We start from the raw sequence: 57500 nt of genomic DNA on the forward strand, positions 1-57500 counted from the left end.
GCAGGCAGATTTCTGAGTTCGAGGCCAGCCTGGTCTACCAAGTGAGTTCCAGGACAGCCAGGGCTATACAGAGAAACCCTGTCTCAAAAAACCAAAAGAACTATCAAAATATCCTGCTTAGGAGAAATAGAAACTAAAGCTTTTAACATGTTAACCCCTCCCCTCAAAAGAGTGAGCATACACACACATATGGCCAAAGGTATTCATGGGTTAGTGCCGGGGAGGGGAACTGAAATATTGAGATGGCACATGGGAACCCTCTCTCCATCTTGCCATGTCTTAGTTTCTACAGTAGGGGACAGTCAGCCAGTGTCTGTGACTCAGTGTGGAGGGTGACTGGCTGCAGTTAGTGTTCCCACTGGGTAGGTTTGGAGATAACCCCCTTCTAAGCTCTGACTCTTCCCAATTCAACATTGCTACCCTGACAGTCAATGTTTGAATCTTATCATTATTTTTCAGGATTTTTTTCAGTTTTTTTTTGTTTGTTTGTTTGGTTTTTGGAGACAGGGTTTCTCTGTGTAGCTCTGACTATCCTGGAACTCACTCTGTAGACCAGGCTGGCCTCAAACTCAGAAATGTGCCTGCCTCTGCCTCCCGAATGCTGGGTTTAAAGGAGTGTGCCACCACGCCCGGCTTTTTTTCAGTTTTTTTTTTTTCTGTTTACTAGGCTGCTAGGTCTGACCTGGGTGGGCAAGGAACAGCTATTTGGTAGGCTAAAGAGCACCCAAACTATAATCTGGGCTCTGAAACTTTGACATCCCAACCTTTCCTTCTTCCCTGAACTTTTCATCCATCCATCACTCAGCCTTGCACATGTATTCACGGCTTCCAATAAGACATTGATGAATAAGTGTTCTATAAACAACGCCTAGGTGAAGAGATGTCTTGTCTCTTCCCTTAAGAGTTAGTCCAGTTGGATAGGTTAATTGCTTGACTGAGGGACCAACAGTTAGGATGTTTGTTTGGCTCACCTGAAGCAATGCTAAGTGATATTAGGAATAATTAGACCTTTAATGAGACCATGTATTCCCATGAATTCCCATCCTGGAGTTCAGTTTCTTACAGGGCTGCAGGCAGTGAGCTGTAGAAGTCTGCCCACATTTTTCAGGATTTGGATGTGTGTGCATCTGTGTGAGTAGATATCATGTATGTGTCAAGTGCCCTTGGGGGCCAGAAACAGCTGCTCTACCTGGGGAACTGAACTCAGGTCATCCAGAAGCACTCCAAGTGTGCTTACATACTGAGCCACATTCTCCAGCCCCAACATGTGGTTTCTTGTGCATATTCCCAACTCAATTAGGACTCAAGAAGAGAGGACAGATGTAGCAGAATCTCCAAAACCTCAACACAGATCTCTACCATTTCCACACTCAGGTAAAAGAAATGGGCTCTGCATTAAGTCAAACACAAACATGAAGCAATCAGAAACTGCCCCCTTCTAGAAAGTAAATCCACACAAGCCTAGTTCACTACTGTGTAATCTTAGCCAAAGCTCAGATTTCTGTGGCAATCCACATAGTTCTATGTTATCTAGAACTCATGCCAAGAGTCTTGGTAACAAGGTACCCTAGTGGTCTGGTGTTCTCCAAAACCAGCAAGACAAATAAAATGGGAAGGGAAAACCAAGCAGAAGAAAATAATTCTTGATTTGCACCCTCAATTTGATCAAATATTTCCATCAGAGGTCAGAAAACTATTTTAAACCCCAAACAGGGCTGGGGAGAGGGCTGCCAGTAGAGCGCCACTGTGTATTCACAAAGCCAGGTGCCCAGTCACCAGCACCTACATAAAACTCCCACAATAACACATGCCTGTCATCTCAGGATGTGGAAGGCAGAGTCAGGAGCATCCCTGGTGTTTGCTGGTCAGTCAGTCTAGCCAAATAAACTTCAAGTAGTTACAGGTGCTCTACTTAAAGCAACAGTAGTTCCCTCAGAGGTGAGAGATGAGAAAGTAAAGGGGTCACAGCACACTGGGCTTGTAACAAGGTGGGGATTGGTTGTGTGATCCAAGTCTCATTTCTGTGTGCATGTGTGTGATGTGTGCTCAAGTGTCCCATGTATGCCTTGTCTATAGCCAACACTCCACTAGGGTAACTTAAAACAAAATAGGAATTTATTTACAATAGCAAAGATGTCAAAAATAACAGGAACAATATATAACAAATCCAAGAATTATTTTATGAAAAAGGCAAACAATATATACATGAAACAAAAGATAAAAACAAAATCCATAGGGCAAACTTAACTTTGACCTCCTAAAAAGTTGTAAAATGCAGCAAAATGTCCTTTTTAATATGAATTACTTTATTAACTCTGGGCCAATTAAACACACACAAGAACACACAATTTTCAGTCCTCTTATCAAGTCTTCCTACGTTTGAGGAATGCAACACTGGGGGCTATGTAAGAGTAGGAGGGACAGGCTGTTCAGCCGTGCACTGAAGGATGTACTTAGTGACTGACAAGACTCAAGACTTTTACGGAAAGGACAAAGCCAAAGTCTCCAGATTCGAATTTATTCTCACTGCGCCATCCCTAGCTGCTTTTGGTGAGCTTCTTGACTACTACACAGTATCATACTAAGTAATCTTTCAGCTCCTCAAGTGCTCTAGGATCACTTTCACTAACCTTGAGCCTGCAGCAGAACCACCTGGGGAGCTTGCTGAAACACAGGCCGCTGGGGTTCATACCTTGTCCCAGCTCACTGGGGACTGGACTAAGAGGGCAGGCTACCTTGCCGACAGGCATTATTCTGACATGGATCCTCTTTAAGATGCTGACTGAGCTTGCATTTCCTTACACAAATGTAAGATTTTGCAGGAAATTAATCCCGAGATCCCTGGCAACAATAAGGCAGCACATTTTAGCAGAACGGGTGAGATCAGGTTTGCTCAGACTCACAACTGACTGACTTCCACCACATTCTCGTGGACACGTGGCTCAAGGTTTAGTTATTTGTCACCTCATCTCTCAGACCAACGCTGGTTTCTAGATTACAGAATCTCATTGTTAAAATCAAAAGTGCTGCACATTTCTCAGGATTCCTTACTTTTATCCAACTTGCAACTCTCACTACTACAGTGACCATCCTCCAAGATTTGAGTCTACTAGAGGCCTCCAACCTGGGCACAAATGGGTAACTAAAAGGTAGGGCCTCAGATGAAATGTGTTGTGAACTGATAATAAAACAAATCTTAAGTGCTTTCAAACCCACTTTATGGATGGGTATTTTATAACAGGAATCAGAGATGCTAATAAAACAAATCATTTACAAAGATAAAAGAAAAAATGAATTTCAAGGACATGCTCATCAAAGGACTCACCAATCACCTCTTAACTTCTCAATGTTACTTGCAAATTCACAGGACTGAAATACCAGTATTTGCATCCAAGTCACAAAATTCAAAGCAATCAAGCATTTTGCATTCCACTGCTGCATAAAAGGAATTAAGAAATAGGGGGATGAAAATAATCCACTGCTTTTGATGTTTATTAGGTTTACAAAAACTGTACATTTTCTTTCTTAAGAAAAAGCTTTAACTTAGTACTGGTATCAAATAGACTGAACATTCGTTAACAGGAAAATATTCTGATTTTTATTTTTGCACGTTATTCTCAAGTACACAATTACAATAATGTCACACATCCCCTATATGATTTTCTTTTTATGTATTTTACTTTTTTTACAAAGTATACAGAGGGAGGGACATACAATATTTAATAGGATATTTCTACAGAACAATAACTTATATTATGTCCTTGTAAAAATCTGTACCTCTTTAAAACATTTAACTGAAACACCCTTTTTTAGCTTTGCTAATCAAAATTGTTTTAAGAATTAAAACTAGGTTGTAACTAATGTCAGTACATAACAGTGACTACTTCATTTTCTTTTTATACAGACACATTTTATATTCACTTGACCAAACCCTTAAATACCTTTTAAAGGCTTCAATATTGTGCTTTAAAAAGAAAAGAACTGTGTGGTTCCAGATTATGTAAAGAGAAATATAAATTGTGTAAAGTGTTGTTCCTTATCTTTCAGTTTATTTAAAAAAATATATGTTAAATAGTCCAATCATTTGTTCTGTACTGATTGTAGATGATTCTTAAATTTCATAAATTTCAATGTCAGGTGTTTTACATTACTTCTGGGGAAAAAAATGAAGTAGATTTTAAAAGTTCTCACAAAAAAAGACAGCTTTCAAGAATAACAGGGCAATAAAACAAATCATAGTTGTGATGTATTTTTTTAAAGCACATTGCGGAGGCTACAAAGGCAAAAGGATTCCCTAGCAGATGGAAAACCTAGGGAATCCTGCCTTGGCATTGACTGGCATTGAGGATGGACTTCATACCAGCCTTAAGAATTTGATTTAGAACTAGACTAAATCAATCTAGCACTTCAGAGGTTTGCCAAACACCAAATACTCAAGACATCTAACCCCAAAAATATAACTTTTGAATACAAATCTTGATGACAAAGAGGAGGATGGAAGGTCAAAACTAACGGCACGAAAGGGATGGAGCACCATAATGAGGCAGCAAGGCAGCTATCGAGTCGGAAGAAACATCTAAGTCTCCCGTGATGTGCCAGACCCGTGTGCCAACAGCCAATTCCAGGGACTCTAGAAACGGTTTTCCAAAAAGACATCTTAACAAAAATCTTAATATCCAACTTATTTTACAAATTTCATCAGCGATCAGACCTGTATGTTACAAATTGCCAGCTCTCAAAAACAAAACTGTGAAAGACTTGGTAAGGATCCAAGTGAGGCCTCAGACTGTTCACACACTTGGACCACACCTCTATCGTGTAATCCAAGACAAGCGAGTGTTAAGTTTTTCAAGTTAACTAAGAACTAACAGAGCAGGCTCAACTGGCCGAGTCTAAGTCCTTCTTAGCACCCGTTCACTGGTCCACGGAGCCATCACTCCCTTTCTGTCCCCCTCGCTTGGTCAGACAAAAGTTCCCTCTCCGGCTTATCAGAGGGAACTGGAGGATTCATGTCTGGATACCCATAGCTTTTCAGAAAAATATAAAGGCATGGAGTTGAAACTGTATGAAAACATTGTATCTATAAACATCTTAACCTCTATTTTTCAATTATTTTTCAATTACCAAAGATATTTAAAAGAAAATACCTTTACTCTTTAAAAATACTAGTGTCCTTATTTTCCTTCTAATTCTTCACCTGAGTAGTCTCTCTGAAGAGCAAGACTTACAAAATGCTCTCTCTTGCATCCCTGGATCTTTCACGTTACTGTAAATTTAATACTTTTCATTATAGATTTTAAAGAACTACTACTGGGGGTTGTGTGTATAAGTATGTAAAATAAGCAATACACACAGATACATGTTACATATATATGTGTATATATAGATAGATATATATAATTCAGGGTACATTTACATATATAAAGTTGCAAAAGATCCTATGAGCCACAAGTTACCCCTAGGAGATTCCAAAATGCAGTCTTCAGTTAAATTTCATTTGGAGCACACAACCATTCCAAGACAAAGCAGCACAGATAAAATAATCAAAATACAACAGGATCAAGCAAAAAATTTCAACAAGGTTTTCTAAGAGTTTACTACACTGACAAAAGATGTAAAGAAAGAGTCTAAAGAAAAAAAAGTATATTTTCTCCACTAAAAAGGAAAAAAATCAGAAAGAAAGGTAAACACAAACCCAGCTACTGCTCTTTTTACACAGCGATGCCAGGGACACAAAAGTTCATAGGAAAACTTTCATTGTCATACAGTCTACAATACTAAGCAAGACAAGTAAATGACTTCCATGTTACGAGCATGAGACCTCACCATACAAAATCTCCCATTCCATTAGATGTCTCTTGATGATTTAATTGTGAGAAATTTGTGAGACATAAAGTCCACATGAATCCTTTCAGTTACCAATGCAGAGTTACCATGAGTTAACTGGTCTTACAAGAGTACCATCAAGGTAAGCAAGGTAAATATTTTAAAATAAATATAAAACTTCTAAGATAGAAAACTTCAGTATAGAATCAGGGATTACTTTAGTAAAAGCAACTAACTTGTTGCTGCTTTTTCCCATGTATTAAACAAACTGAATAGAATTCAGAACACACTATTGAACAAAACGTAAAAACAGTCAACTAGAAGCAATAATCCTATTTGTACACAGCATAAATCAATATACAGTATTGTATGTGAACAAGACTGATTGGCTTTTAAATGAATTTTCTGTTTCAAGGCCAGTTTCTCTACAAACAGCTATGAAGAGTACTGTTAGGGCAGGCCAACTTCTTTATGATGTCGCATTATGTGCTGGTTCTTTTCCGAGGGTCTTCGGAATCCTTTCTTGCAGTACTCACAGCGGTGAGGATAGTCTTTTGTATGAATGGAGATAACGTGCCGCTTAAAGCCTGAGGCATCTGTAGTGCTATATTCACAGTACTCACATTGATACACTTTCCGGCCACTGTGGGTCTTCATATGCTTTTTAAGCTCACTTTGTTGCCGAAATCCCTTTCTACATCTCTTACACCTAAATGGAAGGTCCTTTGTATGAACCGAGAGAATATGGCGACTTAGTACAAACGGATCTGCAATCTTAAAGTCACAATGTCTACACTGGTGCATTTTTTTACCCTTGTGGGCAGCCACATGTTTCTTGAGTTCTGAAGGCCTATGAAAGCCTTTATCGCACATGTCACACTTATGAGGATAGTCCTTCGTATGAACTGAAATTATGTGTCGTTTCAAATCACTTGAGTTTGAACTCTTGTGGTCACAATGCAAACACTGGTGAGTTTTGCTCTCTTGATGGATAAGAGCATGTTGTTGCACCTCTTTGGTATCTGAGAAAGTCAGAAGACAAATGTCACACTTGAATGGCATCTCTTTACTATGCTTAGTTTTTACATGGGTTTTCAAGTTAGAAGAGTCTGCGGACCTGTATTCGCAGTACTGGCATTCATAGGGCTTTTCTCCAGTATGGATTCGCATGTGCTTTTTGAGCTCTGACGGATGGCGGAAACCTTTGCCACACTCTACACAAATGTGAGGAAAATTCTTGCTGTGGACTGCCAAAAGATGGCGATTCAATAGGCCTTGTTCAGCTGTTTCATATTCACAGAACTTACACTTGTGCATTTTGTTGGCTCCTTTTTCCTTATGCACCATTTTATGAGTAAACAAAGCCCCAGCATGAGAGAAATGCTTCCCACACTCATCGCATTCTATGGCTTTCTCTGCCTTGCTGGTTAGCTTGTGGCTCTCCAGGTGATTGTGTAAACTTAGCTTCTTGTTGGTAGTGTAATCACAGTCAGTACAACGGTACTTTTTCTTGGCAAGGTGTTCAGGATGGTTTTTCATGTGTCTTTTCAAGAAACCTCTCGATTTAAACTTCTTACCACAAATCATGCAAGGGTAGACAGTCAGAGGATGTCCATCTGGGCCAATAATTATTGCTAAGATAGGAAAGGAACATAAGTGATCAACACATGCTAATTTAGTTTCTTCCAAACTCTCAATGTGTGCTCTGAACACTACAGTCAAGGGCTCCTCATCTGCCTACATGCTACACATTCTTTTCTTATTTTCAAGCTAAGATACACAACAACCTGGCCCTAAGAACTGGACTGCATAAAACTAGCCTTTTCCATTTTAACAAAAATCAATTAATAAATATGTAATTCCTATTGAAAAGTAAGCCTCATCAATTTAGAAACCTGTGGAAATTATTCATATCAAGTTTTTTAGTTAGAACATTATGCTAACTTTTAATAAAGCTTAAATATACCAATAAAAGTCTTAATATGAAAATTGGTATATAAGAAATAAGCTAGGGGCTGGTGAGATGGCTCAGTGGATAAGAGCACCCGACTGCTCTTCCGAAGGTCAAGAGTTCGAATCCCAGCAACCATATGGTGGCTCACAACCATCCATAACGAGATCTGACGCCCTCTTCTGGAGTGTCTGAAGACAGTTACAGTGTACTTACATATAATAAATAAATAAATCTTAAAAAAAAAAAGAAATAAGCTACATCATACAAACTCAAGTACTTATTGTGTTGCTCTGTCAATCAGGCCCATTCTATGTTGAAATAATCATTCTTTAATATTAATTTTTTTAAAAAATGAACAACTGCCAACATGGATAAAAGGATTGATTTCTGAGTTTGAGGCCAGCCTGGTCTACAAAGTGAGTTCCAGGATAGCCAGGGCTACACAGAGAAACCCTGTCTCAAAAAAACAAAACAAAAAGGCAAAACAAAAAATAATTCAAGTTTTAAACATTTTCATCCTCCTTTGATCCATTTCCCGCTCCTTTTTAATCAATAAAATCATTCATGAATATCACCGAATTCTGAAATTCAATACACAAAAGCTCCACATAGTCTAGCCACTAAAATGCCCTCACAATACCCCTGTGGATGCACACCAGCATTGCCTGAGAGCTTGCGGAGCACGCTGCACTATGGGACTCGCGCGCGCCCTCACCTGTTTGGTACTGCCTGGAATCAGGTCTTCTCCTTTTCTTTGGTTTTTGTTTAGCCAGTCTGCCGAGGCCAGCAGACTCATCTATGTGCAAGAGGGCACTTGCAGTGCCATTCCGGTTTTCAATTCCATCAGAATTATTACCTAACAATGTGTATTAAAAAAACAAAATCATACAGTATTATAAATTATAAAGAATTAGGAATTCTTTATTAAATCCCACAATGAAAAGCCATGATACTCATGAATGACAAAAATACCCAACTCTAGAGTTTTATGAACACACTCATTATAGTAAGGCCACTGGAAATGCCTAACTTCCAAAACGAAAACATGCATCAGAATTTTCCTCCATGGGTCCCATGCTACCTCCTAAGACTTTAAAGCTATGGACCTGATACAGTTAAGCTGAAATATTCCAGCTTGAAAGCCTGTATATACTTAATACAGTTTATTTCCTTAAATAATGTAAACAGGAGAAATGTCTGTTTAAAGTCAGGACAAAAAAGTAGTTTTATAATCCTCCTCGGCTCTTGTTTAAATCAAATAATCCTTATATAGTACTAACATTTCAGATTTCTAAACCTAAAATCACAAAAACTGCTTTTCAATCACAAATTCATGTCCAAAGAGCGGCTCTGTGACTTACCGTAAGCAGCTGCCCATGCAATCGGCATGAAGGTTTTCATTTCGTTGTCCTCCACTTGCTGTTCATGCACTGCGGCTGCGGCTGCAGCTGCAGCATCCTCCTCTCCAACAATCACTTCCATATAAACTTCATCGGCGATCTCAGCGACATCTAAGTAGAAAATTAGATGAACTTCTCTGACCAAGTTCTCAGAGCTCATAGGAAAGATACTTTCATTTGAATTCAGCTAATATGCAAATAGGAAGCTAAGCATTAGCTAGAATACAGCTTTTGTAAAATAAACACTTGCTGAATACTCTTCTCTTGGTTTTCACCATAATTTAGTTTTAAAGTAGCAAACATTCTAAACCTACAGGAGTAAATACTGATTCCCTGAGAACATGGCAGCATAGTAATTTCTCAAATGATGCCGCTTACTTCCTTCAAATACTGACCATTGAAAAGAGACAGAGAAAACATTAGGAACATAGAAAGAGCATCTACTTACTCAGTTCTTCTTCTTCTTGCTGAGAGTCGTTAACAGCCATATAAACCATCTTTTCCCTGGGAACGCGAATACTATTGTTTGGATCAAGTAGTTCAACTCCATGTTCATTCTCTGGCTCACTTTCGACGATATCTACAGTTCCACCTATCAAGGAAAACAGCAGCTTTAAGAATCGATTTTAAAATTTCATTTCCACTTCTTCCTTTTTCAAATATATTTCTCTGATACTATGCTAAACTTATTTATCTTCAGAAAAGACTTCACATCTTCTCAGTCTAAATAACCCAAAACAATTAGACTGAAGCACTGCTCAGCACCGCTCACCTAAGTCATCTTCTCCAGGATCAGCTTTAAAAATGTACACCTTGATGACTTCAGGGCAAGTGCCATCCACTTTACAAGGATCAATTTCTGTCTCGTTGTCCATAGTCAGTCCAGATGAACCATCATGTTCTATTTTACCAGCATCATCCACTAAGCAAGCAGAAAATACAGCTCAAGTAATAATAGAAAATGCTTAAACAGAAAGTTACTGTTTGAGTTCTGCTAACAAACATTCTCTTTCACTTGAGTCACATAAAATTGGATGATTTTAACCTAGACAAGTAGACGGTTCAATAAATACTAAAGACTTTTAAAACTGAGATCAGATATTTAAAAAAGTATTACTCACAGGAAAAAAAATTGCCTTGTAGCCTGGAAACTGTAAGTAAAAGGATGTATTTAGCCTTTGCTAAACACAAGTAAAAGCACTCCTACATTTAAAATAATCTCTTAATAGTTAAGGTCTTCACCTTAAATAATGTTCTAGTAGTAAAATGAAGACCATGGTCTTCATATGAATATTTCATAAACTCAACTTCATGGTTACTATTCTTAAATACTATTTGATGTGATCTATTTTCATCAGAATACGTTTAAAAATAAAGAAAGCATGACTGCCAGAAAGGATGGAGAATGGAAATTCTAATTCAAACTGCTTAAAACTTATAAAATGCTGGGCTCAATTACACATACCTTTACCCTAGCATTCAGGAGTCAAAGGCAGGCAGGTCTCTATGAGTTCCAAGGCCAACTTGGTCTACATAGGGAAATCCTGTCCCCCCCAAAAAAACAAAAACAAAAAATCCTAAACAAACAAACAAAAACTTGTAACATATCTTGTGTAAGTAACACATACATACAATTTTAACTTGTGATTTTAAGTCAAGGTCCTTGGTAATAAATACTGCAATATATAAATTCAAATACACTCTGATATGTACATCTGTCCTCTTGAAAGACAAAAAGAGGCCATAAGAAAAAGAGAAGCAAGAAACAAAGGAAAGAAGGTAGAAGATAGGAAGGTGTTAAACAGCAAACTACACTTTTAAAGGCTTGCTACAAGTCACCAAAGTAATCTGTGTTGTGAATGATTTGGAAAATAAAACACAAGAAAAATGATGTCAAACAGTGTTACTCTAGATCTAAAAAAGAGACCAAAAATGTAATTGCCATTATAAGTAACCTTATATCACACATTATTTAGAGGCATCTCTGGCAATATAGAAAGTGTAGTAAAGGTTAATAAAAACTCAGCACCTAGGCCAATTTATCATAAAAAGTTAGACTTATCAATGTTAAAGCTATCAAAGAGACGTGACCTGGATGTGGTAGCACAAGCCTTTAATCCCCATACTTGGGAGACAGAGACACGCACATAGATCTCTGTGAGTTTGAGGTCAGCATGATCCAGAGCAAGTTCTAAGACAGCCAGGGGGCTGTACAGAGAAACCCTGTCTCCAAAAAAGGAAAAGAGGGAGGGAGGGAGGGAGGGAGGGAGGGAGGGGAAAAGAACGAACCACAAAACTGCTCTTTCTGTTCTGAGCTCAACTAACCCTTGTGGCCCAGCTTGCCCCAAGTGAAGGGAAACAGGTCCAAGTCCAAGGTCTATAAAAAGACCTTAAGGGAATCAGCAAGTCTTTCCCTTTCTCTTTTAGTTCTCTTCCTGGTGTCCTCCCACATGTATCTGTTCTCTTTCTGGCTGGACATTTATGTTTTACTCAATTCATCAAATGGTGAATTGTAATTGTACATCATTAAGACCTTGCATTAGGTATTAGGAAATACCAATATGATGGAGTAAGTCTGCACTCCAGTGGGAGAGATGACTATTTTAACTGGAGCAATAATAAATATAACTACTGTTTATTGACTAAGTACTACTTACAACAACCTTGTGAAGCAGAGTACAGTACTGTTGACATTTGACATCAGAGCAAACAGAAGTCTAGAAAGGTTGACTATTTGTAGTTACACCGAATTTAAATCTCAAACCACATGAGTCCCGGTCTGTGTCTGTTAATTTTTGGTCTCTAGAGTTTGAGATGGATATTAGCAAAAGCAATTACATTGTATCAAAAACTAGTGAATGGTTTAACTACCTGAAGCTATTTTTTCACCAGAAATGAGATTTACATATTTACTCTTTAGGTACTTAGTATTATTGCAACAAGGCTAGATGGTGGTGATTCTTATCACTTTCAACATTTTAAATTTTGGACCATCTCTTTTTTTGTTTACAACTAATACTAATTAAAGCAAGACATGACTCATGCTTGTGGTGTCAAAAAGACCTGTCATGCCCTCTATCAGGTTCAAAACCTGCACTTTAACTAAGCAAAATTCTTATACACAGACACACACAACAAAACAGCAAAAAAAAAAAAAAAAAAAAGAAAGAAAAAGCTGGGCGGTGGTGGTGCATGCCTTTAATCCCAGCACTTGGGAGGCAGAGGCAGGCGGATTTTCTGAGTTCGAGGCCAGCCTGGTCTACAGAGTGAGTTCCAGAATAGCCAGGGCTATACAGAGAAACCCTGTCTCAAAAAAATCAAAAACAGCAAACAAACAAACAAAAAAAGGCAAGAATATACTGACAATTTGTCAACCTGATTTCTGACTTATTTACCTAGAATTAAGACATTTTAAAAAAATCTTTAAAAATGATCTCTTTAACAAAACAAAACAAAATCAAAACAAAAAAGGTCAGGCATGTTGGTGCATACCTTTACTTTACTCCCAGCACTCAGGAAGCAGAGGCAGAGGCGAGAGGCAGGTGGACCTCTAAGTTTGAGGCCAGCCTGGTCTACAAAGCTAGATCCAGGACAGTCAAGGCTACACAAAGAAAATCTATCGAAAAAAAAAAATCAAAGACAGCCAGAGTTCCTGTCTCAAAAATGACTAAAATGTTTATGTGTATCTTTTTTTATTTTATTTTATGTATTACCACTGCTCTCTCCAGACAGCACCAGAAAAGGGCATCAGACTCCATTGCAGGTGGTTGTAAACCACCATGTGGTTGCTGGGAATTGAACTTAGGACCTCTGGAAGAACAGTCAGTGTTCTTAACCACTGAGCCATCTCTCCAGCCCGTTTATGTGTATCTTATTTGTTGATAAATTATTTTGCTTTTCCTTGTGTCATTTAAACAAACAGAAAATGAAGGTGCCTTATGGAGAAAGGGCAAGCACCTGTGAACTCACATTATAGGAGGAAACAGACACTAAGCTCTCTAATCCAATCTTTAATAAGAAGTTCATATAGAACATGAAAGAGGATCAGCATCCAAAATGATAGTGCTTCGCTGTACACTAAGAGGTTCTATGTAGACAAAGGAGAGATGATACCTCACTGAAACTGAAACAAAGAGAAGGGCACTTACTTCATTCAGGTAAAGGACAAACTACGAACACTGGTACAGAGACAAGAAACTGTATGAAAGGACTGAGGGCAAAGTGTGTCACAAGGCATGGTGGGGAATACAGCCAACTGCTAAACTGAAGTCAGATCACAAAGGGCCTCCCGCACATGGCAGAGAGGCTCAGACTTGATCCTGGAAAGCTGGAAGTTTTTCAATCAGGTCAGATATTAAAATCTCTTGGGGAACTTGAGGGCAGGGGTGATTCTCTAACCAAGCAATTCTACATAACATAATCCAAATGTAGGGACATAGGATCTAGAAAGAGGAGAAAGGGGGAGATTGGTTTTAGAGGTACCCTAAAGCCCTAACCCTGGCCAGAGGCGTGACAGCATCTGCTGTAAGTGATGAGATCAGAAGCCCATTACTATACCATCTTGCTGAACTCAATTAACACACAAAGGGGGGAGAGCACATATTAGTCTGCTATAGCAGATGACAGGCACCAAAGCCTTCAATACAAACAACAAATAGTAGGTATAAGGAAGAAGGCTAGGTTGGATACCTACCTGGGATAAGCAGGATTTGGGGATTTGGCTAGTAAGCTACTTCCAGAAGAATATGACAAAGGAATATAAGTCAGGAGGTTGAGTATACGAGTGGATGAGAAGGTAACAGAAAAGAGGTAAAGGAAGGCTCTCTTTTATTTGTTTAAGACATATTCTTACTCTGTAGCCCAGCCAGGTATGGAAGTCTCGATGTGGCCCAAGCTGGCCTTGAATTTGAGGCATCCGTCCTGCCTCACCCTCAAAAGTACTGACATTGAAAGTCCTGTGCTAGGCTATCAAGATGGCTCAGCAGGTAAAGGTGCTCGCCACCAAGCCAGATTTTGATCCCTGGAAGGAGAGAACCAACTCTTGCAAGTTGTCCTCAAATTGTGGTAAACGATATGTAAATGCACCCAGACACAAACATAGGGAGATATGTGCCAACATACTCCGCAGTGGCTAGTGTAATTAAAGTAGTAAGAATTTAAATATTCTTGTAGAGTGGTGGTGGATACCTTTAATTTCAGCACTTGGGAGGCAGAGGCAGGTGGGTCCTTTTTTAGTCTGAGGCCAGTCTGGTCTACAGAGTTAGTCAAAAGGACAGTGAGGGGCTACAGGAGAAACTCTTGTCTCAAACCAAAACAAAAAAACAAACCAAAAAAAATGATTTTAAATATTCTCACAATCTAGATAACTGAATCACTGGTCATTTTCAAATTTCAAACAGTAGCCTCAGAAATCTCACGAGGAGGAGTCCAGAATACACGGGTATCATCATCGGGGCAGTTATTTTTAAACAGTTCAAGAATGATGAAGCTGACCTAAGCTCTGAGCCAAGTTTCACAACCTGATCCTAAGCAAGGCACTCAGAAAGCTAAAGCTACATAATGCAAAACTGTCTCAAAAGTCAAAATCAAAACAAAAAATGGGCTGGGGAAACGGCCTAGTAGTTAAGAGCAATTGCAGTTCTTCATGAAACACAGGTTTGATTCCTAGCAGCTCTGTCAGGCAGCTGCCTGTAGCCCAAGCTCCAGAAGGGGTCTCTTCTGTCCCCCTAGCACGTAAGTAACATGCACCCAGACACTGACACACACACTTAAAAGGTGAAATAAAATCATTCATGGAAAAAAAAAAAACAAGCAACAACAAAAACCCCACTTCATTTTAACTGGTACTAAAAAGTCAGATATCCTTCTGGTTGCAAAGTGCAAGGTCAGACTTGCTGTTTTGACATGCTAGCTTCAATGACTGGAAAACCTAGCCATCTTAGAACATGCAAAATGTCATACACTCACCTATAATACAGAATTTTAAAAACCTGTTTGCTTTCATAAATGGATGGGAAGATGCATTTCAAATACCCTGACTTCCCTGATAACAACTATTTCTATTACTATACAAAAGTAGAATTTACCTTCAGATTTTCACCTTGAGAGCTTGCCCTACCTACTCAACCTGTGAAATTATTCTGAATATAAATTATTACAGAAGAGATTTTTTAAAAGAACACTTTGATGGTCCTGTTAAGTACTCAGGATTTCATTGTAATTTTAAAGCTACTATTAAAAATGAAATTTCTAAAAACAAAGAAAGCTTTGATGAAGTTGAGTCATCCTATGTATGATTTCTGCCTAAGTGTCTTCTTTAGCAGTCATGAGAACTAGTACTTTAGAATAAGGCTTCTCTAAAATAGAAATACATAATTTTTTTAAATTAAAATTACTTCTAATAATAACTACCATTTGCATTGCATCTTGCTATTTCTTTCATGTTTCTATGAAAGTTTTTTGCTTCATTTCCCAGATAAAGAAACCAAGGCTCTGAGATGGTGTATAACTTGGTCAGAAGTCAGTTAGCTAGTGAAAGATAGAAGGAAGTGCAGAAACATGCCTGCCTTTAGAACCCAGGCCTTTATTTTCATCTCCTAGTAGATACAGAAAAATGTTTAGTGTCTGAAACTCAGTATTTAAAAAAATTATCAATAATCCCAAGCTACCCAGGAATTCGCTCACTTAATTTTTTTGTATTTTTTTCTTCTATTCTAAAAATTGATACTAGCAAATCATCTTCCCATCTTGCCCAGCATTTGACCTAAAAACCGAAATAAAATTTTGGGAAATAATTTCAATATTAATAACAGAACTATAGCAAATATAAGCATGCTTTATATGGGTCCAAGGAAGCCTCAGTAAACCCATCTGAAAACTGAAAACTAGAGATGATTACTTGCAGTGACAGTAGATATAGCATCTAAAAATTACAGGACACTGAAGTCCATAATCCATTAATTTATTGTAGATGCCTAATTTAGAATGCCTACACAATATTCTTACTTACTCCCTCTCAGAGAGAGAGAGAAAATGAATACGGGGCTAAAGAGATGGCTCAGCCAGTAAGTACTGACTACTTTTACAAAGGTGCTGAGTTCAAATCCCAGCAACCNCATGGTGGCTCACAACCATCCATAATGAGATCTGATGCCCTCTTCTGGTGTGTCTGAAGACAGCTACAGTGTATTTAGATATAATGATAAATAAATCTTTTAAAAAAAAAGAAAATAAATGTATGTCTATTTCTTTATACAGATGTAACAGGACCAACTCTACCTGTGAATTTCATCTACAGAAACAATTTCAGATAGAGGAGCAAAAAGAAAAGAAAAAAAACTCTGAATAAGCTTTAAAGATGCAGTTTTAAGGTGATTATAATAACAATGTTCTGTATACTTAAAAGTAACTAAAGAAATAGATCTTAAGCACTATCAAGACAAAGAAAATAAATGTAAAGCAATGCAACTTTACTATTCAATGTAACCATTCCACAGTTCCTCTACTTGCTTACTACAAAACCTCTGCCATTCTTAAAGGTCTGAAGTCAATATAGATTTTATGTTAAAATACAGCTTTATGAACCATCTTTGCTAGAAGGTAGAAACCAAGAGAAAAACACTAACAATTTCCAACACGTTACAATGGTTTGATTCCAAAGTGGACTGTTTAATATTATCTCTCTTTACTTTGAAGAGAAGAGATGATGAGAAGGGGGAAAAGTTCAAAACGTACAATAAATGTACAATAAACATACAATAGACAAAAATGTACAATAAAGAACACAAAAGACATAACCAAAGACACTATCTCTATATTATAGCAATAGGACAATAGCATGAGCCTAGATAACTGTTTAAATTAAATAAACCTTTACTTTCTTTTAATATGTATCTTTTAACAAGAATAGAGTGAATATAATATTGAATATATTTAATATGTAAAACATTAAAATATGTCAAAATATATTAAAATACATTTATTTCTGCCCATATTTACTTTTTCAGGGCCATTAATACTGACTTCAATCAGAACCCTAGGACCTAAAAGACAGCGAAATATAAATAAAAAAAATTTTAAAGCCTGGATTCTGCAATACTATACTTGGTAAGCTGGTCTCAATCACTACTAAACTTCTCTATTTTAAAATTTGTCTTCTAAAGGTATTCTAAAAGAGCAATAAAGGTGAAAGCCAGAGGGGCAGAAAGCAGAAAGAAGCCCGAGTGCTGGCCCCTTCACAATCTGGGAGCTAGCCAACTATTTCCTCTAACCTTGGTGCTGAATTGTCTAGTCTTGTTATAGAAAATCTGGCATTGGCATTTAAAAATAATGTTTTGGGCCAAGATGGCTTAATGGGCAAAGGCCACCATTAAGGCTAACAATCCATGTTCTATGCTTGGAACCTGGACAATAATAATTGTTACAGGATATTTGAGCCTACTTCTTGTTAGGATATGGCTCAGCCCTTAGCACACACCTTTAATCCCTCTGGCTAGAATACAGACACACCTTTAGTACACACCTTTAATCCCAAACAATGAAGGTAAAGTTAGTTTATAGAAGGAAGCATCCATGTTTGAAAGTGATGTCTAATTGAGTGACAGAAAAAGTGATGAATCAGAGAAAGATTTGGTAGAATAGGATCTGCCCAACACTCAAGAGAAGAGAGAGGAAAGGGAAGCTACTTAAGGGAGAGACAGACAGTACAGGAAGGAGAGAGTACAGTACAAGATACAGTAGAGTTCACGGAGACCATAGAGTAGAGCAGCCCAGAGAGGGAGGAGGAGAAGGCAGTTTTACAGAGACAGACTGAAAAAAAGAACAAGCTGGACACATGTAAAAACAGAAGGAGCCAGAGAAGGAGGAAGGAGCCAAAAAATGAGAACAGACTGCTAAAGTTAGTATGAGGCCAAGAGGAGCCATTCAGGACAAAAGAGAGAAGCCAGATTGAATCAATCAGTTTGCAGAAGAGTTTTGAGCCAGAACAGCTATGTTGAACCCGCCAATCAGAGCTCGGAAAGAACTAGAAAGGGTGAGTTTATTCAACATTCCAGGCCTAGATTAGATTGTATGGAGGCTAGAAGCTTTCAGGACTAGACCTAGACTAGCCGACAGGGGCAGTAAGCCTCCCAGATGACAAATACACCAGGCAAATAACAGATATTTTTACAGGTCAAGAACAGACTTCCACAAGATGTCCCCTGACCTCTACACAGACACCATGGCACACGCGCGCGCGCACGCACACACACACAAAGTAAAATATTTAAAATGAAATTAAAGGGGCTGGAGAGATGGCTCAGTGGTTGAGTACTTCTTGCTCTTAAAGAGAATCCATGTTCTGCTCCCAGCATACAACAGCCATCATAGCTCCAGTTCCAAGAAACTCATGCCCTCTTCTGACCAGAGTGGGTACCAAGCACACACATGGTGTACATATATGTACATGCAGGTAAAATACTCATAAAAATAAATCTAAAACTTTTAAACTGAAATCAAAGCATTATTTTTATACTGTAGCATCTTACTAATGATTTACTAATTTTTATACTAGAGTATCTTCACTCTTCATCTGGCTGCTTAACTCACTTCCATTTTAGATTATTTATCTAAGCTTCTTAAACTAGCCCATGTCCATTAACCCTCTAGCTTATTCTTTTTTTTTTTTTTTTTTTTTTGGTTTTTCGAGACAGGGTTTCTCTGTATAGCCCTGGCTGTCTTGGAACTCACTTTGTAGACCAGGCTGGCCTTGAACTCAGAAATCTGCCTGCCTCTGCCTCCCGAGTGCTGGGATTAAAGGCTTTTTATTCTTTTCCCCCCTTTGGCTTATTCTTATTCTGTATTGGTAGATATGATTGTTTATGTATTCTCGGGCCCAGGGGGTGGCACTATTAGAAGGTGTGGCCCTGTTGGAGTATGTGTGTCATTGTGAATATGGGCTATAAGACCCTCATCCTAGCTGCCTGGAAGCCAGTATTCTGCTTCATTCTTCAGATGAAGATGTAGAACTCTCAGCTCCTCCTGCTCCATGCCTGCCTGGATGCTGCCATGCTCCCACCTTGATGCTAATAGACTGAACCTCTGAACCTGTAAGCCAGCTCCAATTAAATGCTGTCCTTTATAAGCCTTGGTCATTGTGTCTGCTCATAGCAGTAAAACCCTAAGACAGTAGATGAAGATGTTCCACAGGGAAAACAGCTGTCACACTCAAACATTCCTCTCATCTTTTGTCTTTTAGAGAGGATTCTCAATTCTACTAACATTTTCTCTTTCTGCCTAAGACACAACTAACAGCTATCCAAACACTGTGACCCTAAACACCAGCCGCTCCCTCTTCTCTGCATCTTATTCCACCTATTAGTCTTCCTTTCTCTATTGTCAAACTGGCCCTGTCCACTAGTTTGTCCCTGTACCCATAAGCATGTCTGAGATTCACCATTTCACTAACCATACTATTGCTTCCTGTCCCTTGATTAACCATAATGGCTTATACAAAGTGTTTACCCCTAATTTCACTTTCACTGACTTCTCAACCCATTATAGTTCAATTCTTCTATCTCCTACCCACTCTCTCGTGGTTTACTGAAACTAATCTAAATACCAACATCCTTACTGCCCACCAAGAGTCTTTCTTCTCAGTGGCTGACACACGTTCATGACATTCTCTGTGTCCTCACTTGTGTTAAAGACTCAGTTTGTTATCGTGTCTTCTGCAAACCTTCAATTTTCATTTCACCTTACCTCCTTTCTAACAAGACCTTGTCTCACCTTGCAGCCTAAGCTAACTTCAAATGCCTACATCATTTTATACACAAAAGATCTACACTGACACTTTGTTTTCAAGCTAGCACACAAACCAATGGGTTTCTTATGGCATTTCATACACATGTATAATACTGTTATTCACCCCACTTCTTCATGACCCACTTGTTGTTAGCTGTCTCCCTCTCTCCAAGTAGTCCCCACTTCTGCTTTCACAGCATATGTATTCCATTTTCCCCTTTCCCTTCCCCTTCCCTAAAGAATTTGTCCTTGGGGCTAGAAAGATGGGTCAGTAGTTAAGAGCACTGGTTGCTCTTAAAGAGGAACCAAGTTCAGTTCTCAGCATCCACACAGTGGCTCACAATCAGCTGAGCCAATATACCTTCTTCTGACTTCTATGGGCATATGTTACACATACATACAGGTAAAAAATTCATATACATAAAATAAATCTTTAAAAGGGGGGAGGTTCTTCCTCCCTATCAGTGTGGAGACTCACACCATTGATCCAGGCACTTAGGAGGCAGAGGCAGAATATCTGAGTTTAAGTTCATCCTAAACAGTTTAGCTTCAGAACAGCCAGGGCTACATAGAAAGACCCTATCACTCACAAAAGCTCGTCCTCCCTTTTCATGGTCTCTTTCTACTTTTTTTAGTTATTCATTTTATGTACTTGTCTGCATGTATACCTGCCTGCCAGAAGAGGGCATCAGATCCCTTTTACAGATGGTAATGAGCCACCACATGGTTGCTGGGAATTGAACTCGGGACCTCTGGAAGAGCAGTTAGTGCTCTTAACCACTGAGCCATCTTGCCAGCCCCCTCCCTTTCTACTTTTATGACCTATGACCTACCTACTCCATACACAAATTTCAATCTGTAATGTAAACATGAGAGAAAATGTAGTTATTTGTCTGAGTCTGACACACACATCTTAACAAGATAATCTCTAGCTTCATGCATTTCCCCGCAATTATTTGATTTTTCTCTCAGCTTTTCTTTGTCCATTCATTTGCTGATGGACATCTAGCTGGTTTTATTTCTTAGCTCTTTTGGTACAGCGGTAAACTTTGCCGTGTAGGTTTCTGTGGTACACTGACTCAAGAGTCCTTCCTCCATGTAGATACCCAGGAATGAGTGAATGAATGAATATATAAACCACACACATATCACTCTCACACACACACACACTCAAGTCCATAGTAACTATATCCCATAGTTAACACTCTTTTTCTGCAAGCATTCTCTGGGAAACACCAACCACTTATATGAGATACTTCCTATCTTTCCGTTACTTTCAATTTCTCCTCTCTAAAATGTCAAATTTATATTTTCAACTGCCAAGAAAACAAGCATGAGACTGTCTCCAACAAGGAAGCACCTCATATTTTTAGCAAATCCTAAATCATTCTTACCCCCCAAAACCTATTACCTTTCTTGAATGATTATCATGACCCAATCTTACAACCTAGAAACCTTAAGGTCAAACACCAGTTATCTCTGCATTATCTTTCTCCATCCAAGTCCCACCCAGCTCATTTGAGACTAAATCTCCTCCATTTTACTTTCTAATCTCAACTTCAGCTCTCCTTGATCTTCTTTACTATTAAGGTCTTTGGGATATTTATTGTCATTCTGTTCTTGAGACAGGTCTTCCTGGCCCTAGAATGGAATCTTCCTAAATTCTGGGATTACAGAACTACACTACCACACCCCAACTTGAGGTACTCTTTCTTATATGTGAACCACTTCAACTACTGTCTATCCCTAGTCTCTTGTCCACTTAATCTCTACTGCTACAAGGATTGCCTTACAAAATAAATTTAAAATTGAAATAAACTACATCACATATTCTTTTGCAGACCAGCAAAAACTTAAAAAGAAAAATACTGCCTTGTGTTGGTTAGAATACAAAGCAAAATAGATAATCTCATAACACAAGAGGACTTATATTAAAAATACATTGAGGTTAATATAACCAAACTTATAAATATGCCTCATCTTTTCTAAATTTGTGTTATTGTCTGTGTGTATGTGTTTATGTATAGGGAACACATGTGTGGAAAAGAGGGAGATTTTGGGAACTCAGTTCCCTCCTTCCATTGTGGATTCCAGGGACTGAACTCAGATCACCATCAGGATTATACAAGACACAAACACTTTTGCCTGCTGTACCATCTCACTGGTCCCAAATGTGTATACCTTATAACCCAGTAATTCTATTTCTGGAAATTAATTACAAGGAATGAAGTACAGAGATGTCAGCACATCTTAAGTTTCTAGGAAAGGCCAAGAGGGAAACCACCCACAAACAAACACAGGCACACAAAGAAACATGGCTACTTTTTTATAATACATGTGATGTGCATGAGTGTAAGAGTGTGTGTATGTGCATATGTGCATGTGTGTGTGCACACGTGTGCGCATACATGCAGGCACATATGCACATGTGTGTGGAGACCCAAAGTTGGTATCAGGTCTGTTCCTGTGATTGCCGTCTACTTTATTTATTGAGGCAGGGTCTTTCTGAACCTGGAGCTCACCCACTAGTCTACTTAGCCAGCTTGCTCCCAAGGAACCTGCATCTTTGCCTCTTATCTAAGATCACTGTTGGCCACCATGCTTGCCTGGCTTTTATATGGTTTCTGAGGCTCCAAATCCCATTCCCCACACTTATATGGCAAACACTAATCCAGTGAGCCATCCCTTCAATCCCCAAAACCCTTTGTAAAACATAATGTCTTCCACTCACCCATACCCTTTTCCTTCATCTTGGAAAGCTAAAATTCATCCTTGACAAAGGTAGGCTACTCCAGTCTCCACAAAAATTCAGTCACAACTCTGCATCACTCTGTAACCTCCCTCCTACAGTAGACTGTAAGCCCTGCCCCCTAGGAACAGTGACTTTCTCTACTCTGTGTATTTAGAACTCATCAATAACTGGAGCACCTACAGCAATGTAAACACAAGTCCTGTAAATACATGCTAAATAAAGGTTTCCTTTTTACAAAGACCATTTATTTCAAAAGTCCTATCATAACTTGAGATGGTATTTTATTTTGCAGCCCAGGTTTACTTCAAACTTGTAAAGTCCTCTTTCCTCAGCCTGTTTAGTGCTAAGATTACAGATGTGCACGTACCACCACACCAGGATGAGAATATCTCAATAACTTTAAAAAGATAGTTTCTTATAAAATGCTGGTAGACTATATTATATGGTATACTAATTTTATATATGAAAACAACTGGGTAAATTTATAAATAATTTACCAGTTCTTATTTATGGGAGTTGAGTGCCTTAAGGAATAAGAATTTATACTGGGTTAGAACTGTAGTCTACCTAAACTAGAACTTGATATCTGAAAGTAGTACCAAGAAATGTTTTAAGACAACCATTCTCCCAGATGCCAACTTAAAACATTTGGAGGTATGCCACCAAAACACCTCAGTTTGCTTTAGTGCTCTAATATATTCATCATGCTTGAAATCATGTTGCAGTACTATGTTCTTTATTTAGCATGTATTTATTTAGCAGTACTTTTCATACAAAGTACATTAAGTATACAAGAACCTAAGTTCATACTTCAGGCTTTCTCTGACCAGTAGTTTGTTTGCTGTATCTGTAAGTATACAAGAATATTAGTTTGGTCATGGGTCTTTCCAAGTTGTTTGAGGACACTAAGGAAAGCTGGTGCACATGTGTGTGTCTATCCCTCCCTACCAAATGACATCCTTCATGATTTCAAAGTTACATTCTGTCTTTCTATAACTGAAGAAACCTTTTCTATCTTATATAGAAACACGTCAACTATTTCACTCTTCACAAATTTCAGTTACCTTACAGTCTCTAAACCAAAACTCCTTTTACAGAGATATATGTCATTGTTTTGAGACAGGGTCTCACTATGAGAAGCCTTAGCTGTCCTGGAACTCACTATATAGACCAGGCTGGCTTCAAACTCATAGAGATCTGCCTGCCTCTGCTTCCCAAGTGATGGATTAAAGGTATGCATCATGATGGATTAAAGGTATGCATCATCACACCTGGACAAGGTATTTTTATACATTTCATTTTAATAGACATTTATTTTCACCCCTGGTGTATGTTAAACAGCCTTCAGAAGTCCCTGTGAGAAACACTATACTCCCCCCAAACTTACAAGAGATCATAAGGTAGTCCTCACAGTTGTTTTTCTCTTCATCCTGCTGGTTCACAGGGATCCCGTTGGCATCTATGACTGCTTCAGAGGCACAGTCTGCTACCAACACTTCTTCTGAGACAACATCAGCAGCCAGAGGATCTGTGACGATTTCTGCTTCTACTACACTATCATGAACCACATGTTCAACGTGACCAACGTCAGACACATGTATAGATTCACTTGTCAAGACATGTTCTGGCATAGATATTGAGGCTGAAGTAATATCAGAAGCTAAAACATCATCTGGAACTGTGCAATGTGTTAAAGAAACTTCTTCGGTTACATCTGAATCCAGCACTTGTTCAGGGATGATGACTGTTTCCGATACATCTGCTTCGTCCATGATATCTGTACACTGGACATCTTCTATAACAACATCCTCAATAACATCTTGGATTACAACTGAATCTGGGTCATCAGGAACATAGTTATGTACGGTTATGTCGGAATCCACAACATCTGACACATAAACCGTTTCTTGAACTTCCACAACAATTTGATTACCATCCATGTGTGTAGCACCAGCTCCTAAAAAATAAACAAACTCATAAGTGTGGTAGTTTGAATAAGAATGGCCCCTATAAGCTCATATATTTAAATGTATTTGAGCAGATTATAAGGATTAGGAGCTGTAGAGTTGTTGGAGGGTGTATGTCACTAGGGGTGGGCTTTGGGGTTTCAAAAGCTCATGCCAAGCACCAGGCCTAGTGTGGATTTGTGCATGCAGGTGTATGTCTATCTCCTCCTCCTAACTCTCTGCCTGTAGATCAAAATGTAAAGGTCTTTGCCTATGCATCAAGATGCCACCATGATGATAACAGACTAAACCTCCGTAACTACAACAAGCCCCCAGTTTAAATGCTTTCTCTTAGAAGAGTTGCTGTGTTCATGATNTGTCTTTCCNGCAACAAAACAGTAGCTGAGGCAGTAAGTAAATAAAATCGTGAATTTCAGCACTAAATACATTTTTCAACCAGCAAAATTATTATTCAAATTCTCCCAAGATACTACAGTACCTTCTCACTTTTCTCAAACATTTAGATTCCCTTTAACCTATTTTTAAATAAAATTAGAAAGACACTTTTTAGGACACTCTTATGTATTCATCTCAAATCAATAGATAAGGAAAATCAATGATAATAATACAATTGAGACAAAGAAAAAATCTCAGTAAAATTCTGGGCATGCTGATACTCATTAGTTACTTGAGGCATGGTTATTAAAAACTACGGGTGGCAGATGGGTCGGTTTTCTCTGTTATATGTGTTCTTCATGTATTTTCCTTCTTGTTCTACCTCCCTTCCCTGAACTTGTATTTTTTTTCTTATTTCCATCTTTCCCGGGATTCCTTTTTTTTTTTCTCCTTCGCTTCCTTCATATCCTTCTCCTTTTGCTCTGGTATCACGAACATTCTCTACCTATGACTACAGAATTTTAGAATTTGATCTCTATTCTGGGACATAAGAAGACCAGGGCATACACAAAAAGAAGGACCAGAAATTTTGGTCTGTCTCTGTGGGCAGACAGTGTATAGAAGTGCAACGGCTGAGAGGCAGTGGGACAAAGGTAGGTAGCAGAAGGAACCTACCCCAACACTCAAGAGGCAGAGGCAGGTGAATCTGTGAATTTGAGGCCAAAGTTGTTCTAGGACACAAAAAGAAACCCTGTCTCAAAAAAAAAAAAAAAAAAAGCAAAAAATGTAAATCACAGATGAGGGGTTAGACAACAATGAATAGTTTTGTGATCATGAGCAAGTCACTAAAAATGAGAAAATCAGGAAAACGAGAATAGTATGTGCCATTGTTGCCCACAGAGACAGACCAAATTTTCTGGTCCTTCTTTTTGTGTATGTCCTGGTCTTATGTCTCAGAATAGAGATCAAATTCTAAAATTCTGTAGTCATAGGTAGAGAATGTTCGTGATACCAGAGCAAAAGGAGAAGGATGTGAAGAAAGTGAAGGGAAAAAAAAAGGAATCCTGGGAAAGATGGAAATAAGAAAAAAAATATATAAGTTGGAAGAGAAACTAAGGAGAAAAATCCAGCGTGTATTTGCTCTTACTTGTGACAAGGAAACCTAGCTAATGCCCTGAGTGGTAGAGTGAAAGACTGTTTCATTTTGGTCCTGATGAACACTTAAGGTATTTGTTTATCTTAGCAAGTCACTAAATCTGTCAGGGCCTCCCTTTTTATGTCATAATCATAATGAAATGTCTCATTACAGTTTTTCAGAACATTTCCCATATACTCCCATTTGATGGTCACACTGTGGATTTTTCTCCTTAGTTTCTCTTCCAAGAACAATAATTATGTTTCAATGTTCTAATAAAGAATTATAAACTATCACTATCAAAAGGAAATCACCAAACTTGAAAGCCTACCCTATGAAAAATGATATCCTCACCTACTAAATAGTTAACTTTCTGATGAACTTGTTATTTAATACACTACAACATGATCACTGAGATGAATGAAAAATTTGTTAATATTTTCTAATAAAGACAGTTGAGCTGTCCCCACGTCAGTGCTATAAATTCCCCTTGCACACCCCAGGCAGTGAAGCACGACTGTCTTCCTGCACAGAGGGAACCTATGAGAAGTTTGAGAAAGGAGGACAGTGTCAGGATGTGGAGGACCCTGGGTGAGAGAAAATGCATATATCACATAATCTACATGTGTGGTACGTATTCTGATGCAAGGAATAAATGTCACTGCCAACTAAGAATGAGATGAGACATGACAGGAGAATCAAGTGGTGAGGATGTAGTCAAGGAATATTTTTTCAAAGACAAAAAGAACAGAATTCATAACTGATCAAGAAGATGATAATAACTAAAGAAAACACTAAGAGGCTGATATTACTGTTGTCTGAGTGTTCCTTATATAAAATGCCTGAGGCCAGGCCAGGAAAGCAGCACACACCTGCCATCTTAGAACTCAGGTGGCTGAGGTAGAAGGATACAGAATTCAAGGCTCAACCTGGATTTTAGAGGCTGTCTAAAAACTAAAACAAGATGCTTGAGAACAGGGGTGGTTAGCATAGCAGATTTTTCACCTTTTAAAATATTCACACATTCATAATGTATCATTGGTAGAGATCCAAGTAGAACCGTGAAATTCATTTCTTTGACATACACTTTACATATATAGCCTAAAGGTCATTTTACAGAGTACTTGTTCATATGCACGTGCCTTTACTTCCACCCATGACATGATGCGAGGTGTAGAACTTTCTTTCTACTCTGGTGTCATGGCAGTACTCTTAAGTTTCGGGTTTGGGAGCATTTGGGATTTTCAGATTACGAATATTCAATTTATACTGACAATATTAAAGCTCCTTATGAAAAGGCCCAATTTAAGAAGAGAATGATAAATGTGCTCATTTTCCATTTGTAGATTTTGAAATCCAAACATGACTAACAATGTGAGAGTTTAGCAATTGGAGCCATAACAACCTCCCAATGTGGCAGATAAAAAGTACAGCAATCCAAATATACCTGTTGCATCAAAAAATGAGTTTGGTGCTTGTTGTTGTAATTCAAGTCCATCTTCATCCATGGCCTTTAAATTCTCATCAGCCAGAACACCTAAATCAAGGGAAGCCAGTATTAGTTTTGGTATCCTTTTTTTTAATGTCACATTTTCATTTCTGAATGACTTGAGTTATACAACAGATGAACATCTACCTAATATAAACATATAAATTCAAAGGACCACCTTTATCCAGGCTCATTTTAAATTGAGATACATGCCAAGTACACACCTATAATCATGGTATTTGGGAGCCTAAGGCAGGAGACTCACAAGTTAGAGACCAATCTTGGCTCCACAGAGGGTTCTAAATCAGTCTCAGCTACATGATAAGTGAGGCCCTGTCTTAATAAAATGAAAATAAATTCAGAGCTGGGTAGTGGTGGTACATGTCTTTAAACCTAGCACTCCAGAGGCAGAGGTAGGCAGACTTCTGTGTTCGAGGCCAACCTGGTCTACAAAATGAGTTCTAGGATAATCAGGGCTAGTCAAAGAAACACGTCTTAAAAAAAATTCAATAATCTTAACTACTGAGTTACTGCCCCAGATCTAAACGCACACATATTGGTAAATGTTCACATATATGGAAAATCTTCATCCTAGTTGTAATGGTACATACCTATAATCCTAGAATTCAGGAGAACCCCTAAATATTCAAGGCCAAACTGGGATACTTAACAGGATTTTTATGTTTCCCTTCCCTCCCCCAAAAGCCTTTAGTCAGCACCCAGGATCAAGATATAGAGCATTTTCAGGACCCTAGCAGTGTCATCTGAGTAAGTGACATTACGCTCTCACAGGATTACTTAACTACTTGTTTTGTTCATGTAGCCCTGGCTGTGCCGGAGCTCACTCTGTAAACCAGGCTGGCCTTGAGCTCAGAGACCTGCTTGTTCTACCTCCCAAGTGCTGGGATTAAATGTGTAAGTGACTGCTGCCAAGCAACGGATTTTTTAAAGGTTCAACCAAATTCATTCTGCCATGCAAAATTTCTGTGCAAGTTTCTGCACTACTTCTCTAAACTTATGAAGTCTTTCAAACACTATACTGAACAATCATAGAATCACAACATACATGATTATAGCAAACACAATTATAGCAAGCACTTTTCTTAATCCTCTGATTTATGCTGGTTCAATTTTCACAGTGTAACTCTTTTGACCAAAGGTGATTAGCACTAGCTATGAAATGGTTTAAAAAAACAGTAAGTACATTTTTAGTCCAATAAAATAAAATTTTACCCTTGAAAACCTGAAATCATGAGCAAAAATCAGTTATCTGCTCCTTTCACCATCCCTCTCTCTCACTCTCGGTCTGTCTCCATCTCTAGGCCTAGGCTGCTAACACAGGAAGTGAGGAAGGTCATTTTCCTACTCTGGCTTAGACTAGTAAAATAAAGTTTACAAAGAAACAAACAAAAAGTCAACTTAATGTCCTGAGAAAATAGATGAAGAAGAAAGGCTTACCAACAGATTTCTGGATCCCCAACACAGAACTTCCTAAGTCCCCACTTTATCCTCCTCCCTTGGGATCTTTTAAGACATCCCAATGACCTTAATTCTCCTTTTCCTACTTTAGCCAAAAACAAACAAACCCTTAACATATCAAGTAATGTACCACCTAATATTATTTGATCAGTATTTCAAAAGATCAGACATCACAGATTTTAATTGCCCATGTTCTAAATACTGCAGAAACATCTTCATTGGTTTCCCTATCTCTACTTTCTAATCCAAACTAAATGGAACTATTAGACACATCTTCCTTTGACTTTTAGTTCTTTGTTAGTAAATACTATATGCTTGTGAAAAATTTAACGCAAATGTAAAAAAGCATCGTTTCTCTGTTCAAAGAAGGTTCAAGCTTATACTATCTTAAATTCTAACTCCAAACTACCTTTCCAACACTGTCTCTCCCAACTTTCTCCCAAGTACCTTTCACCACCACACATGCACATACACTCCAATAAACAAAAATGCCAGAACATCCCAACCCCTCCCGAGTACACTAGGGCCCATCAGTAATTCTACTACTCAAAGACAGACAGGAGGATTGCCAAATTCTAAGCTAACCTGACTGTCAGATAAAGAAAGAAAGAAAGAAAGAAAGAAAGAAAGAAAGAAAGAAAGAAAGAAAGAAAGAAAGAAAGAAAGAAAGAAAGAAAGAAAGAAAGGAACAAACACACACACACACCCCTAACCTCACAAAATACGCTAAAGACCTAACCTCTGCAGAGCTCTTTCCTTGCAAATGTCCTCCCCTATAACTCCAACATATATGCAATAGCCAGAAATGTGCCCTCCCTACTCAGAACTTCCAGAGCATGTTATCTTTCTTAGTATCCTTGTTAATCATGGCTAGTTTATGTCTTACTTAATGTACTGAATTGTATTTGTATGTACTGAATTCATGCATGGTCATATAGGTAGGTGGGCTTTGGTGTGTATACAAGGGTTAGAGATCAACCTCGATTGCTCTCCACCTTGTTTTTGTTTGTTTTTTTAAACTATTTTTTAGGTTTCCACAAGGCTTTTCCAAATATCCTTTCTGTATTTATCCCTATCCCCTCTTCCCCCATCTCCAGTTAAAGCTCTCATTTTCACCCTGTCTGCTGTCTACTACCTTGGCTTCTATGGTTACTTCAGGTTATACATTGAACCCTAAAGATATGATTCTAGGATCCACATCTGTACCTTATTTTTTGAGGCAAGGCTTCTTACTGACTTGGCTAGGCTGGCTGGCTAATGAGCTCCAGTGACTGGTCTGTCACCACCTCATCCCATATTTTATGGATCGAAAGGATTTTAAGGATCCAAACTCAGGTCCTCATGCTTATGCAACAGTCCCTTTACTAAGAGTCCAACCCCTATTATTTTTATATGCTAAATTCCACGTAGTCCTTAAAGAAATATCATGAGAAACCCAAAACTTAATTTTTTTCAATGTGCTAGCAATGGTTCTATTCATTTTCAAGAAATGGCTGTCGGGCGTGGTGGTGCACGCCTTTAATCCCAGCACTTGGGAGGCAGAGGCAGGTGAATTTCTGAGTTCGAGGCCAGCCTGGTCTACAGAGTGAGTTCCAGGACAGCCAGGGCTACACAGAAAAACCCTGTCTCAAAAACTAAACAACAACAACAACAACAACAAAAAACAAAAAAAAAACAAAAAAGAAAGAAAGAAAGAAAGAAGTGGCTATGTTTGTGGTAAGAATTATTTGAAATTAAAACAAATGGCTAGATTAATAAATAAAAAAATGGTTTAACCATGAAAATAAGGGGTATATGCTCTAAACTGTCACTACCACTCCTTAAAGTCGCCTCTGGGTATAATTATTTTTCCTTTCTAAAAAAAAATGCAATTGCAAAATGATAAATTATGTTATCCTTCTAAGCATAATGGAATGTTAGATGAAATGAAGCCAACCAAGGTAACAGAAGGGATACACACACTAAGGTACATCTGTCAAGTCTCCCTATATAAGACTAATTCTCACCAACTAACTAAAAATTCTCAACTTGTAAAGCAAGACTTTTACTTTACTCAGCTCTAATCTTCCTTGGCTTTTCTATTAGACTGACAATCAATTCCACTGATTCTAAGTTCATTTCAGCCTATTCTTTCCTAAGTGCCACCTTAGCTCCCTCCCTTCCCTTTCTCTCAGCAGCAGCTGCCCTGACTCAGTTCACATGACAACAGAGCCAGACCTCAGTCTGGTGTACTTACTACTCCTTTCTCTCACCGTTTTCTCTCCACTCCCCTGGTTTCCAGTATCATTTGTACAGACCTCCAGAATCTACATGCTCAGAGCAGCACCTCTGCTTCCACCAGACTTAGGACTCTTTAGGCCACTGTCCTCTCTTCCTTCTTCCCCACTCACATTCAGATCTTATCAACTACTTCTCCACAGGACTCCTCAGCAGTCCATCCCAGTTCTTATAATCTCCAGTCTTATTATTGTCCCTCAGCTCCATACTTCCTGATCCCCGAGGCATGAAAATAGCCTCTTAAGTGGCCTTGCTTTTCTACCACTCCCATAACAAATGACTAGGAACCCTGAACAACTAAGAGCTAGTGCCAAGGTCTGAGGCATTCCTGCTATCTGTGGCGACTAATCCTCCTTCCACTGCTTTGATCAGGGAACTCCCCTGAGCTCAGAATACTTCAGCAGCTCCCCAACATTCAGGGGCTCTACAATACGAACCCAATATGCCAAGACAGAATTATTTGTTGTTATTCTCATCTTCTTATCATAATCTAACATTCGAGCAAACATGAAAGAGGGCCATTACAAAACTCAGTCAAGTTTGGAAAAAACACAATTTGTCCTTACAAGCAGAAATCACTATACCTAGGGCTTTATAACCCCTCTGACAATGAAAATGAAACTGTGCTGTAGAATGGAAACTACTTAGAAAAATGGGATCAAGTAGGGGTGGTTAAAAGGGGCAGGGCAACAACGACACAGAAGTGTGCACTGGGGGGCACGAACCAACCCCCACAAAAAGCTAGACACATAAACAGAATGCTTCAGAGCACCACAATGAAATACAGATAAAAAAGTAACATTGTTTTCTTAAACACTCTCAAAACTCTTCTGAGACTGTCACCCCTATTTGGAAAAATATCACTCCTGGTACAAAAGTCATGATTCTAAAAGAATTCAAAATGAAAAAAATTAAGTATTAAGGGAAATATTGAACTAGGTGAAACCCAGAAAATGTCCCCCAAACTTCTTTTCTTCCAATCTTTAAAACAGGGTAACATAAACACCCCCACCAAGTCAATAGGAAAAGCAATGGTACTTCTAAGTCTTAAATTAGGAATTTTGGATAATTTACTTGTTTTATTATTTAATTTTCTTTCTAGAAAGAGAAAGACAGAGTCCAGGCGGGACTCAAACGCATGGCTGTGTTCTATTTTCTTTTTTTCTTTTCTTTTTTTTTTTTTTTAAAGATTTATTTNTTTATTTATTATATGTAAGTACACTGTAGTTATCTTCAGACACTCCAGAAGAGGGCGTCAGATCTTTTTACAGATGGTTATGAGCCACCATGTGGTTGCTGGGATTTGAACTCCGAACCTTCGGAAGAGCAGTCAGGTGCTCTTACCCACTGAGCCATCTCACCAGCCCGTGTTCTATTTTCATATACCTACACAATTCCTTGACTACTCTTAGACAAATCAAAAGGATTCTTAGATATTCACATTGCTAATATGCAAAATCACTTTCTTTTTATTTTTAATTAATTTATTTATTTATTTTGCTTATGGTCCTCCAAAACCTTGATTTAATAAAATATTATGGCTGACTAGTCTTTTCACTGCTACACTCAAGAGAACTAATTTGGCCGGGTGGTGGTGGCACACGCCTTTAATCCTAGCACTTGGGAGGCAGAAGCAGGCGGATTTCTGAGTTCGAGGCNAGCCTGGTCTATAGAAGGAGTTCCANGACAGCCAGGGCTACACAGAGAAACCCTGTCTTGAAAAAGTCAGCTATTCTTTTTAATTTTTGAGACAATGAACTATGTAGCCCTGGCTGTCCTGGAACTCACTCTGTAGACCAGGCTGTCCTCAAACTCACCTGCCTCTGCCTCCTGAGTGCTGGGATTAAAGGTGTGTCAGTTTTAAATTTATTTTCACTGATATCACTGAGTTTTTATTTATCAGTAATCATCAGTTTTTATTTTCACAGTGATCACTCTAACAAGCACTTTTCAACTCACATGTACACCCAGTGGGCCCTTCAATCAAGATTTGAAGAATGTTCTTAAACAAAGACCATTTTCTTGGATTTGTGGCACTAGAAACTTCAAGGACCTTCAACAGAGAGCAAATGTTCTACCACTGAGTTGAATCTCAGCTCTTTTTCACCTTTTGAAGTAATTTCACTAAGTTGTCCAAACCAGCCTTTAACATACCCTGTCATGCCAGGCAGGGTTTAACTTTCTATCCTCCTGCCTCTCAGTCTTCCTAGTGGCTGGCATTACATAGTGTGATGGTTTATATGTGTTCGGCCCAGGGAGGGGCACTATTAGAAGGTGTGGCATTGTTGGAGAGGTGTGTCACTATGAAACCCTGTCTCGAAAAGCCAAAAAAAAAAAAAAAATGTTGTCCTTATGAGAGTTGCCTTGGTCATAGTGTCTATTCACAGCAGTAAAACCCTAATTATGACACATATCTGTCATAAGGTCCATCTAATTTTTTTTCTGAGACAGGGTTTCTCTGCATAGCCCTGGCTGTCCTGGAACTCACTTTGTAGACCAGGCTGGCCTCGAACTCAGAAATCCGCCTGCCTCTACCTCCCGAGTGCTGGGATTAAAGGCGTGCACCACCACGCCCAGCCATCTAAGTTCTTATATTTTAGGTATTTCTTACCTTTTCTCAGACATTGCTAATACACTTTATTTCTTCAGAACCAGAGACTGAATCTAGCTAGACCTAGTCCATGTATGGTTAAGTGCTTTACCACTGAGCTTTGACCCCAGCTTCTATTTTTTGTAGTCTGTCTTTTTTTATTTTTGAGACAGGGTCTATGTAGCAAAGGCTGGCTTGTAACTCATGCAAGCCAGGCTGGCCTCAAACTGGTGACAATTTTCCTGCCTCAAACTCCTAAGTGCACTCTGCTGGCTTCTCTATCACTCATTAGAATTTCTATTACAGGATAAGTATCCCTAAATTTGTCCTCTATTATTAGTAACTTTCCTCTTACTTGCTTTTGAATTTTGCCTTTATGTGTGTGGGTGCGAGCATGTGAGTACATGGGTGCGAGCATGTGAGTACATGGGTATGTGCATGTGAGTGCAGGTACCCACTGAGGCCAGGTGTGGGATTGTCTGGAGCTCAAGTTCCAAGTGGCAATGATCTGCCCAACGTGGGAACTCAATTCCAATCCTCTGTAAGTCCTATGTGTTCTTAACCATTGAGCTCTCTCTCCAACCCCTGACTTTCCTCTTTATGTATATACCTTTCTACTAACTTTTCTGTACTGGCTAACTTGGTCAACACAAATCAAATCTTTTGTTCTGTTTTGGAGACATGGTCTATTGTGTTATCTCTGCCTGTCCTCAACTAGAGATCCACCTGGATTAAAGGCATACGCCATCACATCCAGCAAGAGATCCTGTTTTGGTTCCTAATAACTTAAGGTTTTTTTCCATAGCAATCTTTCAATTTTTGGGGTGGACAAAATGCCTTCCCAGATTCTTCTGAGACCCCAATGGTTATTCTATACCAACCATTATGCTGTCTTTCCTAGTGTTTCATTTCTCAGTTGGATGTTTTGGACGCCTCTTCCAAACTGCTGCTTTTCCTCAAAAGCATTGATCCTTTTGCTTGTCCACATTTACAGACAAGTTGCTAAATTAGTTACACTGATAACTGGAAGACTTTCCTGAACCCCAGAGAAAATTCCTGCTTTGCCAAGAAGTGAACTTGCATTCTAACAGTTGCAAGCATCCTTTCTAGATAAAATATGTAATCAGTCAGGCTTTCCTTTAATGGGGGGAAAGTACTACACTTTCCAGGTCCAGTATCATATCCTACAGAATGACTATAAGCCACCTAAAACACTGCCCCCTAGCTAGGTCTGGTGGCACAAGCCTAATCCTACCTACTTGGGACATTGAAGCCTGACTGTGCTACAAAGCAAATTTGGCCTCAAAAAAATAAAAAAGAAAGAGGGTGGTGCACATCTTTAATCCCAGCACCTGGGAGGCAGAAGCAGATGGATCTCTGTGAGTTCAAGGCCAGCCTGGCCTACAGAGCAAGTTCGAGGACAGCCTGGGGTACACAGGAAAACCCTGCCTGGAAAAAAAACAAAATGAAGTAGAAATTAAAATAAAAAGAGGGCTTGGAAAATAGTTCAGAAGTAGAGTACTTTGACTAGCATGCAGATGATCCTATGCTCAATCTACAGTATCACAAAGTTAAACAAACATTACCCCAACCTTTCTTGCCATAGCACCCATGTTGTAAATCCATGTATAACTCAGATAACTTAATGTATTTCCTGCTACAAGACCACCAGAGGTAGACCTACCTACATTGATAGGGAAATGGCTCAGATTTACTCACTCGACTATGTCCATGGCTTTGTTCTTTCTCCTATGACCTTTTTGCTTTGTACATTAGTGTATTTATAGGATGCCAGTTTCTGGAATATGGCCACAGATTCACTAAGTCTCTTAGTTTTCCCCCTGACAGATTGCTTTATTCAAAGACAAAGTACTCTGATTAAAAGTACGTTTCAGGGTCCCTTGGCTCTGGATGTTTACTCCTCTTCCTCAATATGACTTTGAAAGAAAAGAAGAGCAAAGGTATTTGATATTTATTCTATGTTAAATTTAAAGTCGTGATTTTTAAGGTACCACAGAAAATAGCATGGGAATGTGTAAATAAAGCAAAAACATCCATGAGACAGAAATTTTTAAAAACCGAATCACTAGTAACATGTTATAATACAACACTCAACAAAACAAATAATCTTAGACTTAAGTAACTCATCAATTCAAACCCTAGTCCATAAGAACAGATTATACCAGATTATACTGTATTTTCAAACAATTCTGCTCCCTCCTCTGTCAATGAGAAAACAACGCCTGCTGTTGGGCCCTCCCTCCATCCTTGCCCTGCCCCACTTGGAACTTCTGTATGCTTCACTCAGGAATTAAGTCCAAGTGTTTGTTAGAGACTAGTTTTTCCATAAAAAACCGTTGTGTGCCAACTGGTAACTGCAAGGTTCTATTTGCTTAAAGAGTCTGAACTATCTTAATTAAAAAATTGGCCCTAAAATGACAAACCTAAAACCCTTATTTTTCCAAAGCCCCTATTCCTGCTCAGATTAAGAGCTGCCAAAAATATCCTCTAAATTTAGCTATATTTATAGGCTAACAATACCACACTATGTTAAATGTTTTTAAGATTAGCCTGATGGTAGGAACAGAACAGACTTTGCACCTGTTTTTAGATATGTAAAGCAATAAACTCCCCTTTATAAAAGCATCACCCTTTAAATGCACGCAGTAATTGACCAATCCACTTTTACCATAACATTATACTGTTTATCATAATGGAACGAATATAACTACTGTATGTTTCACCCTTTTTGACTTCATAGTGACAATTTTTTTAAAAGATTTATTTATTTATTATATGTAAGTACACTGTAGTTGTCTTCAGACACTCCAGAAGAGGGAGTCAGATCTTGTTACGGATGGTTATGAGCCACCATGTGGTTGCTGGGATTTGAACTCCGGGCCTTCGGAAGAGCAGTCGGGTGCTCTTACCCACTGAGCCATCTCACCAGCCCCATAGTGACAATTTTTAAGTTGCTTTGTAACTTGCTGAGATTTTTCAACAGCAATCCTACTCGCATGTCTGTTTTTAGCTGTAGGTGTACTGGAATGGAGTGTGTAAAACAAGGATAAAGACAGTATGCAAACATAATATAGACTGGAGATTAATTTAAATTACATTAGACAAGAATACGTGAAATAAAACCATCGTAGGTGAAAATTTTTAAATGTCACTTTCCATCAAATACAATGCAGGGTAAAGAAATGTTGGTGTTATTTAAAAAGGGTTCCCTTACACATTTGCTTTGTTCCTGTAATTTCTGCCAATCTTTTCACGAACCAAGCATTTAATCACTGGCCTAGTCATTTTGGTAGTTGTTAACTTAGGTGAGTACCTTTCTCAATGAATGATATACACCCTGCCTTTAATCCCAACAAGGAGGCAGAGGCAGGCAGATCTCTGTGAGCTGAAGTCAAACTGAACAGATCCAGAACAGTTAGGGCTATACAAAGAAAATGTCTTGAAAAAAATAAAAACAAACCGCCAACCAACAACTTAGGCTAAGTGATGGCGCACGCCTTTAACCTAGCACTGGAGAGTCAGAGGCAGGAGGATCTCTGAATTTGGTCTACAGGGAGAGTTCAAAGAGCAAGGACCTCTCTCTCAAAATAAAACTAAATAAACCCCTTCTAGTACATTAGAACTTAAAAGGACTTGGAGTTGTTGGTTGGTTTTGTTTTTAAATTTTGCATTACAATTATTTATTTAGTGTTTCGAAGTACATGCATGTGAGTGCAGTCAAGACCCACATTCTCATGAGAGTCAGAGCACAGCCTATGAGTTAGCCATCTATTTATACTAAGTGGTTTCAGGAACTGAACCCAGGTAATCTGGTTTAGCAGCAGCCATCCTTACCAGGTAAGTCATTTACCACTGCTGGGTTTTGATTTTTTAAAAAAAGATCTCATAATTCAATAGCCCAGGCTGCCCTTGAACTAACAGCAATCCTCTTGCCTCAGCTTCCTGAGTATTGAAATTACAGGTGCTTAACTACTATATCTGCCTTACATTTTTAGTTTAATGTAGTCTAACTTTCAATTACTTTATTCAAACTAATTTTTTTTTTTTTTTGGCTTTTCGAGACAGGGTTTCTCTGTATAGCCTTGGCTGTCCTGGAACTCACTTTGTAGACCAGGCTGGCCTCAAACTCAGAAATCCGCCTGCCTCTGCCTCCCATAATTCTTTTCTTAATTGTCTGGTTTTTAAAATCACATATTGTCACTTTGTACTTTTTAAAACACTCAAAATATTTATAAACTGTAAAGAGTTAGGTGTATGTATAGTTCCGTGGTAGAATGACTGCCTAGCATGTTTGAAACTGGGTTCTACACTTAATACCACAAACAAACTATGAACATTTATTTATGTTTTCATTTATTATTTTAATTTAATTTCTGAGAAACAGTATCTCTATGTGGCCCTAACTGTCCTGGAACTCCTATATAGACCAGGTTGGCCTGGAACTAGAGATCTACCTGCCTCTGCCTCCCCAGTGCTAGGGTTAAAGTCATGTGCCATCATGTCAAACTAACTATAAACACTGGTACTATCACTGTCCTACCCACTAACACTAAAAGTAACTAATAGTGACTGCATGCTATACCTTACCTATATAAACATATGATTTCTATTACTGTTATTCCTAAACGCATTATACTACACTAATGGTTTCCATGCATCATAAACATTGGCAAGAATAAAAGACTGGGCCTTTCTATAACAAGAACAATGTTTTCTAATTGGCAGTTGCAGAACTGTAGAGTGTATTTCTATACTTATGTTTTATTAATACAATTAGCAATAGGCTTTGCAATATATAATTTAATACGTCCTTGAGTCATTACACAAAAGAGCGGGCTGGATTTGCCATACCAGACCAGTAATAAACATACTTCAAGCTGACTATCAACAAGTATTTTTAAACTATACAATCTGTTCCTGGAACTAAACTAAAGAATCAACTATTTTAAGGAATGAATAATCAAAGGGTTTATTCCCCTATAAAGTATGAGGACAATAAAATACTACTAAACTAAAAACATAATGATTAGGGAGCTGATACAAAAAAAAAAAAAAAGGAAGAACTTCTAAGCACACTGTAAGTCAATGAGGAGACATGTAAATTACCAGCACTTTGTTAGACACAGAGAGGCAGCTCTATGGTAAAGTGCTTGCCTATCACGTGAAGGGCCCTAGTACCCAGTACTCAATCCCTAGCACTGGGAAAAAAGAAAGGAGGAAGAAGAGGAGGGAAAATGAATCTAATTATTACACAATTTTTAAAAATAAATTTGTTAGATACAACCTTTTCAAAAAAAGTCACATTTTTCCCAAACTGTATGAACTATAGCAAAACACAAAGGGTTACCAATTATTTTACAAAATTTCCCATTTAAAACAAAACCATGAAGCAATTCAAACAAGCTAGAAACTTGGCTATTCTGAACTTCAAGTCAAATATTTGTAAATAAAACCTGCCACATACCAAAAAATAATAATGGAGTGCTATGCTTGATGGTGTAGCACTGGGTAGGAAGAGGCAGGTGGTTTCTGAGTTCAAGGCCAGCCTGCTCTGCATAGTGAGAAGCAGAACAGTCTGAGCTACCTAGTAAGACTCTATCTCAAAAACAAAAAAGTAACAGTATAGATTCACTACACACAGAGAGAAACATGAACACAATATAATCACTACAGAATTAAAGGAAGAAGCCAAATAATGGTCAAAATGAATCATTCAAAGAGGGAAGAAGGCCAAGTGTGGTGGCCCCCGCCTTTTATCCCAGCACTTGGGAGACAGGGTAAATGTTCAAGGCCAGTCTGTTCCACAGAGCAAGTTTCAAGACAGCCAGGGCTACACAGACAAACCCTGTCTTGAAAAAAAAACCCAAACCAAAACAAACAAAAGTTACAGTATGTTTTGGATTTATTAAAATGTATTATATGCTATTTGATCTTATTATAAATTATCCTTGTCCTAAATTTGATTTTCAAGGTGCTTGTTGTTGGTATAACTACAACTGAGTTTTGTTATTAGTCAATGTTCCCCAGCCATGACGCAATAGATAGAAAAGAAAAGCCAGAACAGTGTACAGTGCACATGTCAGAGGCAAAAGGATCAAGAGTTATGGCTAGCAGCAAGTTTGAGGTCAGCTAGTGCTACATGAAACCTTGTCTACAATAGAAAACTCAGGAAAAGGACAATGTATTTATAACCAATTAAAACAAAACTAGAGTATCAAAACCGTAAGATCCAGTTATCAGGGAACAAATTCAAATTTCAATAGATGTAGTTCAAAAATCAGTTAACTACTAGTGAGCAAGCCTCCAACTTAATTCTTTTTAAATGTCAGATCACACATAAACAAAGTAGAAGGCATAATAGTGACAAGAATAGAAATACAAAACATCCGGGCTGGTGAGATGGCTCAGCGGTTAAGAGCAGTGACTGCTCTTCCAAAGGTCCTGAGTTCAAATCCCAGCAACCACATGGTGGCTCACAACCATCCATAATGAGATCTGATGCCCTTTTCAGATAGTAGTGTCTGAAGACAGCTACAGTGTACTTACATACAATACATAAATAAATAAATAAATCTTTAAAAAAAAAGAAATACAAAACATCCATAAAATAAACAGTTTGAAAAATCTGATTAGCACAAGCTAGTTACTGACAACGCATAAGAAAAATGGAAATTAAAGTCAATTTTCTAGTCATCAAGGAAATTGTGTTTTATGCCAAAATATTCGAGAGTTTATACGTTTCTATGAAACTTTATTCTGTATAAACTACCCACCCCCAAAAAAAAACAAACTCAAAAGCAAAACGGATATACCACAGGAGAAAAGGGGCTGTCAATAATTCAAATCCACAATCTATAAAAAAGAAGGAACCAAGTACAGTTTTACGAATGGAGTCTGTCTACCTTTCAATGATCAGATGCTATGCAACAGACCTGTTTCAAAAAAGAGGGAATGCTCCCCAATTCATCTTACAAGGTTAGCTGGGCAGTTATACGCACCTGGAGAGAGAGAAGAAGAAAAAAACAATTAATAGGATATCCTATGTCATCATCTTGAACTTTCATTTGGACTTACCAAAATAACTTTTAGAATTATTTGGGTAGGGTTTTTATCGATTTATACACATATGCATGCACACACACATGCACACACCTATGTGTAAAAGAATTAGTAGGGTATTCCCAACTTACATTGAGGGTTCTACTGTAAGTTGCTCTTCTAACTCAAACCTGTTCAATTGTTTCTAACAAAGCTATTCTGTCAGCATGTGCTTGTAATGTGTATTTCCTAATATGCTTTCTTATTGTCTGTAGGATTTTTCTTTCAAGGCAGACAACCATTTAGCAATTCTGTGTTCTATTGCACTGTTTGGCAATAAATAATATGCAACAGTGCACATACTCTTTTCTTTAAAGTGATGGCAAAATATAATTATGTGCCAAGCAGTAGTGGTACACATCCTTAATCCCAACACTTAGGAGGCAGAGGCAGGCAGATCTCTGAATTCTAGGCCAGTCAGGTCTACAGAGTGAATTTCAGGACAGCCAAATTAACACAAAAAAAACCTGTCTTTAAAACAAATAAACAAACAATTGTAACTATATCGTGGCAGCTGCCTGGGAAAGTAATTATATGATACTATCAATTGAGGCTCTATTTTTAAATGTTAAAATGTAGGAAGGAAAAGTATATCTCAGAACCCAAAACACATGGTCACCAGAGTTCAGCAAGGTTGCAAAATCAATGCACCATGCTGCTTATAAAAAATAAGATATAAAGTAAAAGACTGGTACAGGTCTTTTATACATCTGCAGAGTCTAGCTAGCATGCACAAGATTATGGATTCAATCCTCAGCACCATTTGGAGGAGAAGTGGTTGGTAGTACACAATTAGCTTACAATTCTAGAGGCTGAAGGAGAAACAAATCTCAAAATCTAGTACAGCCTGGACTAAAGAGTAAATGCAAGGCCAACATGGGCAATTATAAAAAATTAACAACTAAAAAACCCGGACTGAAGGGGCTGAGGATAGATGTAGTCAGTCTGCTAGGCTAGCATACATGGAAGTCTTAGGTTCGATCCCAAGCATCACACACATAGCACTATCTAAAGAACTTGGCATAATGGTACATGTCTATAATCTTAGCATTCTGGATAGAGGCTGGAGGATCAGAAGGTCAAGAGTTATTCTTGGCTACATATGGCTAGTTTGGAAATGGTCTAAGACATATGTAGGGGGAAAAGGAGAGAGAGAGAGACTGAGACAGAGAGACAGCAGAGACAGCTTGGCAGAATAACACTGGTCTAGCGTATGTTAGCCAGTTTAATCCCTGGTAGAAGCAAAGGCGGTTCAGAGTGGAAGGACAGAGAACAAAGGAAAAAGAAATTTTGGTTTACAATGGCAACAAAGATTACAAATTGAGATTAGTGTTTCCAATAGAGGTAAAGACAAATACAATAAAAATCTAATCATTTTTCTCAGAAAATGAAAATCTAACCCTAAAATAAGTAGACAAAAACAGCTAAAATAATCCTTTAAAAGTGGGCAATTTGCCTGGCAGTGGTGGCACATGCCTTTAAGCACTTGGAAGGCAGAGGCAGGTGGATTTCTGAGTTTGAGGCCAGCCTGGTCTACAGAGTAAGTTCCAGGACAGCCAGGGCCACACAGAGAAACCCTGTCTCAAAAAAAAAGTGAGCAAGTTAAGACTTAATTATAAAGCTATCATCGTGAAATTAAGGCAGCAGTGATAGAACTAGCCCAACAGGTCAATAAAAACAGAAACAGAAACTAAGAGCAGATGTGGAGTCAATGAGGTGGTTCAGCTGGTAAGCCTAACAACCTGAATTCAATCCCCAGGACCCACATGATGGAGAGAGCTGAGTCCTGGTCACCTGACCTCCAGACACATCCCCAAACATACACACAGAAATAAATAGCATAATAAAAGCTTAAGCAAATAAAATGAAAGCATGTGCAGATGTATGTAATGCAGTATACCTCAGGGGAGACAGACTGAACTATGTGAGAAATGCAAAATTAATGAGATCCCTATATCACCCACCAGAGGAAAAAATTCCAGATAAATTGTATATGATAAAGCACACAGCCAGGCTGTTAATCCAAGCCTTGGGAGGCAGAGGCGGGTGGATTTCTGAGTTCGAGGCCAGCCTGGTCTACAGAGTGAGTTCCAGGACAGCCAGGGCTAGACAGAGAAACCCTGTCTCAAGAAAAAAAGAAAGAAAAAGAGTGCAGCATCATGATTGCCTTTAAGAATGTCTAGAGAAACACACACACACACACACACACACACACACACACACACGGGGGGGGGGTGAGCACAAGTGCAAAAACTGGCTACCGTCACATTAAGACCTCCAACACAAAAAGTAAACAAAGCTACAAGAAAAGCCACAGAGTAGGAATATATTTCCAGCATATATAATCACATATCTTTAAGATCTACAATATAAAAATATCCACAAATCGTAAGAAAAAGGCAACAGTGCAACACAAAAGTTGATCAAGGACTTATGCACAAACGATTCACAGAAAATTCAAATGGCCAGTAAATCTGGAGGGGAGAGATTCAGCCAACTCCAATAGTAACCAAAGACATGGAGAATAAACAGCAAGGAGATTGCATTTATATCCGACGAATGGAAAAAACAGGAAAATCTAATCTTTTGGCAATGATCTGGAGAACCAAGCTCAGAAACAGCTGGTGAATGTGTCAAATGAAATACAATTTGACTTTTGGCAATTCCCAGTAAAACTGACAATGCACAGACTTCAACACAGCAAGTGCACTTCTACTACAATACCAAGAGGGAGAACTGTTTGAGGGTGCTCATGGCAGCACTGCTGGAAACTGCTGAAAAGTGCAAACAGCCTAATGTGTCCCCCATAAAAATAAATAAATCAGTGTTTTTATATATTAAAATACAGTCTTAGTGAGAGCTTGCTTAGCACCCAAAGGACCCTGCTCCACTACTTGCCCCACAAATAATATGAACAAACTACAATAGTAGTTTTCAAACTTTTTGGTTTCAGGACTCTTAAGCTTTCAAAAATACAGGAGCATAAGAAGTTTTTTATGTCACTCATACTTAGAGAAGTTTAAATAAAGAGTCCAGTATAGTGACACATTGCCTGTCACCTAAGGACTTGAGAGGTTAAAAGGACATTTAGGCCCCTTTGGAACTGGAGCAAGATCTTGTCTTTTTTAACATTTAAAAATATTAGTTTATTAAAAATATTATATATAAAATCATGAATAACATTTTAGAAGGTTAAGTTTTTCCAACTGCAACTATTTTATAGTCTGCAAATCTAATGACTCACTTCGCAGAGGAAAGATAAATTCCAACTGTTTCTGCACTTACTCAATAATGACATCATGAATCATGTAGTCTCTAATGCCTGAATAATATACAGGTGAATGTGGATGAAAAGGGCAAATGACAGCATTGTGAAGATAATTTTGACTTCATGAACCTCCTATAAGACCATTAGGGACCCAGAAGAATCCCTGTAGCCAGTAAACTGGATCTTTAAAACTATGTTTGGTAGTCGGGAGGTGGTGGCACACCCCTTTTAATCCCAACACTCAGGAGGCAGAAACAGGCAGATCTCTTGAGTTTGAGGCCAGTGTAGCCCACAGATCAAGTTATAGGACAACCAGAGCTGCATAGAGAAACCCTCTCAAAAAAACATAAATAAATAAATAAGCAAGCAAACAAAACATGTTCAATATCTACAACAATGCACAATACAGTTAAGACACATAAAGCCTGTCTCAAAAAAACAAAAAGAAGAAGAAGAAGAAGAAGAAGAAGAAGAAGAAGAAGAAGAAGAAGAAGAAGAAGAAGAAGAAGACGACGACGACGACACATAAGGCAAGGCCAGATACTACTTTCGTTTACATACATATTAGAGCAATGGTTGCATGTGGAAAAGAGGAATGAGCCTATATACATTTAGTTTCTTTAAGTGTACTTCCTGCTGAGCAAAAAAGAAAAAAGAAAAAAACGGTTTTAAGATTACATAGATTTTAAAAAATGCTGTATGGATAAACAATTTGGCAGGAATAAGAGCAGGTTGGCCATATTCCAATCAGATATGGGGCAAGGATAGAGGTTACTCAGCACCTGGGTTTGACCTGCTGTCCTAACAAGATAGGTGTGCCTTAAAATGAATATCCCTTGGTCAAAGAACATGCTGGATAAATAACTGAATTTGAATAGCTGGAAATTATTCAACTAAATCAAATTTACTGAGCCCAATAATTTAGATAATTGTCTGGGAAGATGATGATCATGCCAGGTACTGCTTGGGGACAAAGACAAATGAGGACCTGTGTCTACATTCCATTTAGAAGACAAAAATAAAAACATACATTAAAACATAGGAGATTAAATGCAAAAGATGGAACAAAAAATAACAACTCAGGAACACTGATGGTGTTAACAACAGAAAGAGTAAGAAATGGGAATTGTTTGGGGACCCTGAGCTTTAAAAATAATCCTATAAATAGTACTGGTCATCTGTGCTGAATAAGTTTGTTTTCAGCTATGTTATGATACATTAGACACTTCAAATGCTGGATTAGACAGTAGATATGTGGGTACGGTAAGAGACATTTAACAGAGAAGATTCCAGAGAGAGAAGCCAGCAGATAAACCTTGAGGGAAATCCCACCATGGGAGACAGAAAAAGCACAGTGTGAAACAGAAACTTCACAACATTAGCATGTGGTAGAAATGTCCTGACTTGGCAATTACTAGATTTAGTAAAAGGTGAAGTGGAAGACAGGTGAGGTTTCTGTACAATGAGCAAATCAAAGAATACTTGTAAGGATAGGGAAAGGGACCAGCAAAGTTGCAGGAGACCAAATTAGGCAAGGTTAATCCCTGCACTCAGAGGTGAGGCCAGCCTGGTCTATCACAATGAGTTCCAGGACAGCCAGGACTACATACAGAGAACTCTGTCTCAAACCAACCAAAAAGAGTCGACAAGCTACATCCCAAAGGAGGGAGGCCAACCTTTGGGCAGACAGCAAGGCTAGACAGAGGTTGGGCGATCCTTACATAGAGACAAAAAGCAAAGCAAAAAGCCTACACGGGGGGAAAAAAAAATCAAGACTAGGAAGAGACACTGACAACCAGATAACTGGTTAGACTTTCAGTTGGGTTAAAACAAAACAAAACAAGGCATCTAAGCCAGGTGTGCTGATACATATGTCTCAGGAGGCTGAGGCAGGAGAATTCGGAGCCTGAAGCCAGCCAGGCTTCTTAATGTGATTGGGTCTCAAAACAAACAAAAATTATCTTTGATGAAGGTGAAGGATTTCGGAAGCCTGTTAATTGTTTTTTAAGCTTAAAAATGAATTGACACTGTGCATAAGCATAATTAACACATTATCAGTAACAATGTTGGGAGACTATAAACATTTTTAAGCAATGGAAGGGAAAATATCTTTGAAAGAATCTATGAGCATGTTTTTTGAAAAAAGGAAATTGCAAAAAAAGAAAGAAATCCCCATCTACCTAGAAAGTGGACATAAATCAAAAACTAGCATCTTGTTTACCCAAGACTGACAAGGGAGCAAGTGTCCCACAGTCCCACTCCAGACTATCAGGGTCAAAAGAATTCTGTATATAACCATTCCTGGTAGAAACTATACCCTTACCGACCTTCCTAATTATACAACTTGACTCTTACTTCACCTTAACCCTGAATACCCACTATCTAGCTTTCTGTACGAACTAAACTGAGGAGTTTCACACATCGTGCACTGACTGCTCTCAGCCCACCCACCCCAGCACCCAAGAACTGAACTTTAAGTCTTTTTAAAGAGAACTTTTAAATATGAATTTCTTTTTAATTTTTAAGACTTGGTCTCAGTATGTAGGATGGCCTCAAACTCACAAAAATCTCCTGCCTCAGAATGCTGGGGTGAAAGGCATGTGCCACCACTGTCTAGCTTAAGAGAACTTCTTTAATTAAAGCTTGCCATGGCCTCTAGGAAAATCACTCTCTAGGAGCAATATTTCCAACCTGTTGCTGTCTACGAAAGAAGACACTGAGAGTGAATAACTATATAACTGTGAAACCCATTTCCCACATAAGCATCTAGAGAAATCAAATATTAATCAAAACATGCAGGAAGGCTTGCTTAGCAAATAACCTTAGTTAGCCTCTCAAACAAAACTCTCAGGGAGCAAAACAGATTGCAAAGGGCAATTGAAGGCCATTGCTTTTTAATAACCATCCTTCTCCAAACTCATTTTCAAAACTGACTTCCTAAAAACATCATGGGAACACTTGTAGGAAAGTTCATTTCTCATCTTCTTCGAGGAACACCGGGACTCATTTTCGACAATGGGAAATGAAATCATAGGAAACTCTACTGTTTACTACAGAAATATCAACAACTCTGAGCAAAACGTTATTTACAGCGAATATAAAAAAAAAGGGCCAGCTGTCCAACAAAAATGGATCATTCAAAACTGCAATAAAGCATTTTAAAGGGGCAATAAAATCTGGCTTCTGACCACTCTTTGTGATTATCATCACTATGAAAACATTGGTCAGCCTACCACACAAGCTACTTCTCTCAAACTTGTCCTAGCCCAACCGAGCTGATAGCTATCAAGCACAGAGCCGGGTGTCGTCATCCGGGAGTCAGAGAGCTCCCGCACTGCTTCCCACGGAGCACAAGCCCTAACCATTCGCGCTGCAACTCTCCTTTGCAAGCCTCTCCCTATACCATCCATTTCAGACAAACAGTAAATACTTGTCGTTCTCTAAAGAAACTTCACCCTTGAAACGCCCTTTGCCTGTCTGGGCCACCACCTAAAAACATCAGGCTTGTAACCTCAAAATGCCACCTATTTCAGGAACTCCTTCCTGATGCTTCAAACAGAAAGCATGCCTGCTCTGAAACCCCACTGTGACTCGGATGTAGCCTTCGCGCGGCACTTCTTACAGTTTAACCTTCGCTCTTCTACTTCTGACCAGCAAACCTCCACAGCCACCACCTACAAGAACCTCCTTACTCTTTCTCAGCACCTAGCCCGGACGGCATGGGACGCCGAGATTACCAGAAAAGTTGTACGGGGTGAGACCGAAAGAACTTTCACGGGGTGCGATTCCACTCTAAAAACCTCAAAAACGGCCTACCACAGCCAATCAACGGACGCTAGATAATACGCCACATTACATCGTTCGATAAGAAAATAACTTTCTGCCCTTTAATTTTTCTCAATTAAAAAAAAATAAATATATATATACCAAAATTCAAACGCAGCCTCCTAAGAAATTTGTCTCCACAGAAAGGAACACAAAAACTTCCCTCCGATCTGTTAAGTCTTCCGCTTTCGTAGGATGCCTTTTCCCCCCTATTGGTCAAAAGAGTGGTGAGAACTTTCCCATCACTTTTCTTTCTTTATTCACAGAGTCGTGAAAGCAACGATTGGCGGAGAACCACCGCACCAGGGTCACCCTAACGGCCGCGTCTATCTACCTCTGAGAAAATAAAGTCCTAACAAAATGTCTCCGGCTCCACTACTGCCACCGCTGCACATCACCCCGAAGCGGCAGCAAGCGCCGGGGGGGGGGGGGGAAGGCTCGGAGCCCCGGGGCCATCCAGAGGAGGTGGCTCCGGCGCCAAGACTGCCGCGATGGCCGCCTGCGGCAGCTGAACTGAGCTACAGCGGAAACAGCAGCCAGTCACGGGGTTGTGGGAGGCTGGGCAGGAAGGTGGCGCTGCCGCCAAGCGCCTGCAATCCAAGCGCTCATCATGGCGACGAGGGCAATGGCCGCCATGGGGAGCGAACACGCCCCTGCGCGCACACTCGACGCCGCTCCCGGGCTCCGGTCCCCGGAGCTAGCGCCGCCGCCGCGGCCCGCTCTCACACACCCCCTCACGGGCTGTAGCGGAATTTTCTCCTCAGACGCCGCCTTCAAGATGGCGGCTCCCCCTCCCGGCAACCCCCTCCGTCGTAGCCTGCAGCAGGCGCCGGCCGGCCGCCATCTTGTCCCCCGTCCCTCTCTCCCCCCCCTCGCCGATATTTACATAGCGAAAATCGGCCGGGCCGGCCTGCGGCCTTCACCTCATGCCTGCAGCCTTAGCCTCCTCGCCAGGCCTCGCCCCCGCACGGTGCCCCGGGTCGGCCGCGTCGCCCACCCAGGACCCCTCAACCGCCTCCCCAACCGCCGGGCGACGCTGCCCCGGTCCCCGCCCGCTTACAGAGCGCGCCTCGACCGCCGTTCCGAGCACCCGGGCGCCACCCCGGGCCTAACTGCGGCCTCCTCGGGGCCTGCTCGGCGTCGCGCGCCACGCCGCCCGGCCTAGCGCGGGAGGGCGCCTTGCGGGGCCGCCGACCAGGCCGAGAGCAGGCCGCCGCGCGCGCACTAGGCCCCACGGCCGCAGCGGCGCCCCGGACTCACCGGACGGTCGTGCGGCGGTCGGCGACGGTGGCGGGTGCTGCAGGCCGGCCTTTCTCTGGAGCACTGGGCCGGGCTCCGGCTGGTGGGGCGGGCGGAGGGAGGGAGGAGGGGCCGAGCTCGGAGCTGACAAAAAGCGGCCCAGCTCCCCGGCACGGGCCCGCCGTCAGCACGTCACGTCACCGCCGGGGAGAGAGACCCAGGAAAATGCGGAAGGGTAGCTGGGCCCCCTCCTCCGCCCGGTGGGTCCCTCTGACGCCCCGGGTCGGCGCCGTTCACGCCCCGCAACCGGGGAGCCCAGTGGCCTCGCTGCGGCGGGGTCTCCGGCGGCCTGAGTTTCCGTGACAGCGCCCCCCTTCTTTCCACCTCCGCGCTCCCGCCCGCCACCGCCGCCACACACGCGCCGCTGCCACCGCCGCCTCGGCTGTAAAGTCCGCACGAGGCCGCGGTCCGCCGACCCCGTCGAGAGGCGGGAGGCCCGGGCCACCCCCCACCATGTTTGTGGGCCGCAGCCACCCCCCGGGGCCCTTCGGGGACACCTACCGCCTCTCCGCGAGGGTCCCGGCCTGAGGCGGTGGCTCGAGTTGTTTGCAGGCCCTCAGACCCCCCTCCCGCCGTAAATGTGTGTGTGCTATGTGTGTGTGTGTGTCTGTGTGTGTGTGTGTTTTCATCCCCAGTGCCTGGGGATGAAGATAAATTTAGCAACCCTCTCCATCCCCTGCCTTCCCTTAAAAAAAAACAACTTTGAAACAAAATGAAAATGGGCTTGCCAATTTGAATGGTGCAGGCAGAGTGGGGGGGGGGTCCCTAGAATAACAACCAAACCCGGTAATTTTTTTTTAATAAATAAGCTTTCTGTCGGGAAGCCAAATTGGTCTCTTTTTTATTGGGGGGTGGGATGGTAGGTACATTTTGAAGACTTTAGCACACTGCAGAGAATAGAAATTTTTAGTGGTATAGAAACTACACGTGTGTTACACTGGAAGTCTATGGATCATAACTTTTATGTATGTCTCAGTAATAATGCTATACACTCCACAATTATCTAGATTTTTTTAAATAAAATTCTTAAGTCTCTTAAACTTTAAGAAGATAAAGAAGTGAAAGTATCTGATTCGACAAAATATTTATAAACTTAAAAATAGGAGTTTTGTGTTTTTCTCACTCCAGATTACTATGTGGCATTTTTTTCCAGACAGGGTTTCTCTGAGTAGTCCTAGCTGTCCTGAAATTTAACTTTGTAGACAAGGCTGAACTCAAGAGATCCGCCTGCCTCTGCCCCCCAAGCACTAAGATTAAAGGCGTGCGCCACCACGCCCAAGTATGTTACATTTCTATGCTGAATGGGGGGCTAATATTAAAAGTTACGAGGAAAACGTTACTATATGTGGTTTGTACATTAATGTAGACTCTAACATGCTATAACTTTTTGTGGTGTACTGGGGGACATAAGACAGTGAATATGCCGGGCATGGAGGCGTATGCCTTTAATCCCAGCACTCGGGAGGCAGAGGCAGGCGGATTTCTGAGTTCGAGGCCAGCCTGGTCTACAGAGTGAGTTCCAGGACAACCAGGACTGCACAGAGAAACCCTGTCTCGAGAAACAAAAGAAAAAAAAAAAAAGCAAATGTCCTTCAAATATAAATGACATCTTCATCATTTATAGGAAATTTGGGCTATGATACAGGCTGCATCAACATAAAAATAAAACTAAGCAAGATTACTTTAAGTTGGGAAATGAGAAAAGATCAGGGGTGGCACATGCATTTAAACTCAGCACCCAGGAGTCTGAAGCACAGAAATCAAGATCTCGAGCCAGCCTGGACTGCACAGGAAGGCCATCTTAAAAAACTTGGCACACAAGCGCTGCATTTCTAGATGGTTCTGGAAACCGAGAAGGAAGGGGTTCTTCTCAGGCTAAGTCTTGAAGACCAGCCTCACCTCAAAAAAGTATGGGAAGGGGAAGGTTATGGAGCCATATTAGTACAGGTTTTTTAATGATAACCTGTGTTTAAAGTACTTTCTAAGGGCCTCTACTTAATGCTAGGTTTGCCCAGAAGGGAATCTGCATCAGCCACACAACCATAAACAGCAGGTTCCAAACAGAAAGACCAATGTCAGCACTCTTGTCAGGTTTTCCCTGTTAACCACCAACTACTCTAGCAGTCGCAAAGCACTTAAGAAATGAGCATTCAAGGAGAATAAAGGAAAAAAAAAGATGCTGCCTCAATTTACAAGGTCACACGAGTTATTGGGTACTGAGTGTCAAAGAGCCCTGTGTGATTACTTGGCATATATAAAGAAACTTTGACTGGAAAAGGGAAAAGATGGCCTACTTCTGATGCCTAGATATATTTCCATTAAAGTGCAATGAGAATCCTATTGATGATTACACAAATAGAGTCAACTGTATTTTTATTTTAAATTTTCAAAACAGGAAAGGTAGCAGGGATATAGCTCAATGTGCCTATCGTGTGCAAGGTCCTGGATTTGGTAGCCAGCACTGCACACAAAAAGGAGGAAGAGAAAGTGAACTATCATTAAAAAAAAAACCTACATCACTTATGAAAGTTTACTCAACCCTTTAGTGTGCCGAAGATTACTGAAAAGCATTCCTCAACCAAGCCTTGGGTGGTTAAGCATTAGACACCTTGTACTTAATTTCTAATAGTGTCAGTGACTATACAACCTTGGCATCACTTCTCTGCCTTTTGGCTAAGATGGATTGTAGAATCTTGGTGAAAAGAAAGAATAAGGATACAAAGGTTATCCTTGCAAAATATTTTTGTTGTTGTGTTTGTTTGTTTGTTGTTTGAGACAGGATTTCTGTGTGTTGCCCTGACTGTCCTAGAACTCGCTTTATAGACCAGGCTGGCTCCAAAATCACAGAGATCCGCCCACCTCTGCTTCCTGAGCGCTGGGATTAAAGATGTGTGCCACCACTGCCCGACTTGCAGAACTTGTAAAAAGGAGGCTGTGTAGAACGATAAAAACATTCCTGAAAACTCAACCTTAGGTTGCAGACTTAGAATCTCAAGCAATGCAGAGGCTAAGGCAGAAGGTGCTGAATTAAGGCCAGCCCAGGATACATAGGTAGACTCCGTCTCGAACGACTAACAAAAATACAGTCTTAAACTGCTTTCATTTTTCTCAGCTAAGTAGATCCAAAGTAAGAGGAGATTTTATCTGGAGAAACTGAGAGCAGAATATTTCAAAAGCCTATGTTAGAAATATAAAATGACTGATTTCAAAGTAGTTAACAGAATTTTGATGGTATGCTGATATGTATTTTGTTCCTTCAGAGCTGTTCATGTATGTTAAAAAACGTCCGGTCATATTTTGGATGTTTCAATAACAGAATTTCTGACATATTTATAGGTGCTTGAACCAGAAGCCACATGAGGCCTTTTGATCATTTCCCCAGAGAAAGATTGGTACAAAAAGATCTGCACTCCACAACTGTCGCTAGTAGGAATCCAGACAAGATGCTCTATTTCTGGCTTATGAGTAAATACAGACTTTCTGGAATAAAGTTGTGATGATGCATTTTATATCCCAACATTTATTTTTTTTAAATTTCCCCTAAGGAAGCTATATCTTTATCTGAGCATGCCCTATAAGAATTAACCACGTGTCTGATACTTGACACTTAAAGCATACCTAGCATGAATGAGTTGCATCTTCTGAAGAGCTCAGTTGCCTATAATTAGTGCCAAAGAACAAGCTTTAAGTCTCCAAGCTGTGTGTCTTCCCTGAGGAAAATAATTGTAAACTAATGACTGAAAAGTAGGGGATGTTTCAAACAATGTTTCTCATATGAATCATCGGTTGACTAAGATATTGTATAATTCCCCAAACTCACCCATGACAAAATTCTACCTCAGGGATTATAAATGACAGGACACAGCAGACCAAGTAGCTCCGCTGAAGAGGGAAAAACTCAATACAGTGGCCTAGAAACAAAGAGCAGTAATCAGGAACAGCCTGGTGCCCGGCCTTCAGCCACCACTGTGTCCCACAACTCAGGGCTCCTCAGAGAAATGACTGAAAACTAGACAAGCACACGATGAGCCAGAACCCCTTCTACAGGAAAGCAAGAAAAGAAAGCAGCGGAGTTCAATAATGGTGTATAGAAAAGGTCCCGGGGACCAGTTCAAAGAGTCCCGCTGGCTAAAGTTCGGGAAATGCGGACATCTGAAGGATAGTAACTACTACGGATCGAAATGTACTGAATATGTTCATGAATTCGTGAGGTCTTACAGAAAATCAGCTAATGGCAATGCTTTCACAACTTGGTATAAGTGTAAAGAACTAGTAAGCTCTACAGTTGAGATACTTCCCCAGCCGCTGGTTTTTTTTTTTGAGATAGGGTTCCACAATACAGCCCAGGCTAACCTGGGACTTAACAATCTGTCTGCCTTTACCTCTTTGGGTTATGCTATCAGGTTCACCACCCTAAAATGGTGATTTTGATGGTATGCAAATTATATCTTTCTTTTTTTAATGATCATGCTTGGAGACTGCTAAGGGACCCACTTGTTATTTTGTAAGCTAGTGAAGGGGTTTTCCCCTTTTGGAAGCACTTGGCCCCTAAGAACTGTTCCTCAGATTGACCAAATGGGTTCACTAGGGAACTCTTTAACTAGAAACAGTCCCACTAATATCAAAGAACACTTGATAAAATTAGCCTATCACCATTTTGTAACCACTAGGCTAATAATAGATCTTGGCAACAATAGGCAATGGCTGCTAAGCCAAAGGCCTACCAGATGTATACCCCATGAGGTACAAAGAAATGGAACGAAAAGCCAGTGATGTGACCAGCAACATGGAATTGCTGAGAAAGTCTAAGAAACAAGTGGTCTGCTTTCTTTTACAAACAAATTATAAACAACTGAAGAGAAAAGCCAATCAGGTAAGCAGCGCCTGGGAGGTAGAGGCTATGGGAAATGTAAACCCTATATGCATGTGGATACAAAGAAAGGAGTTAGCATCTTTGAAGTAGGCAAAGCATTACGTATATAATGGCTTCCTTTCTCACTTTTCCATATGAACATTGCTTATTGCTTATTGCTTATTGCTTATTGCTTATTGCCAAACCGATCATCATCGCTTAGTACTTATTACTAAGCGAGCCATTAGTGATGGGCACACAGCTCAGGAATGGAGTGCTTGCATATCATGCATGAAACCCTGGGTTCAATCTCCAACACAGACAGAACAAAAAGGAAGGAAGAAAAAGGGAAGGCAGGAAACAGTAATGTTTTCCAAATGTGTAAGAGATCATTTTAGAAAAGAGGAAGAAGCGCCTGGGGCCCATCTCACAGAAACTCTAGACAAGCACTTCACCAATTGAACTGGATCCCCAGCTTTTGAATTGGTTTTACTTTGGCTTTCTTTCTTTCTTTCTTTCTTTCTTTCTTTCTTTCTTTCTTTCTTTCTTTCTTTCTTTCTTTCTTTCTTTCTTTCTTTCTTTCTTTCTTTTTGAGACAGGATCTCATTAGAAATTCTGACCTACTCTTGTATGGTAGTGCATGCCTTTAATCTCAGCACTCCGGGGGAAGAGGCAGTGGCTCTCCATGAGTTTGAGGCCAGCCTGGTCTACATACCTAGTTCCAGTCAGCCAAGGTTCCATAGTAAGATCTTGTCTCAAAAAAAAAAAAAAAAAAAAAAAAGGAGGAGGAGGAGGAGGAGGAGGAAGGAAGGAAGAATTCATACTTGAAGCACTTTGGAGGTAGAAGCAGATCACCAAATACATGGAGAGATGGTTCACTGGTTAAGAGTACCGGTTGCTCTTTCTAGAAAACTGGGTTCAGGTCCCAGCACCTATATGGAAACTCACAACCACCTTTACTATGTTCCAGAGGGACATCCCGCCCTCTTCTGGCCTCTGTGAGTATTGCATACCTATGGTGCAGAGACATAGGAACACCCATACACAGAAACTAAAAGACCTCATCGAATTTTCAATTCAGCCTGATGATTTTTCAGGGCTTATAATTTGGTTTGACTTGGTTTGGTTTGTGGAGACAGACAAGGGTCTCATTATTTTTGCACAGGTTGGCAAAAGCATTCCTGATTGTCCTGCCTCATCCTCTCCTCAGTGCTGGGATTAAGGATGTGCACCACCACCACCCTGCCTCACTTTCTCAAGTGCTAGACTACCAGCTTGAGCAACATGCCAGACAGTCAAGAATTTTTTTTCTACTCCACAACCTCCTCCTTGGCGTTCCCCAGGGCAAACACCTGATCTATGTTATTCCCTTTGCCCAGTGTTGTATCACCCCTAACACTAAAACAATCATGAAAAGTATGTAGCAAGTATGTAGGTGCAAAATGCCTGGTGCTTCATCACTCAAGGTTTGATTGCCAAATGCTTTCAGTGAGCTGAGGTTCCCTCAAGGCCCTGATGTACTTCCACTGATGATGCAGGTTTTTGTTGCAGTATCATCTGCACTCACTAAAATTACAGGTGTGCACCAGCACCCTTGGACTTGGATGGTATATATATATATATATATATATATATATATATATATATATATATACTGTTCAATGTATAGACTACTTAGAAAGAACTTTTACACTGCGTGAGCCAAGCATGGTAGTACACGCCTATAATTCCAGCTCCCAGAAGGTGGAGGCAGCAAGGTTAGGAGCTCTAGATCATCCTAAACTACCTAGCAACTTGGATGCCAGCCTGAGCCACTTGAGCCTGGCTCTCAAAAATCCAAAAGGAACGAAGTCAAACTACTTAGTTTTTCCATCATCTAGCTATTCTTCTCTTTAATATATGTTTCATACAAACTGCAGCTGAGAGGGTGGAGACAGTTGAAAGCTGGCTGGGTTTCCATTTTTTTTTTCTGCAGATGCCTCCTAAAGAGCAACGCCCCCATGCACACACACCTTGCTCTCATCCTAGCCTTAATCTGCTCCTTTGCGAGACCTTTGTGAGACCTTTGCGAGAAAAAGAAACCTTGAGGGAACTACTTAGGTTTGACTCACCTTTAGGCCCTCTGTGTTGTACATACCCTGCAGGTAAGAAAGAGGAGCAAGTTGTGATTTAATTCTTTTTTTCTAATGATTTTTTTATGTGCATTGGTATTTTGCTTACATGTATGTCTGGGAGAGGGTTCAGATTCCCTGGAACTGGAGTTACAAACAGTTGTGAGCTGCTATGTGGTTGCTGGGAGTTGAACCCAGGGACTCTGGTAGAACAGCCAGTGCTCCTAATCACTGAACCATCTCTCCAGCCTCTGGCTTAATTATTTTTATTATTGGATTTTATTTTATGTGCATGAGTGTTTTGCCTGCTTGTATGTTTTCTCACCATGCTTGTGTCTAGAGCTCAAGGAACTGGACTTCGAGGTGGTTGTGAGCTCCCGGGAGGGGGCTGGGAACTGACCCTAGGAACTGAACCTCTTAAACACGGAACCGTCTCTCTAGCCCCAATCTTCTGTTTTTATTCAATTTTGTCTGAGTTTAATACTCTGAATATGGAAGCATGGAAATTATTCCCCAAAGTATTTCTCCTTTTCCTTCACAATGAGGGAATTTTAATTAGACACAGGGCTTTGCAGCTAAAATATACACTTCCTGGTCCCCTTTGCCACTAGCTGTCACCACATTAATATAGTACAGGAGGGAGGGATGGGGCATTGCTCTATTCTGTATTATAAAGAAACATTTGTACTCAATATTACAAGGAATCCGCACGTACATGTTATTAATAGCTTAGAAAGTATGCACTGTTCATTGTTGGCTTGTTTCGCACTAACCCCCCCTCTCCCAACCCAGATGTCCTGGGAGGAGCACCAGGTTGATACCAGCAGAACCTAACTAGACTCAGTCTTTCAAGTGCCTGGGCTCAAGCATCCACAGGCTGCGGGAAGAGTACCCAGGCTGGTAACAAGGGAAGCATAGACAGACAGCAGAGTCTCAGAAGTGAGGTTAAGCATCTGAGCAGAGGGCCAGGACTGAGGTCTGCAGAGATTTGCTGACTCCC

At 39.9% G+C, this 57500-nt stretch overlaps 1 protein-coding gene across 9 annotated transcripts; it reads right to left on the reverse strand.

The window, feature by feature from the left end:
• Nucleotides 1-2093: 2093 nt before the first annotated feature.
• Zfx (zinc finger protein X-linked) lies at nucleotides 2094-50219 on the reverse strand. Of its 9 annotated transcripts, none has more exons than XM_029534044.1 (9): nucleotides 50039-50219; nucleotides 40980-41045; nucleotides 27639-27728; nucleotides 24102-24671; nucleotides 9953-10102; nucleotides 9629-9772; nucleotides 9142-9291; nucleotides 8496-8636; nucleotides 2094-7460 (listed from the first exon to the last, which is right to left on the reverse strand). In XM_029534044.1, exons 3-9 carry the CDS (start codon nucleotides 27697-27699, stop codon nucleotides 6277-6279), a joined length of 2400 nt encoding a protein of 799 aa, XP_029389904.1. In that variant the 5' UTR covers nucleotides 27700-27728; nucleotides 40980-41045; nucleotides 50039-50219; the 3' UTR covers nucleotides 2094-6276. The 9 variants fall into 9 exon arrangements, with proteins under 9 accessions (XP_029389904.1, XP_021044333.1, XP_029389909.1 ...); XM_021188674.2 differs by lacking the exon at nucleotides 50039-50219 and adding an exon at nucleotides 49499-49846; XM_029534045.1 differs by lacking the exon at nucleotides 50039-50219 and adding an exon at nucleotides 49499-49846 and having other exon boundaries at nucleotides 2196-7460; nucleotides 40950-41045.
• Between the last annotated feature and the right edge of the window lie 7281 nt (nucleotides 50220-57500).

Source organism: Mus pahari, chromosome X (assembly GCF_900095145.1).
Source record: "Mus pahari chromosome X, PAHARI_EIJ_v1.1, whole genome shotgun sequence".
Classification (NCBI taxonomy): domain Eukaryota; kingdom Metazoa; phylum Chordata; class Mammalia; order Rodentia; family Muridae; genus Mus; species Mus pahari.

Coding starts and splice junctions, on each gene's coding strand:
- Zfx (XM_029534044.1), bottom strand. CDS start 27,699: ATGGATGAAGATGGACTTGAATTACAACAACAAGCACCAAACTCATTT. Junction 9,773..9,952: donor TCCTGGAGAAGATGACTTAG/GTGAGCGGTGCT, acceptor TTTCCTTGATAG/GTGGAACTGTAGATATCGTC. Junction 7,461..8,495: donor TTCCAGGCAGTACCAAACAG/GTGAGGGCGCGC, acceptor TTCCTATCTTAG/CAATAATTATTGGCCCAGAT.